This window comes from Ipomoea nil, unplaced genomic scaffold (assembly GCF_001879475.1).
Source record: "Ipomoea nil cultivar Tokyo-kokei standard unplaced genomic scaffold, Asagao_1.1 scaffold0865, whole genome shotgun sequence".
Taxonomy (NCBI): domain Eukaryota; kingdom Viridiplantae; phylum Streptophyta; class Magnoliopsida; order Solanales; family Convolvulaceae; genus Ipomoea; species Ipomoea nil.
In genome coordinates this window covers 1,288,933-1,361,021 of record NW_017617293.1, presented here as the reverse complement: position 1 = coordinate 1,361,021, position 72,089 = coordinate 1,288,933, and the positions used below count along the sequence as shown (strand labels likewise).

The following is a 72,089-nucleotide window of genomic DNA, read 5'->3' as shown; positions in this document are numbered from 1 at the left end:
ATTATATGTCTCCCCCTTCCCTATGTGAATTATGTGTTATTATGTGATGTTGTGTTACGTGATGCATGATCCCAACTTGGTTAAGATCAATTGGGCTATACGGGCAGTTGAATGGGTTGAGAACCATCCCAACTGTTAACCAGGCCGGTTAAGATCGGTCAGGGATATTAATATGATATAAGACTGAGGTCCACTATACGGGCAGTTGAATGGGCTGAGAACCATCCCAACTGTTAACCAGGCTGGTAGAGACCGGTCAGGTATATAAAGATTATGCATAGGACTGAAGGTCTACATGGGCCTCGTTGATATGACCCACTGACCTGGACGCGCCAGGCGGTGTGTTGGGTCAACAAGCCGAGGAAGGCTGTAGTCCACCGACCTGAGTAATCAGGCGGTGTGTAGGGCTACGGCTGGCTGCGATCCACCGAATGGTGGGACATCGGTATGTATGACCGTAGTCTCCGAGGATCTTTGCCCACCGACTGAGTTTAGCTCAGCGGTGTGTCGGGCTTGATCCGCTACGGCCCACCGATTGTGCGCATCAACGGTGTGTAGGGTCGTAAGTCCCCCCTTGTAAAGGGGATCGCGGTCCACCGACTGGGCGCGTCAGCGGTGTGTCAGATCGTGGTCGGACGTTGAGTTCGTCAGCGGTTTTCAAAGGGTTGGTTGCGATCAACTCCCCTCGTACCGCGGTATTGAGGTAGGGTACTGCGGGGCCGTGTTAATGCTATAAGCATTAACCCTCATGTTCGGGGCATGCGATTGGTCCCGTGGCGCCATCAATGATTATGTGATATGAATGATGATTGGATGATGATGTGGATTGGAATTGAGAAGTGGCTTGTGATCGTAAATGCGTATTCCTTATGACGTTATTTCTACTTAATTGCTTATTGTTGTCTGATGTGCTTATCCCGATTTGATGAGTCCATTCCTGGTTTTAGAACTAGTGTCTCTTAATTATTTATCTTCCTGCTTCGAAATGATTTTTGTATATATATATATATATATATATATATATATATATATATATATATATATATATATATATCTATACTATATTTCAACGCGTTGGAGTGGGTTACCAGCATCTCTCGCTGAACAGATATATTTGGCTTTCAGGCACAGAGAAGTAGACACTAGAGCGCGCTAGAGATTTGGAGCGTAGAGTAAATAGTTTCCCTTTCGGCCTGCGTGCCATGCTTATGTATTTACATTATTGAGGATATTAGCTAGTTAGCCTGTGCACCTGAGTTCTCTAGCTCAGGTGTGGCATAGCACCCCGTACTCTATTATATTATGTTTTAGGATTTAATGAGAATTTGCCTTTATTATATAAGTCTTAAAAGTTGAAAAATTTCGGGGTGTTACAGTTGGTATCAGAGCCTAAGTTTGACCCTAGGATAAGACCCTTAAGACCAGACCTTAGGACATTAGGCTTAAAGCACTAGGAGTTCAGTAAGATAGGATTTAGTTATTTAAGGACACAGGAACTAGGGACCTTAAGACACGCGGTGAGATTGTGAGCCTACCTATCATCACATAACCTCCCCTCACTTTATCCTTCATTAATTTAAAAGACTTCCCTTCGCTTATCACACCAAGGTAAGAGTACAGCACTCTAACTCAAACGTTACTGTAAACATTGGCTCTATAGATCAGCATCATGGCACCAACCAGAAGACAATCAAGGACTCCGGAACCCGCTACACAAGACCCCCTGGCTCAAACCCTGCAACAACTAACCCAAGTCGCCCAAGCACTAAGCGACATAGCTCTCCGCAACAACCGACCACCACCACCTCCGCCAAATACAAACTCAGAAATCGCCCGACAAGTTTCAAACCATAGACCACCCACTTTCTCATGAGAAGAAGATCCCGCCATCCTTGAGGAATGGATTCGGACATTCGACAAAATTCTGGGGCTAGTAGAATGCCTAGAGGAACGCCGTGTAGAGGTAGCCTCATTTTACTTCGGACACGAGGCAGACTTTTGGTAGATCCACGAGGGACCCACTTATAGACAAGAACCAGGATTCAACTGGGAAAGTCTGAAAACACGACTGCGGGAACGATTCTACCCAGCCCACATAAGAGCGTCTATGCACGAAGAGTTCCTTCACCTAAAACAAGGAATGGCTACCGTCATGGAATACCATAAACGATTCCTCGAACTTGCACGCTTCGCGCCAGAACTAGTCCCCACAGAGACAACCAAAATAGAGAGATTTATATCGGGCCTCAACTTCGAAGCCCGAAAAGCCCTAATAGTAAGTAGACCCTGGACCCTCAACGAGGCCTACTCCAGTGCCGCCAATCTCTATCGAATCCAACTACTACAGCGTGGGGTCTAGGAACAGGTTCGAAAAAGGAACACAGGAGGTGGGGCGCCACCCATGAAAAGAACAAGAAACGACGCTAACGCAAGGCCAAACAATCCAGCGGGACAGGGGCCGCCCCCAAGAAACAGCGAAACTAATACAGGGGGCTTTCCCTGCCCAAAATGCCACCAGAGCCATAGGGGCAAGGACTGCATGGGGAACCCCTTACGATGCTTCAATTGCGGGAAAGAAGGGCACAAGGCATTCCTCTGCCCTCAACCCTCAAACTCACGCCCTATGGCCATGGGCCAACACGGGGACACGAACAACCAAGGAAACTATGGTGCCCCCGGAAAAGTATTTGTCATGAGCCGCACGCAAGTTGAACTTGGGAACGAGGGAAACCCCGACGAAGGAAGTATGACCCCAGAAAATGAAGATCACGCAAACCCGCCAGAAGGAAACCAGGAAGATGAATTTTGTTTATTTAACCCCCCCTTTAATGTAACCACCCCCGTATCAGAATCGCGTGTTTAGACTAGCCACTTTGGAATTATTATGAATAAAAGATAGTTCGAAATGATATTAGCTTAACAAAAAAAAAAAATAACCAAGACTACCACCAAAACAACAAAGACCAACATCTTCTACCACTAGGAGACAAAAGAAAGAAAAGACAAAGACATATCCCACAAGGAAGACTAATGTCACCAATGGGAATTGAACCCTAGACCTCCCCTTTTGAAAACCCAAGTCCCTAGCCACTAAGCCATAGGTGTTTCTTGGAACCTCAAGGGAATACTCCCATTTTAAACCCCTACAAATCCCTAAAAATCCCAAAACCCCCAAATCAAAAACCCTTCTTCTTCCTCACCATCTTCTTCCCCCACAATCTCTCTCTCTCTCTCTCCCTCACCCCACTCATCCCGCCGCCACCCGACAACCACCCCAACGAGCCACCCCGTCAACCACCACCGCCAGCCGAAGCCGCCGGTGCCCGTCCCCGACGCTCGCCGCCGCCACGCCGGGAGCAACCCGCGACACCACCGTCGACCGCCCGGATCCCCCCCGCTGCCACACGCCACCACGCTCACATCGCACGCCAAGCTCCATCGTGAACCACCGCTACCTCGCCGAACATCCCCCGCCGCGCCGAGAGCTGACGTCGCCGACGAAGCCGTACCGCCGGAACCCTCGCCGGAATCCCACCGGAATCTCGCAGGAGTCCGCCGGAAAATGCTATCTAGAAGAAAATTCTAAAAATGCCGAAAAAGCCCCTTGGAGTCCGCACCCCGGAATGGAGCAACGCCGACTACACCGTGATCGGAGGTAAAGCCCTCGAACCCGATCAATTTTCTCCGGAATTGGTCGACATGCTCAATCACCAAAGGCTTTTGGATACGTACCTCACCATAAAAGTGGATACGTACTCCGAATTGGTGAAGGAGTTTTATCGAAATTTGGTGGCCGTCAAACGCGGTGATAAACTAGAAATCACCACTAAGGTCCGAGGAAAGGAAATCATACTTTCCGAAGGCCGCTTGGCCAAGCTCTTAAAATTGACCACCACGGGTGTGTCAGACTACGACCGAAAAGGGTGGATTGGTACTCAAAACACGGGGTACAAAGACTACCTCGGATACCTACTCGGAAAGGAGGAAGGTTTCACTTCGGCCACACGGCCAAACAGGAAATGGCTAACCGCGGAGCAAAAGATATTGGTTATGATTGTGACTGACAGCCTATTGCCCACAAATAATAAAAGCAAGGATGTGGGAAGTCTGGAGTGCACTTTTGCCTATCTCTTAAAACACAAAATTAAGTTCAATCTGCCGGCCCTCATGTTGAAACACATGGAATTTTGTAAAACTAGCAACCAACTTAGCCTACCCTACGGGATGATCCTGAGTTGGATCATGGAGAAAAAGGGGGTAGACCTAAGCCACACAGAGGTCAAGACTGCAAGTGGTATGGCTTTCAATGCTCAGAATCTCCGTCGCAATGATATCTACTACACCGAAGGGGGACAATACATCACCCTCGAAGAGATTTTCCTTAAGCCCGAAGAGGAACGAAGGGAATTGGTTGATCAACTAAATATCTCCAACAAGAAACTCAAGCGGGCAATGCAAGACTGTGGGGAACCAGGGGAAAATGAGGAGCAAGAAGAAGATAGCGAGCCTAATCCACCGGCACCCACGCGAGCGAGGGGAAACCCAAGGGGTCTAAATGAAGAATCAGTCAACGAACGCATCCTCGCACAACTCACCCGACAGAACCAAATCATGGACGAGGGATTCTCATCCCTAATTCGCACAACACGCGCTTTGGACCAAAGGGTGGCAACCATCGAGGCCATGTTGGGCACTCGCGGTGCATCCAGCTCGGGAGCAGGAAACCAAGGTAGACCCTAACTTTTCAATCACCACTTCACCAGAAATCCAGTCCACCCCAGCAAAGACAACGTGCGGGGCCACGCTTCCTGATCGGGAGGCCAAATTACGCGACGTCCGGGGGTGAAAGAGTGGATCCACACATCGGCATCGGGGACGAAGCCTCTTGTAAGGGGGGGAGAGTGTAACACCCCGTGTTCCGACCCCTAAACCCAAATTAATTAATTAATTACTCAGCCCAAAAAGGGAGTTAAAATCAACTAATTAGCTAAAAGGGGGTCCACCATGGTCCGTGGGCCTTTATCCCTAAAAGCCAATCCCTTAGTCCTATAAGAAATAGAATTAGTAAACCCATGCCACCTAGACCCTAATTAGGACTCTTAATTATATAAATAGGGGCATAGGAGGCACCTAGGATTCACACCACAAATAATCCCTCACCACACAAGAAAGTTCCAAGAATTCCCCTAGGAGAAATCAAGAAAGAGAAATCTTAAAGAAAGACCCTTCATAGCCAAGGAAATTAATTAAGGCTAAAAGGTAACCCATGTCTCAACAAAACCTATTTTCTTCGCTATAATCTCTTTCCTTGGCCTCCCTCTATATTCTTGTGTCTTGATTAAATTCTTCTATGATAATTATGTTATGTTCTTGATGATTGATGAGATGACTTATATGCTTTCTTGAGAATCTTGATGACCTTGATGTTAAAAAGAAGTTCTTGATTATGATGTGATGATTCTTGACGAATCTTGATATTTTCTTGATGTTGAAAATAAAATATGTTCTTGATGATTTGGGTGGGATTAGAGCCCTAGGTTGGATTGAGAATTTGTATTGAGGACATTCTTGATTTATATTTGGGTGGGAATTCGCATGATCGGGTGTTGATTATATTTAGAAGCCGTAATAGGATAAGTCCTACATGATTCTTGCTTTTGATCGGATAATTGCTTATGTGATGTCGTTATTTGCGTTTAAAAGTGTCTAAGCATGGTTTCGGGTTCCACAAAGGATCCCGGGACGAAAGTGTGATGAATGAGTCAGTGGGGGGTAGGTGGGGGTGGGGGGAACCCACCACCTACCCGCTGCCCAAAGGGCACTGCCCGGCAGCGGGCAGCCACCGGGTAGCCGGCTGCCCGCCGGCTACCCGCTGCCCAGAACAGTGCCCACCGGCGGGTGACCCCCACCCACCGGCTACCGGCTGGTCCATACCCCACCCCGGGTCCCCGGCTTCCCCGTTTGATGTTCCCCGTTCCCCATGGTGTCCCAACGGACCCCGTTTGTCGTGCCTGAGTCTAGTTTGGAATTTCGGGTACCATTCGTAGGATAAACGAGTCTTAAGAATTGCATGCTAGTTGAATTGGTAACCCGTGGACCTAGGTGGAAGTTATATGAGCCCTTAGGAATTATTCTTAGTATGTGAATGATCACAAGTAAGCTTAATTATATGTCTCCCCCTTCCCTATGTGAATTATGTGTTATTATGTGATGTTGTGTTACGTGATGCATGATCCCAACTTGGTTAAGATCAATTGGGCTATACGGGCAGTTGAATGGGTTGAGAACCATCCCAACTGTTAACCAGGCCAGTTAAGATCGGTCAGGGATATTAATATGATATAAGACTGAGGTCCACTATACGGGCAGTTGAATGGGCTGAGAACCATCCCAACTGTTAACCAGGCTGGTAGAGACCGGTCAGGTATATAAAGATTATGCATAGGACTGAAGGTCTACATGGGCCTCGTTGATATGACCCACTGACCTGGACGCGCCAGGCGGTGTGTTGGGTCAACAAGCCGAGGAAGGCTATAGTCCACCGACCTGAGTAATCAGGCGGTGTGTAGGGCTACGGCTGGCTGCGATCCACCGAATGGTGGGACATCGGTATGTATGACCGTAGTCTCCGAGGATCTTTGCCCACCGACTGAGTTTAGCTCAGCGGTGTGTCGGGCTTGATCCGCTACGGCCCACCGATTGTGCGCATCAACAGTGTGTAGGGTCGTAAGTCCCCCCTTGTAAAGGGGATCGCGGTCCACCGACTGGGCGCGTCAGCGGTGTGTCAGATCGTGGTCCGACGTTGAGTTCGTCAGCGGTTTTCAAAGGGTTGGTTGCGATCAACTCCCCTCGTACCGCGGTACTGAGGTAGGGTACTGCGGGGCCGTGTTAATGCTATAAGCATTAACCCTCATGTTCGGGGCATGCGATTGGTCCCGTGGCGCCATCAATGATTATGTGATATGAATGATGATTGGATGATGATGTGGATTGGAATTGAGAAGTGGCTTGTGATCGTAAATGCGTATTCCTTATGACGTTATTTCTACTTAACTACTTATTGTTGTCTGATGTGCTTATCCCGATTTGCTGAGTCCATTCCTGGTTTTAAAACTAGTGTCTCTTAAGTATTTATCTTCCTGCTTCGAAATGATTTTTGTATATCTATATATATATATATCTATCTATACTATATTTCAACGCGCTGGAGTGGGTTACCAGCATCTCTCGCTGAACAGATATATTTGGCTTTCAGGCACAGAGGAGTAGAGACTGGAACGCGCTAGAGATTTTGAGCGTAGAGTAGATAGTTTCCCTTTCGGCTTGCGTGCCATGCTTATGTATTTACATTATTGATGATATTAGCTAGTTAGCCTGTGCACCTGAGTTCTCTAGCTCAGGTGTGGCATAGCACCCCGTACTCTATTATATTATGTTTTGGGATTTAATGAGAATTTACCTTTATTATATAAGTCTTAAAAGTTGAAAAATTTCGGGGTGTTACACAACTGACTTACTTCCTAGAACTTCAAGTTAAACAGAGTTCTTAAGGATACTTTATCTCACAAGAAAAATATACTAAGAATTTGGTTAAGAAGTTTGATCTGGAATCATGCAAAACACCCAGGATTCCTATTTCAAACTCCACAAAGATATCTAAACATGATACTGGTCCTTTAATTGATTCCACAGTCTATCGAAGTGTAATTGGAAGTCGGCTTTATCTAACCGCCAGTCGACCAGACATAATGTTCAGTGTTGGAATGTGTGCAACATATCAATCTGCTCCCAAAGACTATGACACTTTACTGTGACAATGTCAGTGCAATAAACATTTCAAAGAATCCAGTTCAACATTCCAGGACTAAACATATTGATATAAGGCATCACTATATCAGAGATTTGGTAGAATCAAAGGAGATAGAGTTGGAATATATTCAAACAGATAAGCAATTGGCTGACATACTGACTAAGCCTCTAGATGCAAATCAGTTTGAGATTCTCAGATCTGCTCTGGGGATCTGCAGGATTGATTAGTAAGGTAAAATGGTAAAACAGAAGGAGAGTTTATAGTCTTCTCTATCTCGGGTCAAAATTACAAACTTTGACTTCCTTTTTAATATCCCTTCTGTTTTTGTTAAGATAATATCTTAACCTAGTTTACCAAAATTAAATTGCCTCTTTCAAATTTCAAATCTTCCGTTTTATCCCTGAAAAGGAGCTATACCGTTGCGTCAATCACATCATAGTTGCATGCATTCTAACAGCCGCATTGAATAGTGTTCATCACCCTTGGGATTATATATTTCATCTGATCGATATTAGTGGAAGAAGAATCCTCAACACTACTCTGTTCTCTGTTAATCCTCTATTGTTTCTCTACCTAGGGTTTTTCCATTCTCTTCTCAAAATCTCACAGATATGGCCGATGCAGTGAGGAATATCATTATCAAGTTGGGAAGGAAAACTCACACACCAGAGAATGCAACGAAGCATGTGAAAACACTCCTTCAACTTGCAATGAAGAAGAAGTTGAAACTGGACTCAGCTCTACGCGATGAGATCATAGTCATGGTGATTTCAGACTACCCTGAGTTCTATGCGGACTGGTCGGATGATGATACAAGCGATCTCTTGATGCTGGCCTCAGAAGCAAGTGATGATGTTAGCCCTGCCTCCATTGACGAACCTGAAGATGGAAACCGAGCTGGGGCATTCCTCCAATATTTTGCACAAAGAGCTCTGGAATCGGAGGAAGTATCGCGTCGAATGGCAGAAGCTCGCCCTCTCTATCTTCAAGCTGCCCAGGAAGAGGCCAAACAACGTCTTGAGATTCTGCAAAACAGGTCCAATACTTCTGAAACTCCGATTGAAATATCTCCTGATAAGCCTTCTGAGTTGTTTTCTGATGATGTTGAGTCTGCTCTGCCTGTTGTTAAATCTGATAATGCTAACACTTTATTGTCCGCTAAGTCTTCTGTATCTGAGGATCCACCCCAGTTATCCACTGAAAAAGTTGAATCTACAAAACCTGTTCTTGAGATTGAGTCTGTGGAAAATGTTCAAGAATCTGATAAGGTTGATAATTTGAGTCTGGTTATTTATTCTGCTGATGTTGAGTGATCTGCACTGTCTGTTGGTCTTGTGTCTACTGTTGATAAGCCCACTGTTGAGGATTGCCCAGTTGATGACCCACACAAGGTATCCGTTGAGATTGAAACTGAAAAATCTATAAACCCTCATCCCTCTAATTCGATTGATGGTGTTCCTGTCTATACATCCTCCAACTTGGCTGAGAGTGTTTATCATATTTGACACTTTGCGGGGTTACCTTCTACCTTTGTGCCTGAACCATACAGAGTCATTCGTCCTACTGCTCCCTCTGTGCAGACAGACAGTGATGATGAGAAAATTCTGGCTGAAGTTTATGGTCCACAAGCCCCATCCTCTGAGCCCATTGGATCCCTTACAGTGGAAGAGACGGCACATCCAGATTCCACTACCTTCATAATCAGAGAGGTTACCAAACTTCTCGCATCTTCATCTGCTCTTGTATCTGAGACAAGCAACTCTGTTTCTCCGAGTCATACTGCAACTTCTCCTGTTCGAGAAACAAGAAAGTCCAAACGCAAAGGTGTCCCAGAGAAGGTTGCTGTGGAAACTGGTGATGATAATATTGAATCTGTTCAACAAGAGAAAATACGAAGATCAGCCGAGTCAGAGAAGGCTAAAAGTGACCCACCAGTCCGGCAAGTGTTTAAAACTTTGAGATCATCGGTGAATAGTAAGGCTCCTACAGTTGTTCCAACCACAACAACCAGAAAAATGAAAGCCACAACAAGGTCAAGAGGAAGGAGTGTCACTCATGATGTACAGACTGCTTCTGACAGTCCTGATACCTCCATTTACAAGCCCTAGTTTGTTTCTACAACTGCTCAAGGCAAGTGGACTACAATGGTAAGACGAGAGCTAATAGTCCAGAGATCAGTTGATGAGGATCAATTGAATTCAGTTTGTGATATTCTACCTCTGCTAAGTGAGGTTGGCCTGATGAAGACGGTGTCATCCATTTGTCCATATTCAAAGCTGCTGACCTACGAGTTCTACTGCAATCTGAATGAAGAGATTGACAACCTTACTGGAACGCGGTGCCAGCAGATTTTCATCAAGGGACAGTGGTACTTATTCGGACCAGACATGATCAATGAGTACTATGGGTTAAAGCCAGTGGAAGAAGAAGAAATTTTTTATTGGGACTTGGTTGCAAAGACTCTCACTGGTGGTCACACTCTAGTTTGGCCTACAGGTGATACTGCTACCTTGTCAAGCTCAGTTTTTACCTCCAAGTATGTTATTCTGCACCGCATTGCTCTGCACAATTGGCTTCCATCCGCACACTTTCATACTGTTAGGAAGCAAATAGCTGCTCTTCTGTTCAAAATTGGCACCAAGATGACAATTGATCTGGGAAGATGGATTTTCTATCACATTCTTACACTCATACATCCAATGGAATAGAAGGTAAGACTTCCTTATCCGAATCTCATCTTTGGAGTTTTAACGTCCCAGGGGCTGGTGCCAATGCAAAGTGAGATCATTACTCCATCTCTGCTGTATACTGTTGATCCGCGACTGTTGATCGACAAACATATCATGGATGTTACGCCAGTTAATACTCCTCCATCCTCTGAAGCTGACACTACTGTTGAGGATTCGCCACATGTTAAAGATGTGCAGCTATCCCTACGGCTGAAGGCTCGAGTGTCTGAGCTAGAAACTGTGAATGGCATTATCACGAATCAGCTCAATGCAGCCCGCACTGAACTTGCAACTGTTTTGCTTTGATTGAGCCTGACTGAGTCTGCTGCTGAGAATGTGAAGTCTAAAAGTGAAGGTCCCTCAAATGCTTAATGTGTCCTTTGTCTATATTTGGCAAAAAGGGGGAGTGCCTAAACTCAGGGGGAGTTTTTTGTGATTTGTGATGGTATTTTACTGTATCTTCTGGCCCTGTCTGGGCGTGTGTTTTTTTGTGGTGACTTTATGTTTTGTGAAGAATGGACCTACTACTTGTTTTATCCAGCACGGCTTGTGTACTGATGTATTTATGGGTTGTATTTCAGACTGTTTTCCCTTTATGCGACATTTAGTTCTCATCTCTATCTTTAGCTAAAAGTTCGATCCTTAGTCGAGTTGTTTTGCCAAATAATAGCCAAAGGGGGAGTTTGTTACTGTTTTATTTTGTTCAAAACACCAACATATAATCGACAATATTATTATGGCAAATTAAGATAGGGTTTAGCTTAGTGTCTGTTTGTTCTTATAGAGGAATGATTGATCAGTATTATCAACAAACGCACTGCCACTGAAGATCTGTTAAAGGAAGATGTTTCCAAAATGCTGAATGTGGTTTATTAAGACAGTTTTGGAAAGAATATCAGCGGATCAGCGTGGAAGGTATGAACCGAATCTTAAAGATTGCATTCTTCACAAATCGTCCTACCATCTACGATCAAACATATTTTTGGAGAGTGTTCTTCCAAGGAAGTATAAGTATCCTCATTCGATCAAGAATTAGGGTTACGTTTTTAAGAAGACAAAAACACTCAATGCTATACAGGAACACACATCTTTGATTATCATGTTTCTTCTCAAGATATTAAGTTCTTGGTGATTATGATGAAGAACTTGAGAAGAATTAACGTTGCTTAAACGAAAGGACGCGAAGATCACTCAGTTGTGGGAACAACGTGAGACTGCGTCATTGAAGCGGATTGCATCAGAGTTAGCTCTCCAATCGAAGGGATTTCGTTGGACTTCTGCATGCGTGGCTCTCCGACTTCAACAATCCACTAAACCTTTGTAGACTGGGTACATACCTTGTGTGGGGCACTTGGGTGAGATTGTTGTTTCTCTACCTTTGTACATTGGATTATGAGTTAGTGGATTGGACGCCTCGGTGATCGTCCCCCAGATGTAGATACACACTGTATCGAACTGGGTAAACATCGTATGTGTTGATTTATTTTCTGCATTAGTCTTCCGCTCTAAACTTATCTGCTTTCTAACTGGATGGCTGACAAATCAAGTCTCTGAGTCAGTCAGTCCAGTATATTAGTTGATAATCTCTATTAATAATCTTAAACTGAGGAAATGCAAAATTACATCTATGTTAGATATGGACATATGTACGGAAAAGTGAATCTTTTACCCCAAAAATGCCATATAAGCAAAAGGAATAGTTGCGGCAATAGAAGCGGTGGAAGCAGAGGCAGCGAGTTTAGCTGAGAAGACACCATAAGAGTAGACAGTCTGGCCACTGAAGCTTGGATTTTTTCGAAGCATATCAAATACAGTCGCAATCCCGGACATACTTTATATATATATATATATATATATATATATATATATATATATATATATATATATATATATATATATATATATATATATACGCAAGTAGTATACTCTATATAGTCACATTCTTACAGTTGATATCAGAGCTTAAGATCGGCCCTAGGACAATGCCTTTAGGATTAGACTTTAAGATGTTAAGCTTGAACTTTAAGTGTAAATGCTCAGGAGCATATGATTGAGCCTAGGTTAGTGCCATAAGAATGAGACTTTAGGATGTTAAGCTTGAATTCTAAGTGTTTAGGTACTTAGGATATAAGAATCTTAGGACACGCGGTGAGGTCATTCCTTGCTTTTACTAAAAGAACTGCCTCTGTGATCTGGGATCTCATATGTTCTAACCAACCTAACTCTCATAGCTTTTTTTTTTGGTGTTTAGTGGGCTACCTCACTTGCCAAAATATACATCCCATGCATTATGGGGATTTTTAGGAGTTAAACTTTCTACTTGTATGCTGATAATGTGGGTGTTCAGTTTGTGAGATTTTCCTCTGCACATGCAATATTTATAGTATGTTTCCCACCAAATTTGCAATTCCAAACTTAAGCTGTAATGATTATTTTCAAGCATAAATTTTTATTAAAATTTGATATTTTATATTTGTTTTGCAATCATTACATGTCTAAAATTTCTTCTCTATTTTCGCACGCTTGATTATGATATTACTTGTTGCTTTCCAATTTGATTACAATGGGAAACCAAACACTACATTGGGAACAATTATTAATCATGATCTATTCAGCAAATACACCTACACATCTGATAAAAGGTGTATTTTAGCCTAATTATATACTATTTTATTGTAATTTCGAGCTTAGCTTAATTATATATTGTTCTATTATTATTATTATTATTATTATTATTATTATTATTATTATTATTATTATTATTATTATTATTATTATTATTATTATTATCATTATTATCATTATTATCATTATTATCATTATTATTATTATTATTATTATTATTATTATTATTATTATTATTATTATTATTATTATTATTATTATTATTATTATTATTAGTAATTCACCGGCGCGAGGCACGGGAAAAAATTATGTTATTATAAATATAAATAAAAAATGAAAAAACTAAAATATTTTAAATTGTTTAATATAATAATATATACCCCATAATTTTGAATTCCAAAGTAAACTAACTACTTCAAATGCATGTGAGGGCAATTCCTATATTCAGTAAATATGAATCACTGAATATTGTTAAAATACAGAATACTAAATTTTTAGTGTAAGAGAAATTATACCTTATACTCTGAGTTTGGACCATAACCAGAATGCAACATCACAATTGGTTCCAATAACTGATAATTCTCTCTGATTATCCTCACCAAGATTAACTTTCCAATCCAAATGGCTTAAGGAAATTCTATCTGTCTGTAGAAAGCATTATACCATATAGTGAAGAAGCCTCCTCAATTTTTTGAAGCCCAGGAGAATACCCAAGCTGATTTGATCAATTAGAGAAACATCTCTCTTAGCAAACTCATGACCTACCGACTTTTGGAAGGACTAGTGCGATGGATGAATGTTTTCTATGTTCACACTTGTGTGTCTGAGTTTTTACCTTTGAACATGAAGTATGATACGCATCCAAAAGGATGGATAGTTTACTCGGATGCAAATTAGGATATACAAGGGAAGGTTTAACTCAAGGGTTTTGACAAATAAAGAGAGGCATAATCATCTCAACAATCATATCAGCAATCATCTCCTTTCTATAATTATTCATGTCCTAGCACTATAAATCAGAATCTCTAGAAGAGAGTAGATCATCAAATCCTTTACGTCTTTGAAGCTCTAAGTAGCTGGGCAAGAGCCTAATACTCTTGTGGGGAAGGTCTTATGACTTCCTGTTCCTTTTCTAAACTTTTCAGTCAATAAAACATACATTTTGTTCTTATCTCTAACAAATTGGTCCGACCTACCGTTGAATGACGAACACACATGATTCCCTCATAGAGACGTTAGGGAATAACCAAGATGCAATTCGTACTGAATTGACTACATTGACGGATCGATTTGGAGCTGTAGAAGCTTCTGTGGCTAGGATGTCCGACTTCCTCGCTCTCTCCCTCCAAAGAAAAGGGCAGGGCGATGCCAGTGCGTCATCGGTAGCAGTCCCAACAATTGATTCCATCCCCTCGCCAGAACGATTGGCTCCTCCAGACAACACCACACTTCCCACGGGAAGATTGGAACTTCCTACATTTGATGGTGTCGAACCGATCGGATGGTTGGCCAGAGTAGAGCAATATTTCGCCATACATCACACCCGGGAAGATCTGAAGGTTCCGACAGCCTTTATCAGTATGCAAGGACCGGCTCTACATTGGCTTCGGTGGCTACAACAACAAAATCCTAGTCTAACATGGTCTCGGTTTACTCAAGACCTGTTAGAAGAGTTTGGTGAAGACCTACCTGGTCCACTGTTCGAGCAGCTTGCGGCTCTTCGCTAGATAGGAACAGTCGATGAGTATATCACTAAGTTTCGAACTCGGATTGCCCAAACCTCAGGACTTGCGACTCACATTCAACTAGGACTTTTTCTCAACGGGCTGAAACCGACGATACGGGTGCGACTTCAACCAAATGACGTGATAGACCTCCGAACGGCGATGCGGGTGGCTCGCGCCGTAGAACAAGAGATCGACTTTGTTTTTACCGGTTGATTCCCTAGCCGCGATGTGAATGAAGAAGAACGATCGTTCCAGAAGAGTTCTGCAAATACCTGGTCCAAAAGTCATGGGCAAAGCTACTAGGCCAATTCCTATTTAAAACATTCACAGCCCAAACCCATGTCGGCCCACTCTCAATATTTTACTAATAGCCAAATACCTCCCTCTGAAACGCAAACTTCATTCTAAAAAACACAAGCTTCTGCTTCCACACGCAGCTCTGGTTTGACATCATCACCGGCTCCGGCACAGCGTTATTCAAATAGAGAATATTTAGACATGAGAGCGAATGGACTCTGTTTCCGCTGTCAACAACCCTACAGCCCATTACATGTATGCCTGAATAAGTCCCTTAGAACATTAATCACAAGTGAAGATGAAGACGGTGGAGGTGAAATCAATGATGGTGATATCGATCAATTTTTGGACAGAGACCCACCACCAGAAGTTGCGCAGCTTTCCTTGTTAGAACTTCCATTGACTGCCATGGGAGGGATTGACGGTCCTAAGACAATGAAATTTCAGGGCCGAATTGCAGGTCTTGATATTCTTATAGTGGTAGACAGTGGTGCAAGTCATAATTTCATCTCTCGTCGCTTGACCTCCTTTTTGCAACATCCACTGGAACCAACCACGACCTTTGGAGTCCGATTGGGGATGGTCGTCGTGCTGAATCCGACGGTAAATATTCTCAACTACAGGTTGATTTGGGCCCCAATGCAATGCCGATCGATTGTTTTGTGTTCCCCTTGGGTGGAGTTGACTTGATTCTAGGCATAGCATGGTTAGAGACACTGGGGGATGTTAAGGCAAATTGGACAAAGCTGACAATGGAATTTACCATTGGCGATACACCGGTACAATTAGTTTGTGACCCATCTCTGGCTAGACTTCCTATTTCCCTTAACTCATTGGATAAAGACACAACAAACTGCTGGTTATTGTGGGAGCTCTCTCTGTCACCAAATATTCATGGTGACCCTACTATTTCGGCAGTCCAACAATCTCAGTGATGTTATCACATCTGTGCATGTTTTTATAGCTTTTCTGATTCATTTTAGAAACAAAGTTATTGAATCATGTCCATTTATTACTTGTTTTCTTTGCTTTCTCGTTAGATTATGTTTTTACACTTGTTTTGAATGCCTTACGGTGTTCGGTAGTGTTTTTCTTCACCATTACAGGGTGAGCCTGAGAGCAAGGGAAGAATTTCAAGCACGAAATGATTAAAAGAGGAAGAAGTCGAAGCATCAGCAATTCGACGCGTCGAGCCCATGCCTTGACGCGTCGAGATCGCGGAGAGACGTTAATTTGGAAGACTCCTAAATTGATGCCATCGGGTCTCTACTATAAAAAGATCATCTTCTATCAACCCTAGGCTCTCTTTTTTCTTCTTCGATTTCGGTGTTTTGAAGGCAATCAAGAGCAAAGCACAAAGAGGACCAATTTGAAGATTTACAACTAGCTTTGGAATAGAGAACTAGCTAGAAAGATTCGGGAGAACTCTTTCAGTCTTACTCTTATTCTCGTTGTTATTTGTTTATCTTTAAGCATTGAATTTACTGTTATTATGGCCATGAGCGGCTAAATTCCTTAGGGATTTTTGGGTGAATTTGTTTATGAACCTATGTGCCTTGTTCGTTAATTTCTTAATATATTTATGTTTGGTTTTATGATTTGTGTTGCAATCTTGTTTTAACCTGTTGTTGTTGGTAATTAAAGGCCTAAATTACTAGCTTCATAGTCATATTTGTGTCACCAATGGGAATTGGGGCATAAATTAGGGCACACACGATTGCACCTAATGGTTAGACCTTGGGAAAGGGGAATTTATTAGGGGAAGTTTATTCTAGATTGTTGCTCATCGGGAGATGGTAGTAATTAGGAATAATTGAATGCTGATCTTCGATCTTATCGGGTGTTTAAGCCACGGGAGTGGAAATTCACTAGGAATAGAGATTACGGGAGTAATTCGATTCCACTTTGCATTCCCACACAGATCTTAATTCCAAACCAAATATTACAAACGTTAATTGGCACTAGGTGATTAAACATTGTGATCCCAAGAATCCCATTTTGCTCTATTGTTTACGAAACCTTAATATTTGTTTTATTTCTTGCTCGTTATTTTATGCAACCAATCAACCATCAAGTTTCGATCAGACTAGCTCTTATGAGTAAGCGAGTAATTACTGATTAGTACCCCATCTCCCTGTGGTTCGACTACCTGAATACTCCAGGAATTATTTGTTTGCAAATATACTACGCATCAAATTGGCGCCGTTGCCGGGGAGGTGGCGCTACGTACTAATATTAGTGAAAGTTTTATTTTCGGAGTCTAGTCTTTTTTTTTTAAAAATTTTTTTTCTTTTATTTTAATTCATTTTTATTTTCGCTAATCGATAACGAGTTTCTTGTGTTGAGCTGTGTTTCTGTTATCAGCGGACTTGGTGTTATATGCGAACTCGCTCTTCAGGGAACGAAGGATTAGAACCTTTTAATTCAGAGATCGAAAAGCGAGCCAAGTTCTTAAGAAAACAGGTTAGGATGGCGAACAATGGAAATCAGAACAATCTGGCTCTCGATGGAGAGGGAGTCAATCAACCACTACGCATTGGGAGGCCCATTTCAGATTACGTTGCTCCAGATGCAGCAGGACATGGAAGTATCAATGTGCCAGGGGTTGATGCTAATAATTTTGAAATAAAACCGGCTATAATTCCGATGGCTGCTTCGGATCCTTTTGGTGGGTCACCAACAGAAGACCCTAATGCTCACATTGCAAAATTTCTGAGGATTTGCAGCACTTTCAAAATTAATGGAGTCCCGGGAGATGCTATCAAGCTTCGCCTCTTTCCATTCACTGTAAGGGATAAAGCTAACAGTTGGCTTGCCTCTTATCCGGCGAACTATTTTGAAACTTGGGACCAGTTGCACAGAGAGTTCCTTAAGAGATTTTTTCCCATATCTAAGACTCAGAAAATGAGGAGATCTATTCAGAATTTCAGACAGTTAACTGGTGAGTCTTTGGCAGAGTCATGGGAGAGATTCAAAGAGATGAGGATACAATGTCCTCATCACGGTATTCAGAATTGGGATTTAATGATGGCTTTCTATGAGGGATTACTGGACAATTCAAAAATCCTAGTCGATGCTTCATCGCGAGGATCATTTACAATCCTAGAGCCAGATCAAGCTGAAGAATTGTTGGAAAATATTGCGATGAATGGGACGACTTGGTATTCAGAGAGATCTCCCCAGAGGTTGATAGGAGGCGTGACTGAAGTTGATCAGATATCCGCTCTATCGGCTAAGTTTGATAATGTAGCCACTTTAGTTCAACAGTTGGCCCAGATTACTATCAAGAATCAAGCTCCAGGTAATGTTTCTAAAGCTTCTACTCCTCCAAGACCTGCAATGATGTGTGAGTTGTGTGGAGGAGAGCACAATTCAGAGGAGTGTCTCAGTGTTGATTCTCAAGCTACAATGGAACAAGTTGATGTGGTAGGGTATGGTAGTATACAACCGGCATTCCAACAACGAAGAACCTACAATCCAAATGCATCGAGGAATCATCCTGGTTTCTCTTGGGGTAATCCAGCTGGGGCGGCTAATCCCCAGTACTTAAATAGTAGAAGTCAACCACCAGGATTTCAGGGGTAGCAAAATTTTAGAGGAAATCATCCACCACAATTCAGGCAGAACCAAGGATATCAAGTTCCAGTAAATCAATCCAAGCCTAATGTGGAAACACCGGTCCCGTCGAATATGGAATTATTGTTGGAAAAATTGGTTAAAGGTCAGTTAGAGATTACAGAAAGGTTGGATCGGATGGATACTCGCCAAAATATGGTTGAAAATCAGTTAGCAAATCAACCATCTATATCAAGTACTAAAGTCACAGGTAAGTTGCCAGCTATGCCCGAAAAACCAAGAGAACACATGAACGCCGTCACCACTAGGAGTGGGAAGCAATTATTGGACCCACCATATCCTAATGGGGAACAAGTTGTCAAGAAGAATCTAGAAGGTGAAAATGAGAAAGTGAATGAGGGTGTTATTGCTCAAGATAAGGAAGATGAGATACAAGAAATTGAACCCGTAAAGAAGCATACACCACCTCTACCCTTCCCACAAAAATTCCAGAAATCTAGGGAAGAGGAAAGAAGAGCAAACTTCTACAGTTTGATCAAGCAACTGGATATCACCATTCCTTTTATTGATGCAGTGATCGAGATTCCCTCGTATGCTAAGTTTTTGAAAGAGATTTTATCCAACAAGAGGAGAGCTGAGAATCGTGAGACAGTAGCAGTAAGTGAAGAATGTAGTGCTTTAATTCAAAACAAGCTTCCTCCAAAAATTAGGGATCCTGGGAGTTTCTCTATCCCTTGTGTTATTGGAGGATCACTTGTTCAAAAAGCTTTATGAGATTTAGGGGCAAGTGTGAGTTTGATGCCTTATTCTTTGTGTCAAAAGCTGCAACTTGGAGAGCCAAAACCTACATCCATAACTCTTCAGTTGGCAGACAGATCAGTGAAATATCCTATCGGAATTCTGGAGGATGTGCCAGTGAAGATTGACAAATTTTACATTCCGGGAGACTTCGTGGTTTTAGAGATGGAAGAAGATGCTAAAATTCCTATTATCCTTGGGAGACCATTCTTGGCAACCGCTGGAGCTATAATCAATGTCAAAAAAGGAACCTTAGTTCTTGAGATTGGAGAAGATAAAGTTGAATTTAATGTTTTTGAATTGGCTAACAAATCTTCTTGTCTTGATTCTTGCTTTTATGTAGACGAAATCGACTCATGTGTTGCAACTTATGAGAGGGGTAAATGGATTTCCAATGACCCTTTACAACTCGAAGGTGAAGATTCTACAAAGAGTGAATGCTTGGAGGATGGTACGAATGATGAGGAATCACAGGAATTGCCACTAATATTCCTTGCATGTAACCTCGAGGAAAAGGAACCACCACAGATAGAATTAAAACCTTTACCAACAAACTTGAGGTATGCTTATCTTGGTCCAAATTCTACTTACCCAGTGATTGTAAGTGCTCATTTGAAAGATGATGAAACGGAAAAATTATTAAATGTGTTAAGACAACATAAGAGAATCATTGGTTACACTATTGATGATATTGTTGGAATTAGAGCTTCCTACTGCATGCACAGGATTAACTTAGAGGATGGGCGTAGACCCAGTGTTGAGCACCAATGTAGGTTAAATCCTACGATGCAGGAGGTTGTGAAGAAAGAGATCCTAAAATTGTTGAAAGCTGGCATCATTTATCCTGTTCATGACAGTAAGTGGGTCAGCCCTATTCACGTGGTCCCAAAGAAAGGGGGACAACTGTAGTCCGTAATGAGAAAAATGAGCTCATTCCTACCAGGTTAGTCACTGGGTGGAGGATGTGTACGGACTACAGAAAGTTGAACGATGCCACCAGGAAGGATCATTTTCCTCTTCCGTTTGTTGATCAGCTGATTGAAAGGATGGCTAAGTACTCTTACTTTTGCTTTCTTGATGGTTTTTTGGGGTTCTTCCAGATCCCAATCCACCCTGATGACCAAGAGATAACTACGTTTACATGCCCCTATGGCACCTTTGCATATCGAAGGATGCCATTTGGGTTATGTAATGCACCAGCTACATTTCAAAGGTGCATGTTAGCCATTTTTTCCGATTTAGTTGAGAAGACTATAGAAGTTTTCATGGATGATTTTTCTGTATATGGTTCTTCTTTTGATAATTGTCTTGATAATTTGGATGAGGCATTAAGAAAGTGTCAAGAAGCAAACCTTGTTCTAAATTGGGAAAAATGTCACTTTATGGTACAACAAGGGATTGTTCTTGGACACAAGATATCAGAAAAAGGCATTGAAGTTGACCTGGCCAAGGTGGAAGTCATAGAGAAACTGCCACCACCTGTTTCAGTAAAGGGAATAAGGAGTTTTCTTGGCCATGCAGGGTTCTACAAGAGATTTATCAAAGACTTTTCAAAAATCTCTAAACCTTTAACTCAATTGCTTTTAAAAGATGCTAACTTTGTTTTTGATGATGCTTGCCTTGAAGCTTTCTGCAGATTGAAGAAGGCATTGACAACAGCTCCCATAATGTCACCGCCAGATTGGAACTTACCATTTGAGATTATGTGCGATGCTAGTGACTATGCTGTAGGGGCCGTCCTTTGTCAAAAGAAGGGCAAGTGCCTATACCCAATTTACTATGCAAGCCGTACTCTTGATGCGGCTCAGGTTAATTATGCCACAACAGAAAAGGAGATGCTGGCTGTGATTTTTTCTGTTGATAAATTTCGATCCTACCTGAACGGATATAAGGTCATTGTCCATACCGATCACTCAGCATTGAAGTACTTGATGAGCAAAAAGGAATCCAAGCCAAGACTGATGAGGTGGACCCTTCTGTTTCAAGAGTTTGACTTGGAAATCATAGACAAAAAGGGAACAGAAAATCTTGTAGCTGATCATTTGTCCCGATTAGATAACCAAAACGAAGTGGCTGAAGGAGAAAAGATTCCAATCAATGATTACTTCGTGGGAGAGCAACTGATGGCTCTTCGTGCTTTTATGCCCTAGTATTCAGATTTGGTAAATTATGTGGTTTGCCAACAATTTCCACCAAATGCTTCTAGGTTGTTGAAGAAGAAACTACAAACTGATGCAAAATTCTATCTTTGGGATGAACCGTTTCTATACAAGAGATGTGCAGATGGAATATTAAGAAGATGCTTGCCCGAAGACGAGGTAGAAAGTGTCTTAAAGCATTGTCATTCATCACCTTATGGAGGGCATTTTGGACCTTCTCGAACAGCGAAAAAGGTTTTACAGTCAGGATTTTATTGGCCCAGTATATTCAAAGATTCACATTCTTTCGTAGCTCGTTGTGATAAGTGCCAAAGAGTGGGCACAGTGGGAAGGAGAAACGAGATGCCTCAACAAAGTATTCTTGAAGTGGAACTATTTGATGTCTGGGGTTTGGATTTCATGGGTCCATTCCCCAAGTCTTTTAGTAATGAATACATCCTAGTGGCAGTGGACTATGTCTCCAAATGGGTTGAAGCCATTGCTTGTCCAACTAATGATTCCAAGGTTGTCATCAAGTTCATCAAGAAGAATATTTTTGCAAGGTTTGGGGTGCCAAGAGCTTTGATCACTGATAATGGGACACATTTTTGCAACAAAGCGTTGGGGAAAGTTCTTGAGAAGTATGGAATTCATCACAGACTCTCTACACCAAACCATCCCCAAGCCAATGGTCAAGTGGAACTGTCAAACCGAGAAATCAAATCCATTCTTGAGAAGGTGGTCAATCCGTCTCGAAAAGATTGGTCCACAAAGCTTGATGATGCATTGTGGGCGTATAGGACCGCTTTCAAGAATCCTATTGGAACTTCACCTTTCAGACTTGTTTATGGGAAACCTTGTCACTTGCCCGTGGAGTTAGAACACAAAACCCATTGGGCAGTCACGACGCTCAACATGGATTTGCAACTCGCAGGTGAGAAGAGGCTACATCAACTAAACGAACTTGACGAATTCAGGCTCGAAGCCTATGACAATGCGAAAATCTACAAGGAGAAGACCAAGAGGTGACATGACAAGCACATTCTAAAGAGAGAATTTGTCCCGGGAGACGACGTCCTTCTATTCAATTCAAGGATGAAATTGTTCCCAGGAAAATTAAAATCCAAGTCGACTGGGCCACACAAAGTGATTAAGGTACATCCATCGGGTGCCGTGGTGCTTCAAGGAACACAAGATGAATTGACGGTCAATGGACAAAGGTTGAAGCACTACTATTCACCCGAGGAACCTAAGGTCAATGTGATACATTGCCTTCATCTCCCGACCTACATGTGACACCTGAAAAGGAGGTACAGTCGAGCTAGCGACGTTAAACTTAGCGCTCCATGGGAGGCACCCCATGTTATCCTTTAATTTATCGCATTTTTTATTTCTTGCTAATTATTTAATTCTAGTTTGTTTTACAAAATTTGAGTGTTTTTTCTGGTTTCTGTGTCAAACAGCGGTATAGGGGTTGTCTTCGACGCGTCGAGTTCCCACTGATTCGAAGGGATAACCTACTGGAAATTTTCGACGCGTCCAGCCCATTCCTCGACGCGTCGAAACCATCGCGTCTCGAAAATTTTCCTACGGGAAATTTTTCGACGCGTCGAGACGCGACAGAACAGATCTGTTAAATTGCGACCGGCGGTCCGTTTTTCTCCCCAAACTCATAATTTTCTCTCAATCTCTCACTCGCCCAAGATACCCCAGGTCTGAATCCTCTGGTTCTCCTCTCCATTCACTTCCTAAAGCTGCAAGGTAACAATAATCACTCTTTTCTACTTTCAATTTCTTGATTTGGATGTGCATTTTTGCTCTATTCTTGGGTAGGCGCCCTACCCACGAATTTTTCCCCTGATTTTGAATTTTTGGTAGATAAATTGCCCATTGTTGATTACTAATGATTGATTGTTGCTATATACATGTTGTAATTGCTACATTAGAAACCATTGCACTCACATTTTGATTTAATTTTCTAAATTTCTTCGTTGGTTGTTTAAGCTCCATTTCACTTTGTTTTGATAGTTTTAATTCCTTATTTTAGTCTATGATGATTGTAGACCTTGCTTCTGATGATGGGTACCCTTGTTTTGTTGTGTGGTGAACTTGTGGGATGAATTTGATATGTCAATTTTACATAAACCTAGTGTTAAAGTTCATGCCCACAAGGTGTTTGATTAAATGCCCAAGTGAAGTTTGTGCCCTTGATTGAAAAGTTTGAAATCCTTAGACTCACTTTTGATATTTTGGCTATAAATTCTAGATCAAGTACTTGAAAGTTTTGTTTTATTTTTGAATTTTGTAGGTTTTTCCTATGGCACCAAGAGCCCGTCAACCATCCAAACGGCCAAGAGCCGAATCTTCGCAAGTCCGGGAACAACCACAACATGCTGCACAATATGAACGTTTTGTAACAGACGCAGCGGCTCAACGATACCATCAGTTGATGTCTGCCCGGCCCGTTCTAAAAGAACGTGGCGCACATATAGTGGTCCCGGAAGCGTGGAATTGGGCACCCCGATTCCTTGCTCAACCAGGAGATGCATTTAGCAATCTGGTGCGGGAATTCTATGCGAATGAAAGGATGGCCTCGAAACCAATGTTTGTATTGTCCGGGGCGTTCCGGTCGACTTCTCGGCGGAAGCCATTAATGAGTACTACGGTACGCGTAATTACATGGGCGATGATTACTTTAATCGAGATATGGGTCGTGGCCACATGGACCAAGATTGGCTGAACCGTATTGCACAATTCTTCCACCCGACGGCCGAATGGAATATCAGGGGGGTGTAGCCTCCCACATGGACTACAAGTATTTTAAGACTGCTGACAGGGGAATCTTGGACTTCATCAAAGCAAAGCTTGTCCTAAATTCTCACAAGGGGACTGTCCGAAAAGACTTAGTGCTCCTTACCTACTGCATCCGGCAACGCAAGATTATTGACATTGGCCATATCATCAACGGCAATATCCGCGAAGCTGCTGATGCGAAGGGTCGATTCTACCTCGGCCACTCCTACCTCATTACGCATCTTTGCCAGCTGGCTGGGGTTCCTATTGATGAATCCCAGGAGGTCAAGTTAGCTCCACAAGCCTTCATATCTGAGCATTACCTTGAGAAACGCTACAAGACCGGTCAGCAATTCGGGGAAGAGAAAGACGATGAAGATGATGAAGGGGGCGATGATGCAATTGCCCCACAGATGGCTGCACCTGCACCTGCCCCTGCACCTACCTTCCCTCATGATTGGTAGGATTTCATGCGCAGAACTGATGAGGTGAACGGGTTCATGGGCACCTCCATACACCAGCAGAATCAGGCCCATCTCGGCTTCCAGCCGAACTTTCCACCACCACCGCCTTGGCTGCGAGATCCTCAGTACATCCCGGACTTCTATCGGGGATACTATCCACCACCACCACCTCCAGATACCGACTAGTAGAAGGTTCTACGGCAATACTCCAACTCCTTTTCCTTCACTTAATTTATTACATTGGGGACAATGTAATTCTCTAAGTGTGAGGGGGAAGGATTGAAGTATTTCCTTTCCTTTCCTTAGTCTTTGCACTTTAATTTTATTTAGTCTGATCTCGTATTCCATTTCGTTCCCTTCACTTGAATTCTTGCTTGAATGACTCATGTGCCTTTATTTCCAATAAACTGTTGGTCTTGATACTTAATTGTTCTCGCTCTCTCGTGTCGGGTAGTGGTTTGTTTTGGTGGAACTTGTTGCATCTCATTATGCCATGGATGAAATCAAAGTGTAACACTTCAGTGATTTATTTTCCTTGTTAATATACTTGTCACCCACTCATAATCGGACTAATTTCTTAATCTAGTGGTTAGTGCCTGTGCTAGTGAAAGTTTATGTGGAATTCCGACAATTAGTTGGCTTACGAAAGCTTGTCTCATTACTCCTCAGGTTTAGTCTAATTTTCGCATATATTGAAATGATTTAGGCCATTCTTTGTAGCTCATAGCCTTTAAACATGTCCCTACGTATGTGTTATCCTTTGTGTCCCCTTTGAGCCTTTTATTTTCTTTATAATAAGTGCTAAGCACTTATTACCTCTTCGTGATTATTTTTTTTTCTTTGAATTACCCCCATATTATAACCTATAGCCCTTGGCCAAATATTATCCTTCCACCCTTTGAGAGAATGTAACTTTTGTCTTTAGAAATAAAATCTTATAGAAGAGAATTCTTCTTTGGAGCTTACCTTAAGAGAAACTCGGTTATTACTTGCTTGAATAAACCCATTCTTTTCTCATTCAGTTGCAGTATTGATCTTACCAAAAAAAAAAAAAAAAAAAAAAAAAAAAAAAAAAAAAAAAACTCAAATCCAATGTTGATTGAGTAAAATCCTTATATCAATCCCCTTATCTTTCAGAGCTATTATGGTCTTGATAAGTTGCCTTTTTGCTCCCTTATTCATCATTCGTATTTCTCTTCTAAAGATTTAAAGCTATAGATAATTGTGTCATTCTCTCCCTTTGTTATCATTCCTTACCTTTTTTTTTTTTTTTTTTTTTTTGTCTCTTATAAACCGTGACCCTTAGCCCCATTACAAGCTTAATAAAGACCTATTTGATCTTTACATGCAATGTTAGTTCTATTCAGGAGGAGTAGGAAGGGCAAGCCTAGGATGTTTTTCTGATGTCGTGTTTTGCATAAACCTAACTGAGTACGTGTGCACACTAGATTTCTCACTACTAACAATCTGGGTGCTTGTATGTTGGCTTGGGAGTAGAACGCGGGTGCCAAGCAGAGATGATTCTGGAAGCATGTGTCCTGCAGTGAGTTGGCTTGTGGTTTGCTAAGTTGTGCACGAGAAATTGGGAGCGATCCTTGTGTTTTGACCTGCGGTTTGATTCAGTGTTTTGCTTGAGGACAAGCAAAGTCTTAAGTGTGAGGGGGTGATGTTATCACATCTGTGCATGTTTTTATAGCTTTTCTGATTCATTTTAGAAACAAAGTTATTGAATCATGTCCATTTATTACTTGTTTTCCTTGCTTTCTCGTTAGATTATGTTTTTACACTTGTTTTGAATGCCTTACGGTGTTCGGTAGTGTTTTTCTTCACCATTACAGGGTGAGCGTGAGAGCAAGGGAAGAATTTCAAGCACGAAATGATTAAAAGAGGAAGAAGTCGAAGCATCAGCAATTCGACGCGTCGAGCCCATGCCTCGACGCGTCGAAAAATTCCTGTAGCTTCAAACATCGCACATTTTGGAGGCTCGACGCGTCGAGCATGATCTCGACTCATCGAGATCGCGGAGAGACGTTAATTTGGAAGACTCCTAAATTGATGCCATCGGGTCTCTACTATAAAAAGATCATCTTCTATCAACCCTATGCTCTCTTTTTTCTTCTGCGATTTCGGTGTTTTGAAGGCAATCAAGAGCAAAGCACAAAGAGGACCAATTTGAAGATTTACAACTAGCTTTGGAATAGAGAACTAGCTAGAAAGATTCGGGAGAACTCTTTCAGTCTTACTCTTATTCTCGTTGTTATTTGTTTATCTTTAAGCATTGAATTTACTGTTATTATGGCCATGAACGGCTAAATTCCTTAGGGATTTTTGGGTGAATTTGTTTATGAACCTATGTGCCTTGTTCGTTAATTTCTTAATATATTTATGTTTAGTTTTATGATTTGTGTTGCAATCTTGTTTTAACCTGTTGTTGTTGGTAATTAAAGGCCTAAATTACTAGCTTCATAGTCATATTTGTGTCACCAATGGGAATTGGGGCATAAATTAGGGCACACACGATTGCACCTAATGGTTAGACCTTGGGAAAGGGGAATTTATTAGGGGAAGTTTATTCTAGATTGTTGCTCATCGGGAGATGGTAGTAATTAGGAATAATTGAATGCTGATCTTCGATCTTATCGGGTGTTTAAGCCACGGGAGTGGAAATTCACTAGGAATAGAGATTACGGGAGTAATTCGATTCCACTTTGCATTCCCACACAGATCTTAATTCCAAACCAAATATTACAAACGTTAATTGGCACTAGGTGATTAAACATTGTGATCCCAAGAATCTCATTTTGCTCTATTGTTTACGAAACCTTAATATTTGTTTTATTTCTTGCTCGTTATTTTATGCAACCAATCAACCATCAAGTTTCGATCAGACTAGCTCTTATGAGTAAGCGAGTAATTAGTGATTAGTACCCCATCTCCCTGTGGTTCGACTACCTGAATACTCCGGGAATTATTTGTTTGCAAATATACTACGCATCACTCAGTTGCAAAAACTACTACAACAGCCCCAACATATTTTCAGCGAACCAAAAGGCATGCTTCCTTCCCGAGCAAATGACCACCAGATTACCTTGCAAACTGGATTTTCTCCGGTAAGCGTTAAACCTTACCGTTATGGCCATAATCAGAAAAATGAAATTGAAAGATCATGCTCACTATGGGGATCATCCAGCCTAGCTCGTCCCCATTTTCGAGCCCAGTTTTACTGGTAAAAAAAAAAAAAGATGGGAGTTGGTGATTCTGCGTCGACTATCGCGAACTTAACAAAGTCACTGTGCCAGATAAATACCCCATCCCAGTTATACAGGAGATGCTGGATGAGTTGTATGGTGCAAGATATTTTTCATCAAATTCGGGTAGCTCCTAGTGACGTGGCTAAAACAGCGTTCTACACACACTCCGGGCACTACGAGTTCTTGGTAATGCCGTTTGGCCTAACTAAAGCACCGACCACCTTTCAGGCTATCATGAATGACATTTTCCGGCCATACCTTCGCAAATTCATACTGGTTTTCTTCGATGATATTCTTGTGTATAGTTTGACTTGGGAAGACCATCTGCAGCACTTAGAAGTGGCCTTGAGAACTCTGCATGTTCACCAGCTGACAGCTAATGGGAAAAAATGTCAATTCGGCCAAGCTGCTATTGAATACTTAGGCCATGTTGTTTCTCAATTTGGGGTAGCAATGGATCCATCTAAGGTCTCAAGTATTATTCGCTAGCCTGTCCCAAAATCTATCAAGGTTGTTCGGGGTTTCCTAGGCCTCACAGGATATTACCGAAGGTTCATTAAAGACTATGGGAAGATAGCACAACCTCTCACGGCCCTTTTAAAGAAGGACGCTGGGGACAAATTTTCTTGGACCGAGGCTGCAAACAATGCTTTTGAGGCACTCAAGACAGCTATAACCACTTCTCCAGTTTTGGTCACACCAGATTTTTCACGACCATTCATCATTGAATGTGATGCTTCCAGAACCGGGATTGGAGCAGTATTGCACCAAGGACAACGCGCTATAGCTTATTTTACCAAGGGGCTCTCAGGTCAGACATTGGCTAAATCTACTTATGAAAAGGAACTAATGGCCCTAGTTCTAGCAATTCAACATTGGAGGCCACATCTCATGGGGCGTCGATTTACAGTCCGGACAGACCATTGCAGCCTCCGCCACTTGTTACAACAACGCATCACCACTCCTTCTCAACAAAATTGGGTGGCCAAGCTCATGGGGTATGATTTCGAAGTCGGGTACAAGCCATAGAGGGTAAATAATATAGTTGATGCCTTGTCCCGACAGAATGAAGAGCTGGATCTATCAGCTATATCACTACCCATTTGGATCGATTGGACAGAATTGGCTATGTCCATTTCTAGTGACCCCGAACTTAGCTCTATTGTTCAAGAACTACGTCGTGACCCAAACAGCAGGCCTCCTTTTCAACTGCTTCAAGGGTGCTTATATTATAAAGGACGCATTGTTCTTCCAACCACGTCATCTTGGATTCCTCGACTCTTAGAGGAATTTCATTCGACGCCAATGGGCGAACATTCTGGGGCTTATCGCACTTACCACAGGCTTGCTTCTAGCATTTACTGGAAAGGAATGATGAAGCGAACGCAACAATTCGTAGTCGAATGCCTAGTGTGTCAAAAGAATAAGTATGACACAATGGCACCAGCAGGTTTATTCCAACCTCTGCCTATACCAATGGCTGTTTGGGAAAATATTGCAATGGATTTTATCACCGGCCTCCCATGTTCCTACGGGTTTGATTGTATATGGGTGGTCGTAGACCGTTTCACCAAATACGCCCATTTTATAGGGCTAAAACACCCATTTACTGCAAGTCTCTCGCTGGAATTTTTGCAAAGGAGATAGTTCGCTTACATGGAGTACCGAGATCAATAGCAAGTGATCGAGACTCAACTTTTCTGAGTACTTTCTAGACAGAATTTTTTGACAAATGGGGCACCAAGTTGCGTTTGAGCACTGCCTACCACCCTCAAACGAACGGCCAGTCAGAAGTCCTGAATCGGTGCCTAGAGCAATATTTGAGGTGTATGACTTCTGAACAACCAAAGCAATGGGGACGCTTCCTCCATTGGGCTGAATACTGGTACAACACTTCATTTTAAAGTGCCGCTGGAATTACCCCATTTCAGGTTGTTTATGGAAGGCCCCTGCCAACCTTGAAGCAGTATTTACCAGGAGAATTCAAAGTTGAAGTAGTTGCCGAGGAGCACAATGATAGGAATGAAATGTTGAGGCAGCTGCGCTACCATTTAGAGAAAGCTCAGAATAAGATGACCAAAGCTGCAAATTCCAAACGCCGTGAGCTCCAATTTTTTGAAGGGGACAAAAATTTGTTGAAGCTTCAACCGCACCGTCAATCCACAATCCACCATCGCATTAACCTAAAGTTGGCTCCCTGGTTCTACGGACCATTTACAATTCTCCAGAAATTTAGTACAGTTTCCTACAAGTTAGCACTGCCAGCTGCTGCAAAAGTCCACCCAATTTTTCATGTGTCACAACTAAGAAGGGTCACAGGAAATCATACTGCAGTCATTGATCTCCCTAAAGACATGGCAGTTACTGAACCAGGTTTTGCCCCTCAGGACATCTTGAATGCTCGGCAACAGAATGGGGTGCACCAAGTCTTGGTGAAATGGGAAGGCCGCCCTACAGAAGATGCTACTTGGATGGACGTATCTGATTTCAACAGTCAGTTTCCTCACTCCAACCTTGGGGACAAGGTTGTTTCTTTGGTGGGTGGCAATGATACGCATCCAAAAGGATGGATAGTTTACTCACGCAAAAAAAAAGGAAGGATGCAAATCAAGCAAATCAGGATATACAAGGGGGGGCTTACTCAAGGGTTTTGACAAATAAAGATAGGCATAATCATCTCAGCAATCATATCAACAATCATCTCCTTTTTATAATTATTCATGTCCTAGCACTATAAATCAGAATCTCTAGAAGAGAGTAGATCATCGAATTCTTTACCTTAATTGGTCTTTGAAGCTCTAAGTAGCTGGGCAAGAGCTGGGGAAGGTCTTATGACTTCCTGTTCCTTTTCTTAACTTTTCTGTCAATAAAACATACATTTTGTTCTTATCTCTAACAAAGTATTTATAGACAATCTCTTGTGAGAATTCAAATTCAAAATTTACTTTGTAATAAATTATTTTTTCCTTTGTAACTTGTAAAACTAAACAACATATTGACAATTGAAATAACATTGAAAAATGTAACTAATTAATTAACTGTCAAGCATGCAAAGAAAACAGATATTATTTTTTTTTTTTTGAAGACAAAAGACGAATGCATTAATTTAAGTCCAAACGAAGGGTGTTTCAAATGATAGAGGGAGGGTTCGTAAACCACTCCGAGCAACCAGACAAAGAAACAGACTGTCTAGCTAACAGATGGGCTGCCTGATTCGCAAATCGCTTAATAAAAACCAAACTACTATGAGTAAACAAACTCATTAAGTTTTTGATATCTGCTAAAATAAGATGAAAGGAAGGCTCTCCTATCCCTGAATAAAAGCTCTCCAATCCCTGAATAGAAGCTCTGGACTACTTGTTGGGAGTCGGTCTCAATGATGATGTTGTTGACAGTAAAAGATTTGAGCCAACTTAGTGATTCACGAATAGCCACAGCTTCAGCTTCTCTAGATGTGAATGACCCCCTCCAATGAGTTCCCCTTGCTGCTATGAAATGGCCATGTTCATCCCTTAGAACGCATCCAAATCCCATGCATCCCTCTTCCTTGTTGATGGCAGCATCAACGTTCAGCTTCATAAATCCGTGATGAGGTTTGTTCCAATGATCTTGTATCATAGCATTTGACCGAATGTTCTGCTCAGATGTGTTCGCTGCAAGCCAGGCAGAGTAATAAGTCTTTGCCTTGATGATCAGGCTCCTAGTTGACTCCATAGTTTGATTATTCCAAACGATGTTGTTTCTCAGATTCCATAGACTTCAGCAGATCATAGAGAGAGTACAGAACTGTTGATATGAAAGAACCTCCAGAGCATTGTTTATCCAAGATTCAAAGTTATCCCCCATGTTTAGGATTGGATGAAGCTGTAGGTAACTCCAGCAAGCCTTGGCATACTCGCACTCGACCAGGATATGTAAGGTGGATTCACATTCGTTTCTGCACAGACTACATATATCGTCACAACTGACATGCTTTTGTCTCAGATTGTCCTTGGTAGGGAGACATGAATTACATGCCTGCCATAAGAAGGTTTTAACCTTTGGAGGGATTTTACATTGCCAGATGCCACTCCACTTCTTGATATCCTCCAAACTCAGATCACCACAAATTGATTTGTAGCAGCTTTTAACCGTGAACATGCCGTTATCCTCTGGGCCCCAAACTATTTTGTCCTGCACTTGTAATTTTGGCAATGGAATCTTCATAATAAGATTAGCATCTCTGGATGTGAAAATATTCCGAATGGTGGATTCATCCCAATCATGAGTGTTGGGATCAATAAGATCTTCCACCACAGAATTTTCCATGTATGGGTAAGGGAAGGACGAAACCATTGGATTGTTGTTATCCGGCAGCCAGTTGTCTCCCCAGATTCTAGTTTGCAGACCATTGCCAATTCTCCATCTTGAGTGTTTGCGTATAATGTCTTGTGTAGCCATCATACAACTCCAAATAAAAGATGGATTAGCACCCAACCTCGCATCAATAAAGGACGAATTTGGGCAGTATCTTGCCTTGAGCACTCTAGAAACCAGAGAGATTGGTTGAAAAAGGCTTGATTCAAGCCCGAGCTCGTGTGCGCCGGCACCTGCAGGCACGAATGTCGTCCGAAAATTGGCTGGCCTTGCGGGCTAAGTTATGCCAACTTTCGATATCAGTTTTTCCAACGCACTAGCCACTTGGGTTCGGCCAAGACCAAGATGAGCTCGGTCCAGGCCGAACTGGACTGTAGTTTCGGCCTGTGAGGCCGAAACTTGGTTAGTTTCGGCCAGAGAGGCCGAGACTTGGCTTGTAGTTTCGGCCTCTGCCAGGCCGAAACTGAAGCAGTATGGTTTCGGCCTGGGGCCGAAACTTAGCCAGTCTGGGGTGGCTGAATACCAACAGACAAATGTGGGATTAAATTCTTCAGTTACGGATTTAATTTTTCAATTAACTCCAATTTCAATTCTGAATTTAAATCCTGGGTAATGGCGTGCTGTTTCAGATGTTACAAAACCAAGTTTAAATGGCCTTGTTTAATGCTATTATGGACCTACATTCCTATATAAGAAGGGGTAGAGTGCAGCAAATTTTCTAAGCACATAGTGACAAGAACACACAACACAGGAAGTGTTTTCTCTCCTAAAAAAAAAAAAAAAAAAAAAACTCTGCTTCTACTCCTTTCTTAAGCCTAACTGTGTTCAAGGCTTTGCTCCGTTCGCCGGGTCCGTTCGTTTGGGTGCTCAAACGTCGAACCGTAGCGCGTTTTATCCTGGGAAACCTAGGCCATGACGCTCCTAGCACTTTCGGGAGGTGGCAAATAAGGTTTTAAGGAAAGAGTGATCTCTTGACTCACGCTAAAAACCCTTACCCAAACACGAGCCATCTTTCCTTCTTTCGGTTTTGGATTATGCTTCTAAGCAAAAATCCTTCCTTTCTGATTTAGTTTGGTTGGAATTATAATCTGTGGATTATAAATTCCATTTGGTTGATATGTATATATCTTTTCTGTAGATATTCATGCATATAACCTTGGTGGTCTGATCTATATATATATTTGTGTGTGTGTGTGTGTATATATATATATATATATATATATATATATATATGTATATATATATATATATATATATTTTGGATATATATATCGAATAATATTTTATATACTTCGTGTGTGTATATATAAATATTATTTTACGATATTAAATCGATTATTGGTTCATTATCACCAACAATCTTAAAACCTTTTAATTTTGATAATGAACAAATCGATGGATTCCAAAAGTGTTGGATCCATGAATGTTGCTCGTGGTGCACATTCAAGAGGTCGGAACTGCAATGATATTGCACATTCCGTGATGCCAGTTGATGGCAGCAACGTTGGAAATGTTATTTCCATGGGAGTTGCAAAGACACACGATGGTGCTCCGGAGAACGTTGGTTCACAAACCGGTAGACCTGTGGCTAATGGCACACAATTGGTACCTATTGTGTTGTCTAGTGGATCGGCTAAAAGCCACGAAGGATCCTATGATGGTGTGACCACTACATGGTCTGAGGACTATGGTAGTGTGACCAATGACTTCAACCGTAATCAAAGGAAACTTAAGCGGATGCTTAGCTTTCATGAAGATTATGAGAAGAAGGAGAAATTCCACTACGAAGCGAACCATCATCCTGGTGAAAAGGTTGAGGACAATTTCGCTATGTTTAAAACATGTGGATGGTTGGATGAGTGAGGTCACAACCGAGGTACCCCCGATGTGCGCTATGGACCACCCTTCGTGGAGTGGACGGTTGGAAAATGGAACAAGGCACACGGATTGAAGGATTACTACGAGATAGGAATAAGGAAATGAGTTTCAAATGTAATTTTCCTATTTATTTATTTTGAATAAATGTTGTAGTATCCTTGTGATACATTTTATTGTTGAATAAAATGAATTGTTCCATTTGCGTGTATTGAACTTTGTATATTTTAAAATATTCTTGTGTGATATTTTTAATATATATAAGGTTCAATAAGGGTGCGTAGAGCATCACGTAGCATTATTTGGAAAATGCTAAAATGGCTTAACGGCCGGAACAAAATGTAACTAGCGTGTTACATGTTTGAAATCCCGTAGAAAGGACTTCGGTTCTGGTTCATGTAGAACGATAAGGATTTCAAGGATCAATTTTGTCAAAAATTGGGATAGCTATATAATCGTGAGCATCACAGCTCAAGTGTTGAATATTTTAATTAATATTCTGAGAACGATTATATAAGCTTGATTCAACTAGTCGGAAATTTGGTTGATTTGTTCTCGTTGATTGTGTTATAATTAACTTGATAAAAAATTCCAAATTATACTAGTATATTTAATTTGAGACAAATTGTGTTTTTGGTGAATAGTGCTTTTGTAGGACTAATGGAAAGTGCAATTTAATTTGGCACTTTGAAGTGCAAATTAAAACACTGTAACTGTGCTATTAAGCACTAGGTAGAGTGCTTAATTAGGCACTTTCGGCTATTTAGTGGCTGCACCTTTAGGTGTTGAAAACTTAAGCACTTAGTGCTTTGGTAATAGCAATAAACGTGCTAGATTATGATTGGTCTTAATGCTAATCTACTTAGCTTAAACCTTTCGTATATGGCTAATTAAATTTAGCGTTGTAAAAGTGCTATGTGATTAGCACGAAAGGAGGTTTGGTTAATTGTGGAATTAACTAATAATCCTAGTGCTAAGTAGCACTGAAATTATAAATTAAGCAACCGAATGTTGCTGTGAGTTTATAATTTAAAGCAATAGGGATTGCTTTGGAATCGGTGCGTTAGTTTGGCAGCAATGATTCGTGCTTTGTGTAGCATGTTTCGTGCTTCACTACTAAGCACTGATTCGTGCTTCAATTTCGGAAGCACTGATTCAGGTTTGTGGCCTTTCGGTCAAAACCGATTGGATTTGTAAAGGCTAACCTATTAGCTTCTACGAGATGTGCTAACGAGTAGCACATGTTTATTCTTTATAAGAATAAAAGAGAAAAACCAAATTAATCGTGGATTAATGCGGTTACTAACGATCGATACAGTGAATATGAAACACCTATTGGTGATTTCGGCGTAAGCATTGGTATCGTACTTGAGCGTATGACACGGTATTCACCTCAATCGAGCGTTGTTGCCGAACATAAATATCAAGACGTTGATAAGTTTGGGTCTACCTCAAAGTATGTGGGGTGAGACAATACTTTGGACAAGTAAGTACCTTATAAATAAGGTTACCCACATGAAATTCTTACGAATTATAGGCACGTAGGAAGTTTTCCTACTAATGCTTGAAATGTGGGGGTGTCTTGCCAAAGGTGTGTATTGGTTCTTAGTACACGAGTCCAAGAGTTTGGATGTACATAAGAACACGAAAGATTGATTCAAGAAATTCATTGTTCTTGGAAGATGGGTTTTTGTGAAGGATCAAAAAGTTTTCCTACGTTGAAAGGAACTTTCGGCGTAGCTATGGTTGAAGGGTGTGACAGAGAACCCGAGCTCAAAGCTAGACGTAGCAAGAGAGCTAGGATTGAAAAATCCTTTGGTCCAGATTTTCTGACTTACATGTTAGAGTGTGATGCGCACAATCTAACTTGTTTACTAGAAAATAAATTGGATTTTCTGACATGGTTGTTAGAAAACGAGCCTCGAACGTATGTAGAAGTGTTGACTTCTACAGATGGACCAACCCGAGAGAGGCTACTGAGAGTGAAGTAGATTCTATCTTAGAGAATCATACTTTGATCTGGTTGATCTTCTTTCAGGTTGTAAAACCTTTGGATCCTTAGTGCATCACTAGTCGGAAGATAAAACCGGTTTTTTTATATTGAGGTAAAATGGCCGGGCTTGTAATTGTAGATTACATGCAACGCGAGTGCCACAGTTACTTCGATATATATTCTCTTGTGATGAGAATTGAATCCATTAGAATGATACTTGCCAAAGCCGTTTAGCGAGACTTGGAAGTTCATCAAATGGATGTGTCGCTTTCTTAGTATACATGGAACGACCTGAAGGTTTGTGGTTCCACGTTGTGAAAAGAAAGTGTGTAATTTGATAAGATCATTGTTTGGTTCGAAACAATTGCCTTAATATTTGGCATGTAAGGTTTTTATCATGCAGTGATGACCAACGGGTTTAGTGTAAACAAAGGTGACAAGTGTCTATGTGATGCGTACGATAGACGATGTTATCACTATTTGTCTATACACGATAAACTCAACGTGGGTAGTAACGATCACATGATCAATTCTACCTTGAACATGTTAAATTCGAAGTTGACATGAATGCATGGAATTGACAGATTTAATCTTTGAGATTAAAATCATGTGAAGACCGTATGGTCTCATTGTAGGTTAATCTCATTGAGTTGATTGAATCCTTGTAAAGGATGATAATCAAGTGGCTTGGACACCGTTAGATACTAACGTACAACTAGCCAATAATCACGGAGATTGTACTTCTCATGGAGAATACATTCAGATTATTGGTAGTTTAACTGTATCCAATGGGTTGTACTAGGCCGGACATTGCCTTTGCGGTTAACGAACTCGGTAGACATACGAGTAACCCTAGCATTACGCACTAGAAGGCAATAGTGAGAGTTATGAGATACTTAAGGTATGCTCGTGACTTTGGACTGCACAACGTGGGATATCTAACCGTACTTGGAAAGTATAGCACGGATATCAAAGGACGCTAAGTCCATCAAAGGCTACGTCTTTACGTAGGCCAGTGCAGTCGGTTGGATAGAAATTCTCGAAGTGAATTTGTGATAGCTAAGATCCGACGGGATCAAAGCTGAGAGCCTTACACTCGTGTCGCGAGCGAGTAGGCCGAATGGCTATGCCATTATTTCGAGAATGTTCCTAGTGGTGAACTCGTACCTCCAATTTGTGTGCATTGCGATAGTCAAGCCAAAATTGGCTAAGTACAGAGTTAAATGTGGAATGGTAAGTCTAGACTTATAAGTCGTAGATATAATACCATTAAACAATTTCTCACAACGGGGGTTATCTCTATTGACTACGTGATGTCAAAAGATAACGTAGCAGCCGTTAACTCGCTAACCCGAGGGTAAGCAAATGGTTGTGGAGAAGTTGGAACGAGGAATGGGTCTAAAGCCCTTGGACTAAAAGTTCTATAGTGGATACCCAACCTAGCTGGCACCTAGGTTCAATGGGACAACTAAATTATGGAACGGAGCGTGTCACTGTGGGGGTCTCGGACTCCCTACCACTCCTCATTAGAAACAGTGACTCTCGCACGAGGCTAGCATGGTGATGCTTTAATAATTCTTGAGTATGCGGGATACTCGAGAAAGAATCACCTATGTAAGAGAGAAGTGGGGGTCGCTTCAAAGGAGAATTGTTGGGCACAATTCTTTAGAAACTCTCGCAGAACCAGGAACGGTGACCCACGACCAAAATGGGCACACTCATGAGAACAGAGCATGGTTGGGAGGTTCCTGTGTGAGATGTGTCATCGTCTACACAAACGGCAGTCGGTTCAAAGACATCGCGTTCTACCGTACAGCCAGTAGAGTAAACACATCTTCACAAGGGAAGGTTCAAAGGGTATAGTGACTCCCTACCTATCCTATGCAGGGATCGACCGTTTGAACACAGTTGTTTCCGATTTCAAAATACCCCGAAAATCAATTTTCATTCATGTGGGGGATTGTTGGACAAATAGCATTAAAATGGAATTTTAAGTGGCTATTTTGTGGTACAATTATCAGTGGGGTCCACTTCCGATTTGGGTCGGGTCAAAGTGGATTCGGGTTCTTCGTAGTGAGACGAAGAGATTGATATATTGTACGCTCAAAACGGATAATGGGTGAATGAGATATTGATTCTCAAAGTAGACCCATTGAGTTGGAAAAATGAAGGGCAAATCAAATTCCAACTAGACGAGATTGAAAAAGGCTTGATTCAAGCCCGAGCTCGTGTGCGCCGGCACTTGCGGGCACGAATGTCGTCCGGAAATTGGCTCCGCCTTGCGGGCTAAGTTATGCCAACTTTCGGACCTACATCCCTATATAAGAAGGGGTAGAGTGCTGCAGATTTTCTAAGCACATAGTGACAAGAACACACAACACAGGAAGTGTTTTCTCTCCTAAAAAAAAAAACTCTGCTTCTACTCCTTTCTTAAGCCTAACTGTGTTCAAGGCTTTGCTCCATTCGCCGGGTCCGTTCGTTTGGGTGCTCAAACGTCGAACCGTAGCGCGTTTTATCCTGGGAAACCTAGGCCACGACGCTCCTAACACTTTCGGGAGGTGGCAAATAAGGTTTTAAGGAAAGAGTGATCTCTTGACTCACGCTAAAAACCCTTACCCAAACACGAGCCATCTTTCCTTCTTTCGGTTTTGGATTATGCTTCTAAGCAAAAATCCTTCCTTTCTGATTTAGTTTGGTTGGAATTATAATCTGTGGATTATAAATTCTATTTGGTTCATATGTATATATCTTTTCTGTAGATATTCATGCATATAACCTTAGTGGTCTGATCTATATATATATTTGTGTGTATATATATATATATATATATATATATATTTCGGATATATATATCGAATAATATTTTATATACTTCGTGTGTGTATATATAAATATTATTTTACGATATTAAATCGATTATTGGTTCATTATCACCAACAAATAATATATAGACATTATATATTGATGTACTATATAAGTTATTTCCTAAAATATAAATATCACATTTATAAAAATAGTTTACATTATTATTATTATTATTATTATTATTATTATTATTATTATTATTATTATTATTATTATTATTATTATTATTATTATTATTCGCATTTGAACCAGTATATATATATATATATATATATATATATATATATATATATATATATATATATATATATATATATATATATGGAAGGGATCAGGAGCATTTGTTGAATTGCTTCCCGTGCGGATGTGCGGTGGATTAATGTGCGTGAGGTTTATACTTAATGTGCGTGAGATTTGTACTCAATGTGCCTGAGATTTGTACTTAATGTGCGTCATGTTAATATGCGTGAATTTTGTACTTAATGTGCCTGAGTATTGTGTTTAATGTGCGTGAGATTTGTACTTAATGTGCGTGCGTATTTCAGAATTACAAGCTCAGAAGGAAGCAGAACAGAAACTCACGCACGCACATAAACGCCCAAGCTTCTTGTTACTTCTTCTTTCAATTTGGCCATGTATTCTGGATTATCAGCTACCTTCACTGCAGTTGAATGTTTATATAAATGACGCACAGTAAAATTTGCACAGCAGCTAAGTGTGGATTTTGTTGTATTATTCCCATAATTTTTAACCATCATAGCTCGCCTCCGCATCATCATCATCAGGGAGGGGGCAAATGGCTACTGGGGATGGGGAAGAAGCTGACATCAATATTTTCTGCTGCATTTTACACATTCATGCACATTAAGTACAAACCTCAGGCACATTAAGCACAACACTCACGCACATTGAGTACAAATCTCACACACATTAATCCACCGCACATCCGCACAGGAACCTTTCACTATATATATATATATATATATATATATATATATATATATATATATATATATATATATATATATATATATATATATATATATATATAGTTACGTTCACATGATGACAGTAATATATAGAGGATTAATTGTGTGGACAGATAATGAGCACACGACAAATTAGTATCATGCACATAATTTAATACACACTGACACACTAGCATACATGTAAACATCATGAACGTTCGAATCCATGCTCTATTAATTAACAAACTATGCACACAACATACAAATTATGGCACACGACTACATTCGGCCATGCGCATACGACATACAGACTAATGACACACACACATTTTATATATATATATATATATATATATATATATATATATATATTTTGAGAGAGAGAGAGAGGGGGGGGGGGGGGATATTAATCAAATATGAATTGAACCATCTTTTTAACTTTATGAGTTTATAGGTGCATGAACTAATAATGGGAGAAATATAATTATTCAATTTTTTAGAAAATTAAAAATACATTAAAAACAGAAAATAGTTTACTTTATAATTCGCCAGGCCAATAATTTGAAAACAAAGAGCAGAATGAAAAATGTGAAGAATTAAGGGGGGGTGTATTCAATCATGACTTTTGTAGAGTTTTAAAGACTTTTAAAATGATAGATTTTAATAAACTTTGATTGACTTTCATAGAGTCGTTCAAAACTTTTTAAAACTTTATAAGACTCTATAAAAGTCAATATAAAAAACATTTATAGACTTTTATCAATTTCTTATTTTAAAAAGTCTACAAAAGTCATTGAAATTCTAAATTGAATACATCCTTACAAACTTTTAATGATTTTGATTCTTATCATTTATAATTTTCTTACAAAACATTTATAATATATCATAAAATTTTTCTTATTATATAGTTCTTCACCTACATCAACATTGTCAACATTATTATTTTTATCCATAGTATGCTGAGACTTATATATATTATTAATAAACATCAACAAAAAAAAAAAACTATTTCATTAGAAATTCATAACAATATTGAACAATAAATTTTATAATAAAAGAATTGATCAAATAAAATATTTAAAAATATACGAGTAATTACAAGTTTCATAAAATAAAAAAAATAAAAATATAATAATAATAATATATATATATAAATTATACTTGATATATTGCTAGACATCACGCAAAGAACTATTATTTGCAATAGCAATTTGAGACTGCGAACAACAATAAGGTGCTACTATTTACAACTCCAAATTGTTGTTGCGAACAGTAGTTCACTATTCGTAGTAACCTATTGTTAAAATATATATATATATATATATATATATATATATATATATATATATATATATATATATATATTATGAATATAAACATAAAATGAATATATAAAAATCAAAATATATAAGTATTTATATGAATATTATGAAACATATACTAAAATTTGAAGATGAAAAATTTGCTTTGTTCATGAATTTAGGGAGAATTAGAGAAAGTTAGAGATAAAAAATTCATAAAAAATATAAAAATCAATATAAACATGCAATAATGAAGTAAAAATAATATTATTTTAAATTTGTAGAGGAAGATTGTAAAGTTTAGGAGAGAGAAAAATTGGTAGAGTTTGAAAATATAGGATAATGAAGAAAAAATAATTTTATTAAATTTAGATAGGTTTATAAAGTTTAAATAGGGAGAAAAAATAGAGTTTGAATAGAGAGATAAAACATTCAAAGTTGTTAGAAAGAAAATTTTGAAATCTTGGGATTGATGGTTGGATTTCAACTATTTATATTTGAGAAGGAAAAGTCTACAAAAGTTATAAAATTAAAAAGTCTACAAAAGTTCATAACCTTTTGGATACCACATGACTTTTAAAGACTCTCTAAAAGTCTTAATCAAATACCACATGACTTTTAAAGACTCTTTAAAAATCGTGATTGAATACCGCCTGACTTTTAAAGACTCTCTAAAAGTTTGAATTGAATACCTCTAAACTTTTAAAGTTCATAAAAGTCTTTAAAACTCTATGAAAGTCGTGATTGAATACACCCCCTAAAATAAAAGCAACCTGTATTCAAAAAAATAAATAAATAAATAAATAAATAAATAAAAGCAACCTGAATTTCACACATTTTGTATTAGTATACTGAGACCAAGAAGAGAATAAAAGAATAGATAAAAGATGGATAGCAATCATACCTCAATTGGGAGGGATATGGTAAGTCTTAGACCTGTGTGAGAGTGAATGATGAAATGCTGCATGGACTATATATGCCAATTTATAGCCACATGCACTATCACCAACAATTTCACTTCGCTCTGCGCAAAAGGACTATGAGTTTTTGCAGATATGACTAGGAAAGAGAAAATGGGAAGGAAGGGAAAAAAGAAAAAATATATAAAAACAAATTTTCTTTTAAAAAAGGTAAAGATTTAGGCTCTCGGCTGGGCGCGAGATTTACATTTATAGCGGAAAGAATATTTGTTTGATGTCAAAAAGGAGTGACCAAGTGGTAAACTTTCCTGGCAACTTCTAAAAAACATTAATTACTTAGAGCAATAAGAGTTTATGAAGTATTTTTTAGGAAAAAATATATTCTTGATCCTTCAGTTATATCCGTAGTACAGATTTAATCCCTAAAGTATATACGTGACCATCTTTAACCTCTAAGTTATGTGGGAAGTAACGATTTTAATTACTCGAGGACTATTTATGTCATCAATATGTTACTTAATAAAGTGACGAACTTGATACTTTAGAGGAGAAACTCGTTACTTTACGCATAAGTTAAGAGTTAAAAGATAAACTGTGGACAAAAAAGTTTTAAAATTTTATCGGGTGTAATAGGAACAATATGGTGCAATATTTACATTTCAAACTTGTAAATATTATTAATTTACTAACTTACGTAAAAGTGAATAAAATTATTGTATTATTTATTCTTTTAAGAAGATGTTCACTTTTTTTTTCCTATCTCATCAATACTGATAATATGATGAGAATATATATTTCTTAAAGTATAGTTAGTATTTTCTAAAATAAAAGTACCAACACGAAAAGGGGGGATTAGGAGCTGCAATTCGACCAGAATAATTATCCATCTTTCATGGAAATTGAAGTGATTTTATTAAGCAGAAAATGTAGAGTGATTACAGAACAATGGGACATAACCTCCCATATATGAGTAAATTTAAAATTTGGCACAAAAAGCTTTGAGATTTAACTAAGATTACTGAAACTTTTGAGACCAAATTGAAGCTAAAATGAAATTTCAAGGACCAAACTCGAAATTTTCTCTGGGGTCTCAATGATAGAGGATTCAACGAAAGTTCAACTGCACGGTGCCCCCTGCAATAGTAAAGAATGGAAATATATACTTACAAGTTACAAATCCACTTTGTATCACCTAATTATATGTGCATGAGAAATAAAATTCTCTTAAAACAATTACTGGTCCTGAAAATTCGTTAATAGATCAATTAATTTACAAAATAATGATCCATGTTTACTTTTTTTTTTTTTTTTTTTTTTTTTTTTGTATTACTTAATCATTATTGTGTGGACCATGGTCTACACAAGCCATATTTTGTTTACTTTAAAATAATATACATTCAGTACCAAAATAATGTACATTGTATACAGGGGATGTACATTATTTTTGTTCTGAGTGTACACTATATTGTATAATGTACATTCAGTACAAAAATAATGTACATTTAGTTTATTAAAAATGTACTTTTTGTAATGGTCCACATAACATTGTGTGGACCATGGTCTACACAATAATTTGCCCTACTGACTCTGTTATAATGTAATATCTGTTCGTAATTACTTTCTCAATCTACTGAAGCACAAAGAGTCAATACCGCCCTCACTAGGGACCGAACCCATGACCTCTCATTTGGGAGAGCCATGCCATTAAATTTAGGAATAAGGGTCAAATAGGTCATCGAACTGTATACGATAATGCAATTAAAGCACTGAACCTAAAAAAAAAAAAAAAAAAAAAAAAAAAAAAAAAAAAAAAAAAACTACAATTGAATTTCTAAACTAACATATTCCATGCAATTAGTTCAATTTACAGGTTTCTAACAGATCACCCAAATATTTTTTTAAAATAGTATTTTAAAAATAATTATTTAAAGTTAAAAAAAAAAAAAAAAAAAAAAAAAAAAAAAAAAAAAAAAACTTCGTTCTGTATCTTCGTCTCCATGGCCGGAGACGAAAAGAACGAAGTTTTGTTTTGTTTTTGTTTTTTTTTTTTTTTAATTTTAAATAATTATTTTTAAAAAATATTTGGGGTGACCTGTTAAAAATCTATAAATTGGACTAATTGCATGGAATAGATTAGTTTAGGGATTCAATTGTAATTTTTTTAAGTTTAGTGACCTAATTGTATTATCGTGAGCCGTTTGATTACCTATTTGACCCTTACTCGTTAAATTTATTAACTAAACATCATTTGCTTAAAACAAATCAAATAGTTTTAGTAACACAGAAACATGAGACCTTACCAATGCAACATGAGACCTTACCAATGCAATGCCTCTGGCAGCTCTGTCTTCCAAGAACTGTGATGGCTTGAAGAAGTTACCATAGGAGTCGCACCAACTCTTTAGCCTTGAACATATGTACTTTGGTCCAATTGAATCTACCCAAAATATTATACCTCCACTGCAACCAACAAAACAACAAACTCAATATTTATCCATTTAACCAAACCAGATGGAAGAAATATAACATTATGGTCTGTCACATTCTGCCTTATTTTTAGGCATCATAGTTTGGTGTTTGGTGAAGCTAAGGTTTTAAAAGAGAAGAATCCCATCAGTGTAATATAGTTCATACGTTTCTGAAGGGAATTTCATCCCATGGATAGAAGCAATATCAAGGTCTGAAGTTCGGACGACTATCCCTTCTTCAATAACTCGGGACGCCTCATTTATGACTGGAAAGAACATCATCTCCAAGATGTCTTGGTCTGTCACAGATATTGGCAGCAAATTGCAGTAAGACAAATGTATCAAGAGTGCTATACAATGTTTCATGATTGAGAAATGAGTTATATACCTTTCCTCCGGGCATAATTTTCGTGAGCCTTCTAGATTCTTCAACGATTTGTAGGACAGATGTATTGGGTTCTGGCTTCTTTCCTTTCACATATAGGTAGAAACCATTTCCATCCTTCTTGCCTGCAATGCCAAGTTGCCAACATTAATTATTTTCCTCAACAATCTCATAGAGTGACAAAATACCTCAATGAAATCGAAAGGCAAAGGACGCCTTGGTGTTGTTGAAAACAGAAATGAAATGAAACTTTAGTTAGTGCTTACAAGCTTAATCATGTTGCTGAACGATACAAACATGCTTAAACCATTTAACATGGTAAATCTTTCTAAACACCACATTTATGGTTTTGAGGAAAAACTTGTATATGAAGTTTAGATTTCTGTTCTTCCTTGCCTATGAAAATTTTAACAAAAAGCCTACTTACCAGTATGCCCATTTTCAACCATAAGTTGAACTAAAGGAGACTGGAAAGTGCGATCAGGAAATGCAGCAGCAAATTGTCGTACTCCAGCTAGAAATATGCCATATCCTGACAAATCAAAAAGCCTGCAAATTCGATGGGAATTGTAGAAAATCATTAGAGAACTTCCGGCAAGTTGAGGATCATACAGAAACATTTTAAGCAGATGATATGCTAAATAATGGTATCATTTGTAGCACATCAAATACACAAATCATTTCCCTCCCTATGCAAGAGGCTATATCATCATTATTATGTGGCTATCTTGACGACAGTGAATTAAGATAACATGAACACTTGAAATGTGAACAGGTACATGCTTGTAAACGATTCTAAATTTCTAATATTGGCAAACAATGCAAACATGCAGGAATTGTGTCTCCAATTGCGACTGTTAAAAATGAATTCTCATATCCAAATTCCAATGAATATAAACTGTCACTTTTCCAAGTAATAAAATCGCTAATATGCATCCCTTGACTCTCTGCAGCATGGGCTCAAATTCTAACGTAGACAGGCAATTACTAGTCAATTTGCATCCACACATTTTAATTCAAACCCCCTTCAGCTTTATTTGTTTCATCCACCAACCATGACAAGCTAAATGAATTTGTACAAACTTTCCACCAACTTTAAGCAAGAAGAAAATGCAATATTTTTATTCAAAAACAAGAGAACAGAAAGTTCTGAAAATGATAATTTTACAGTAAGTAGAAGAACAGTTCAGTGAATAACAGCAATTCATATTATGCAATTCCAAGCTATCATGTAGAATATAGTATATAATGAAAGAACAGATTGCTTACTGAAAAGGGCCTATCCGCATGCCAAATTCACTGATCACTCGATCAATTCTGAATAAATCAACTCCCAAATTTGCCAACAAATCTGCTCCTTGCATATATGGGAAGAAGGTTCGATTGACAGCAAATCCAGTGCAGTTTTTAACCACTATAGGAAATTTCTTCAGGACTTTTGAGAATTTCAAAACATCAAGTATCACTTGATTAGAAGTGGTTTCTGATTGCACAATTTCCAAGAGTGGCATGACATGAGCAGGACTAAGTAAAGGAGAAAATGACCAAGCAATCAGAGCATGAAGAAATGTGTTTGACAGATGAAATATAAAAAATTATTTGACAACTAATTGTTTTGTATTCACTTCTTTTATTTCTTACAAAAGAAGCCACAATACGTTCATTTTGCTTTACAGGTAAAGACCAAATTCACCAAGTCAGTCATGTTACTAAAACTTGCATTAAGTACAATCACAACAACACTTTCTCCATTTCATCCTATCCTCCCTATCCTAGGCTAATCAATGCATAAATTCATATGTTTATAGATATGACAAGAAGACCTTTCCTACCTGAATAAATGTGTTCCTAGAATACGGTCCTGGCAATTTGTCCTTTCTCCAATTTCATTAAGATCAATAGTGGATGTATTTGATGCCAAGATACAATGAGGAGGACAGATCTTCTCAATTTCTTCAAAAATTGACTGTTTCAAGTCTCGGTCCTCATATACAGCCTGACAGCAATAAATCATGATAAAAAATAATTAGATGAAAACTTTAAACACATTCCAATGTTAAGAAGTAGAAGGTTTAGATAAATCATATAAGTCTACAATGAGAAATATTCGATGTTTTACTTTTAGTATAGTATTAGGTCATGTCATTCAGGGTAATGCAAAAAGGTGCATGGGTATCAGATTCAGGGTGACCCTGAGAGAGAAGGGAAGATGGTTTACCTCTATGACCATATCCACATTTCTGAAATCTTCATAGTCTATAACACCTTTGAGGAAGGATAATGATCGCTTCACTTTGTCCAGATCTAGCTCACCTCTTGTTACTAGGCCATTGAGATTGACTGGATTAACACAAGACATGCATCATAAGTGCACCTATTATACATGAGCATGTGTGTCTGTTCAAAAGATTTGAAGTGACTTGTGTCCTACTTCATTGTATAAATATTAACAGAAACTTAAACATGGATGCCTTTATTTTACATGTAATTCTACTGTAAAAGTAAACTATGCAATTATAATTGGACTCTATGTACCACACAGTCACACAAATCCAACAGGACATGTAGATATGTTGTGGAAAAGTGCAAACCAGTTACATTATGATTGTATAAACAGAATTTTTCTTGGGCAGTGAATTATTGAAGGCAAAAAGTTAAGTGAATTTGAAAGAATTTCACAAGTTAAATATTTATTTATGATAAGAAATGTTATGAAGACCCCCCTGCCCTTCCCAAAGAAATCTACAGGCCAATGATATGAGAGACAGAAGCTTCTCCCACCCTCTTATCCAAAAGCATACAGTAGTCCTGGTCTTGCTTGAAAATTCTCTCTTATTAAGGTGATAATAAGCATATTACTGTTCTCAAAAGTAATATCCATATATATATATATATATATATATATATATATATATATATATATATATATATATATATGTATGAATACTAACCTTCAATTGATTTTATAGCCTTCTGAACAAATTCATAATTGATTTCCTTGAGTATGACATGTATATTGCTGACAATAAGAGTTGTAGCAATGCCAGTGCCCATTAAACCACCACCAATTATACCAACTTTCTCCACTATCCGGGATTTAAACTGGCCAATGGTAACACCTGTAACCTGCACATAAAACAGAAATTTTGAATTGTTTAAAGGGAAAAGGGTCAAATAGACCCTCAAACTATTGCTCAAAAGTCAATTAGGCCCTCCAACTTTTTTAAGAGGCAATTACACCCCTGAACAATGTATTTTGATGCAATGAAGCCCAAATGCAGGTAAATGACCTGCTATCCCAGGTCATTACAAATCCGGCGACATTCCAGCATATTTTCAGGCAAAAAAGTGACCGCGACGGTCGCCGGTCACGGAGCCCTCCCGGAGAAGGCAACCCAAATCTGGGTTGCCTTCTCCGGTTGAGAAGGCCACCATTGTGGTGGCCTTCTCGCTGGAGAAGGCACCCAGATTTGGGTTGCCTTCTCCGGTGGAGAAGGCCACCACTGGTAGCCTTCTCGACCGGAGAAGGCAACCCAAATTTTCTGTACATTCATAATCTTATAACAGAAAATTCATAATCTCATAAAAGAAAAACATTTATTAAATTATGAATTTTCTGTTATGAGATTATGAATTTACAGTTATGTAATTATGAATTTTCTGTACTTAATCTCATAACAGAAAATTCATAATTTCATAACAGAAAATTCATAATCTCATAAAAGAAAATTCATAATTTCATAACTGCACATTCATAAATCCATGCTTGCACATCATAATTTATGAGTGTTGAAGAAACTTGCGCGAAGAGGAAGTGAAACTGCAAAATATGAATATGAAGAAGAAAAGTCGCACTGTTAATTAAAAAAAAAAAAGATAAAAAAAAAAAAAAGAAAAAAGAAAGATTGGTGGAAGATAACGGTGCCCGTAGGCACTGTTACCTTTTGGGACCGTGTTCACCATGGATGGTGAACATGGTTCCATGGCATAACGATTGCTAAGTTAGAGGCTCTAACTTTTCAAAAGTTATAATTTTAGTCTATTTAGGCCCAATTTGGTAACATAACTGGCTTATCAATTAATTTTTGGCTTATTTGATCATTATTAGCTGTTTGATTTGGTTAAACATTCATAAGTGTTTAATTAATTAGCTTTTTGTAATAGCTTATTGCTATTAAAATGCTAAAATTCAAAAAGTTGTTCAAATTTATTTTTTCAATAAGTTTTTTGAGAAAGTCATTGTACAGTTATTAAGTAACAACTAATTTACCAAACATATTTCTACAATCAACTAATGATATCAACTAATTAATCAAACCCACTAACCATGGTCCACACAGTGTTATGTAGACCATAACAAAAAGTACATTTTTAATATACTAAATGTACATTATACAATATAATATACACTCAGTACAAAAATAATGTACATCCAAAATACAATGTACATTATTTTTGTGCTGAATGTACATTATTTTTGTACTGAATGTACATTATTTTATAGTATACAAATATCGTCCATACAACTTGTATGGACCATGGTCCGCACAATAATGATTGATAACTAACAATTATTTATCAACCACTCAAACACCACATAGACCTAGGAGTGATGTTATGGAAGGTGGTTTACGTACCGGAAAGTGTCAATGCATTTACCGGCGGGTTGGAGAGAGCAATCACAGCAATGCCATCACTTCCAATCTCCATTGTCACTACCTTGCTGTTACCTCCCATTTTTACTGCCACCTCCAAACTCATCAATGTAACTCCTACAATTTTATTATTCACTGCATTAATTACCCACCCCCCCCCCCCCCCACACACACACATATATATATATATATATATATATATATAGTCAAGTTCCCGTTCGGACAATGCTTCCCGTGTTACTGTTCAGCCACTCACCATTAGGTACGCATAAATGTACCCTAAAATAGTTTGCTTTATAATTCTCCAGGCCAATAATTTGAAAACAAAGAGCAGAATGAAAAAAGTGAAGAATTAAAATAAAAGCAACCTAAATTTCACACATTTTGTATTAGTATACTGAGACCAAGAAGAAGAAGAATAGATTAAAGATGGATAGCAATCATACCTCAATTGGGAGGGATATGATAAGTCTTGACCTGTGTGAGAGTGAATGATGAAATGCTGCATGGACTATATATGCCAATTTATAGCCACATGCACTATCACCAACAATTTTATTTCGATCTGCGCAAAGAGACTACGAGGTATACGGATTAGTCAAAGTGATGAACATATTGGTTTTTTCATATAAGTGATGAACATATTGGAAGGATGAGCTACTCACGCCAACTAAGCTTATTTCAATATTTTAGATTTTCAATTTTTGATTATTGTCCCAATTTTATATTTAGCATATTCTTTTAAACTTATCATATTTACCCTTACTTTTTTTTTTTTTTTTTTGGGTCTTTTATTTGTATTATGTTAACTCATATCACATTACAATTAAGGACAAACATGTAATTTTCATCTGTGTCAAGTCATTTTAACTCCATTTTTTTATTAGTCTTAGGATGAGCTCAAAAAGCTTGGACTCCTGAATTTGAGGAAAAGTTTTTTTAAATTTGAGGAAAATTGAATTTTTCTATATCTGGTTCATAAATACTCATTATTTTTTACAATTCAAAATCTAACCAAACAATTATGAAATCAATACTCCCAATGATTTTTTTTCCACCAACAAAACAATGTGATTAATTTTCCCGGTAAATTTTTTTTTTCATGATATTTCAATTTCATTCTTCCTCAAATATTTTTCCACCAAATGGGTCACTTCTATATATAAATACTTTGTATCAGGCAGAATGTTTTAGTACATTTTTGAACATTAAAATATTGTCTCTCTCTCTCCCTCTCTCTAAAATGCTCTCTTTTCTTTTCCTAATTCTACCAGCACTTCATATTCAAATTTTTGAGTGTTTCTTTTGTTCAAGTTCGCCAAAAGCAATATATTTGAGTGCTTGAATATATTGTTGTAATCCATTATATCTTAGGAAATTGACACTTCAACTCTTATAGTACCCTCGTGAGGAAGTGGATCGATTTTATGAAATGTGTAAACATCACATACCTTGAACTTCTTGAAACTAGAATTATTCTTTTTTCAAGAAATTATTTTTTTTTTCAAATTTCTTTTTATTGAGAAATTTTTTCAACAATGTGTGGCATACAAAATGAAGAATAATGCTATTACAATTACCTCATAATTTTACCTCTGAATGTTCACCCCTAACTCTTGGCATATCAATAAAATTCTTTTTATTCATTAGCTACATAAATTAGATTAGCAGAGACTCCACCCATACTTATTAATTAAATATAAAATAAATCAATCAAATTTTGATAGAATAAGGAGAGTATTTGAATAGCAATTCTGTATTATATTTATATTTTTGTCATTTTTTTGGGGTGTTCTGTCTGAGTGGACATATTTGCATATATTGTCATTATATGCATGCAAATATGTCCAGTTACATGTGTTTCATTTTCATTTCCAATGAATATTATGAATGGTTACGTTGTCGTGATTAGCAACACTTGCAATTGTGATTCAATTTACAGTCATATATTTACCGAGCTCAGTAATAATACTGTCAAAACTGCAATTACGCGATTAAAATTTAGGAACAAGGGTCATTTGATGTAAATATATATTTGATGCCCATTATCCTATTTTATCGGATCAAGTATTGTATTCGATCTGTTTATCCTATGTTGTATCTGTATAACTGTATTTGCGATGATCTAATGAAAATGCGATTAAAATTTAAGAACAAGTATAAAATAGGTCATTAAAGATTGTTTTTGTGTAATTAGGTCATTACTGAACTTAAAAAGTGTGTACCATGTAAGTTATATGATTGAATTCTACCAGAAAAAATTGAAAAATTTTAAATTGTACATATTTTATTTGGTTAATGGTTTAAATGCATACTTTTTAAGTTCATAGATCTACTTGCACAAAAGTAATAAGTTTAGTGACCTATTTAACACTTTTTTCTAGAATTTATAATTAAAAGTTCAAATAATGTATTTACTCCTCGAACTCTCTAACATTACACACAAATTAAATACAATTCTTGGTAACCACAAAGTTATAAATTCGACTCCCAACGAACAAAAATAACTTGTTAGTTTTCTTAGTTTGAGTCTTCACCAATGAGCAACCTATAAACTGATTTACCTTATTGAATTGTAATCATTTGTCTGTTAATTAGGTTACAATAACAAGGTGAGATTTACCTAATGCACATCCTCAAGTAGTAACTACGGAATTCCATCATCACTCCAAAATAAATAAATAATTAACATTTTTAACATTACATACTAAATGACATCTATATCATATAATAATGAACTATTTACAAAAAAAAAAAAAAAAAAAAAAAAAAAAAAAAAAAAAACTTTTTTTTAGTACTACTGACTATGTTACAATATAGTATCTATTTATAACTACTTTCTCAACTTACTGAAGTACAAAGAGTCAATACCAGAGTCACTTCGTGCCGCTAGACTACAATGCCATTGGCAAAAAAAAAAAAAAAAAAAAAAACTACTAATTCTAAGGTAGTCATGGATGTCTTTATTCAAATTATCAAGATTAAATGCTTACCACTATACTAAAAAGTATAATTAATTCAAAAAACACAACTTTATTTCTTTAAAATTTCATTCCTTTGACTTTTTTTTTTTTTTTTTTTTTTTACAAGATAGTTCGCAATCGTTATTTGAATGTGCGCCTTAGTGAAACTTGTATTGTGACTCTAGTTGGCAAATAAGCACAAGGAGATAAATCATAGTTGGCCAACTCAAATTAAAAAGACTAATAGACATTTCCTATTGGGCGAAGGCTTGGAGAGTTGAGGCCAACCCAAAATCGTGAAATTGAAATGTAGAACTTACTGCTATGCAAATATATATAAGAAAATAAAGTTGCGACTTCACTATTAATTAGTTTGATTATGACAAGCTTCTACGGATAGTCAAATTTAAAATCTTATGATTAATTATAGAGGAAATTCTAATTTATTCCCCTCACAAATATGTCAATTATCAATGTCACCCCTAAATTAATAGTGGTGTAAATATTGCTCCACAATTTTCAAAATGTGACACATATATTGCTCTTCCCCTCATTAAATGTCAATGTTGATTTCTCCTTCCAAAAAGTTGAATACGTAACCCCAAAGGCTTTCCACACCCGTCCGACATAGCATTTGAGAATGTTAAATCACAGTGATTCAATGACTCGACAGACAAGGTCAAATGTTAGTATGCACAATGGATCTGCCCACTTTAAGCATATCCATACGCTACTGTTGCTGATGTTCAAACCTTAATTTGTTCTCCCAAATACTGTTTACTGAATCATTGATTTTTGAGGGTCAATTTGACTGTTTAATGAAGTTTTTGTTTCGATTAATTAAAAAAGACAGAAAAGAAAAAAAAGAGAAAAAAAGTGAAGGGAGTGTTTGAATTATCAGTGTTGGTTTTACCCATTTTGGTTGCATTCGCCTGTTTTCTGTTGCACCGCCATAAATACCAATGTGGAACTATGGCATGAAATGTTTTTTTTTTTTAATCCTCATAATACATACATACAATTTTATTTTTATTTTTTGAAAAAAACATTAAATAAGCTCTCAAACTTTACTTAATAAGTCAATTAGATCCCTAAATTTTTTAAAGTAGCAATTAAATCCATCAACATTATATTTTGATGCAATGAAGTCCAAAATCAGTTAGTGACATGCTATCACAGGTCACTAGAGTTTCAATCAACATTCTGGCCAACTTCGATGATATTTTCGACAATCAAGTGACCGGCTACCATTTTTACAATCGCCGGTGAATCAATGGAGGAGAACACCGGAGAAGGCGACCATTTGAGTCGCGTTCTCACTGGATGATAATAATAATAATAATAATAATAATAATAATAATAATAATAATAATAATAATAATAATAATAATAATAATAATAACAATAATAACAATAATAACAATAATAACAATAATAACAATAACAACAATAATGATGATGGTGATGATGGTGATGATGGTGATGATGGTGATGATGATGATGATGGTGATGATGATGATGATGATGATGATGATGATGATGATGATGATGATGAATTGATGATAATAATGATGGTAATAATAATAATCTAATCTAAACTATAATAAAGCTATATGGTTGGGAAGTAATTAATGTTACAATTAATGTTACTTTCCAAACCATATAGTTAAGATTAATGTTACAATTAATTACCAACATTATTATTATTACTAACTATAAATATAAAATAGCCCCAACATCCTTTACTATAAAAAAAAAAAAAAAAAAAAAAAAAAAAAGCACAACATTTGAAAAATAAAATAGCTATTTTTTTCTCGCCCATAACAAAGGATTACATTTATTGAATTAATGAAGTTATTAAATGTTATGATATTAGGATTAAGGATTTCGATTCACAATTAATAGAAAATATGAAACGATGCAATATCAATTAAATCTCTGGCTTTACAATAAAAGTTTATTTGATGTGCTTTTGTTATATATGGTGCTTCTTGGGATTACAATATTAATTAAATTTTCGATGAAAGCCTATTCGATATCTGAAACAGTGCAATTAATAATGCAAGCCTCTACATATAATTTTTCTCCCTCTCAAATGCTTCAAAGAAATGGCAGAAGCGAGAAGGGATGAAGAAAGCAAATGCCGCAGGCCGTGGGTCAATTATTGGACTTCAGAATAAAAAAAAAAATTCATTTTAGCCATAAATAAAAATTTAAATATATATATATAAATGTATATATCCTATGGGTCTTTAATGTTTTTCTGGATTTCTAAATTTAGGACTTTTAAAAGAAAAAATATACATTTGAATTATCTCCACAAAAAGTGGACTTGGACTTATAGAAAGACATTTGGGTTTATGGAATGACATGTGCATAAAGAATATATTATATAATCATATAAAAAAATGTGTTCAATTAGAGTTTAAATTTACTCATACAAAATTTGAAATTTACTTTCTAAATACAATTATCTTAGTTATTATTCGTATTGTGAAAATTATAATATAGATGAAATACAATTAAGAATAAATCAATGTAATTATGTAAATTCTCTCTATAAGTTTATTTGAATATGTATGTTAGGAACTCTTGTATTAGGATTTTGATGATACCAATATAACCTAGAAAGTAGACCCCTAACCTTTATCTTTTTTCATCGCCGCTTTCGTCTTAGATGAAAGTTGCCATAACTCACATGTAATTCGTGTTAAGCTAGTCAAACACACGAAGACGAGTTATGTTTAGTTGTTAGGGTTATCAAGACGAAAGAAGACACGAAGCTGAAGCAACAACAACGAAAGATAACCAGGAGTTGTCATTGAACACGAAAGGACAGTCTTATTGATGGCAATCCTTCAAGACATTCTTTCTCATCAATAGCAAAGAGGAATGTCTCCACTGTCTGACTTGACAACATCCTAGGATCAAAAGGACCTCAACTTGTGGGACACGCATACCAAGGAGCATTAAATGAAGATGTACTATTTCCTGAAGCTAAAGGACAAAACCCTAAGGCTCTCTATGCTATCAATGGCTACAAGGTACAACCTCATTAATGAAGCATTTAATGAGGGAAGCTCCCCGGTCCTTATCCACTGGACAATAGGTTTGAAAATTTCATCTCCTTCCAACGGGTGAAATTTTCCTCACCTATATAAACCCACCTTCATCAACTAAGAAGGTGCTGGTTCTTATCACTCGATCTATCCATACGCAAAAGCTCTTAAAACGCTCTCAGCTCTCTCAAGCTTTTGTGAACCAGTGTTAAGGTGTAAAGATACTTGAAGACGCTCATTGATCCTCATTTTACACCTTGAAGAACTCTTGCTATTTGTACGAAGCAACCATTCCTCTCGGTCAAGACTTCATCACGTTGGAGAAATCAGAAATCATTTTCTACCAACCTCAACTCTGAAGAAGAAGTTGATAGAGGCGGAGTAAACTCGAGGAGTTGAAAAACCTACGAAGGCTGTCCGGCTTAGTGATCAAGGAAGTCTTTGTGTAATTGTACTAACGAGTGATAGTGCAATCCTTCCATAAGTTGTGGAAGAAGAGTGGAGTAGGCAAAGTTGGCCGAACCACTATAAAACTCTCGTCACTCTATCTCTTCTCTTTTGCTTTTCATTTCTGCATCATTTTATCTTTCTCATCATCACTGAAAAATCTCTTATAACAAAATCCGTGCAAAGCTAATAAACAAATTTAACATCTCCGCTGCGCCAAAACACCGAAAGGTCGTTTTTAGGGCAAAACACGAAAAGAGTCTATTCACCTCCCCCCCCCCCCCCCTCTAGACTCTCGTTACAACTCTATCGGGACCAACAAGTGGTATCAGAGCCAAATACCTTGAACGGTAAAGGCTTTGCATTTACTGCCTGGTAGATCCCTTATCTAATCTCTGAATATTTGCATTTTTTCAGCTTTGCACAATTTTTTTTTTTGGAAATGGAAAAGGATCATGCTAACCGCTCTAAGCAGCTTGCTTTTAGCCTCTCTAAATTTGATGACTGGAAGATAAGAATGCAGGCCCTCCTCTGCTCCATACATGACGAGATGTGGGACGTAATAACAACTAGACCAATTATAGTTATGATGGTGAACACACAAGTCGCAGCTCAAGGGGCCGGTGCTGAGCAAATGATACCGAAGCCAAAAGATCAATACACCTCGGAAGAAAGGACAAGAGCAAACCTGGACAATGTAGCACGAAACATCCTCTACAACTCCCTTGACGACTCCTTGTTCCCTAGAGTCCGAAAGTGCAAGAATGCCATGGAAATATGGAAAGTTCTTATGGAACTGGGAAAAGGTGATGAACAGGAGAAGGACAACAAATTGACTGTAACTATGAAGAAGTTTGAAGACTTCAAAATGCTTCCAAATGAAACAATCATGGACATGGAGCTGAGGTTTACCAGACTCATGGGAGATCTGACAGATCTTGGGAAGGAACTATCTGAAAAAGAAAAGAATCTGAAGATTCTTCGTGGTCTGCCAAAATCTTGGGAAATAAAAGTCATTGCAATGAGAGACAATCGAGACATGAAAACAACAAGCACAGCAAAGATTTTCAGTGATCTTAAGGCGTACGAGTTTGAACATGAACCGAAAGATGTCGAAGAATCAGAAACAAGAAATGTAGCTCTAGTGGCTAGTCAACAAGCAACAAACTCTAACAGGTCAAAATCTAACTCTTGTGAATTCTTATCTGATGAGCAATATGCCCTATTTGTTAGGAAAATGAAGAGGTTCATGAGGAAGGACAACTTTCAAGACTCACATCGCTCGGGCCACCGAAAGCAACACGAAAGTTCACCTCAAACTTCAAAGGGAGAAACCCCAGACTCGCAATTGCTGTGCTACAACTGTCGTAAACCAGGACACTTCAAGGCCAATTTCCCCCACCCAATAGTGAGCAAACATCAAGACAGCAACGCTACCAAAAGCCCATCTAAGGAGACTGGAGAGAGATATAAAAGAAATGACAAGCCGGAATCATCAAGCTCCAGAAATGAAAGAAGAAAAAAGGCGATGGTAGTAAACGAAACTTCTGACAATGTTGAGGCCGAAAGTAGCTCCTCAAGCTCGAGTTCAGACGACGAAAGTACTGAAGAGGAAAAAGGTCTACTGTGCCTGTTTAGCCAAGAATCAGAAGATCTATGTCTTATGGTTGACGAAGATGAGGTAAACTCTCACTCATCCTCTTGTTATTCAGCTGAGTCCAGTTCTGTAGGAAGTCAAACCTCCAATGAATCTGTTACCGAAATGATGAGGAGGATCAAAGTGATCAAAAACACATACTCCAAACTTAAGGAGGAGAACTCTCGGCTCATGATTAGCTACAATGCTCTAAGGCAAGTTCGGGTTGAGAACATAAAGCTAGCTATTGTGATGCGTAGTATATTTGCAAACAAATAATTCTCGGAGTACGAGTTATCGATCCACAGGGAAGTGGTTGTATCAAGCACTAGTTACTAACTTATTCATTAGAGCTAATCCTAACAATTACTTAGATGATTGATTGGCATAAAATAAATAAAATAAAACAGAGGTTCAGGATTTTGAAAACAATTAGAGAGAAGTTGAGATTCATGGGATTCAAGTATTTAATCACCTAGTGCCAATTATCGTTTGCAATATTTAGTTTGGAATTAAGATTTGTGTGGGAATGCAAAGTGGAATCGAATTACTCCCGTAATCTCTATTCCTAGTGAATTTCCACTCCCATGGCTTAAACACCCAATAAGATCAAAGATCAGCATTCAATTATTCCTAATTACTACCATCTCCCGATTGGCAACAATCTAGAATAAACTTCCCCTAATAAGTTCCCCTTTCCCAAGGACCAACCATTAGGTGCAATCGTGTGTGCCCTAATTTATGCCCCAACTCCCATTGGTGACACAAACATGGCTATGAAGCTAGTAACTATGGCCATTAATTACAAGCTTCAAACAATATTATCACGATTGCAACACAAGTATTAAACCCAAATAATAATATTTTAAAGAAACTGAGAGCTCAGGCACATTGGTTCATAAACACTTTTACCCAAGAATCTCTAAAGAATTTAGCCAAGCATGACTAAATTATACATAGCAAATATAAATAAAGAATTACAAATCATCAAAAGAGTACAAGAATTAACCAGACGATTTTTCCAAATCTCCCTAGTCTTCTTCTTGCTTTCTAAGACAACTTGTGGCTCTTGATTTCTCTCCTTCTTGTCTCCAAGAATCTCTGAATTCTCGCGGTCCTCGTCCTCCCATTAGGGTTGAGGAAGGAGGGATTTTATAGTGGGTATAAAGTTGAGATGAAATAGGAATCTTGTACCAAATTGGACTCAAATTCTAATTCCTATATTTAAATAAAGAAATTGTCGTCTTTAATGATATTTAGAATTTGGAAGATTCCTTGAATTGCTAACTTTTAATATGGAGATATGAGCCTTGAAATCCGCGCAATTGATATTAGGAAAAGAGATCTCGCGCTTGTATTGAATTTTGCCCAGCTGCGCCACTTTAAGCGTCTGTTTTTTTATCCGCGCCACTTTAGGCGTCTATTTTTATCCCAGAAACAGACACATATTCGACGCATCGAGAATTTTCTCGACGCGTCGAGACTTCCTGTGCGCGAATTAGTTAGCTACTGGAAAATTTCGACGTGTCGAGCCCTTGGCTCGACGCGTCGAGTCCACTGGGCCCCGAACTCATCCAAAATTGCTCCAAACTCATCCTTGAACTCCCCTTGGTCATATCTTTGACCTAAAATGGTTCAAAAACACTAACAAACACCGTAAAATATTCAAAACAAGTGCGAACCATACTTAAATGATAATAGCAAGGAAAACATGTATTAAATAAGCAAAATTAGAGAGCTTAATTACTGTGATGATTCAAAATAACCATAAAAACAAGCACAAATGTGATAACATCATATTGCTAAGGAGCAACTTGAGAAAAATGTTCTTGCTCTGAAGGAGCAGTGCACAGCAAGAGAAAAGAGAGAGCAAGAACTCCTTGAATTCTTAGATAAATTCAATAATTCGTCCAATCTAATGGACCGAATGTTAAATGAATCTAGACTGCCCGGGGAAAAAACGGGAATTGGTTTTGACCCTAGCTCCTCTTCACAAGTCGACTTGAACAAACCCACGAATGCATATTCTCACAAAAGCTTTCAAGCTGCGTTTGTTCAAGGTCCAACCCAGGTGTCTGAGCCTATGACGGAGGTTAACAATGTCGCCACACCACAACCAACAAGCCTACCGAAAGGAAAGGCTGTACAACGAATTGTGGACCCTCGAAATGAAAATTCTTACAAAGGCAATCCTAGACAAAAATATGTCAAAAGGAATGGACCAAATGGCAATAGACAAAATCTAAACCATAAGAAAGGTCAGCCTAATAAGAATATTCAATCAAGGAATAGGCATGATGAGCTTAATTTCTAGACATTATTTAGAGTAATTTTAGCTAGTGATTTGCATAAATAAATTAAGTTTTAGGGTTAATTATATTATAAATATTATATTTAGTATATGTCACTAGTTTAGACTAGTTTAGATGAGTTTTAATAAATATTAGACTAATGTTGCATTTTTATTAATATATAAAGAAGAGTTCTATTTTATCTATTTTATTAAATTTATTTGTTAGTTTTATTCATTCTATTTTTAATAAGTGTTTTAATAATTATGTTTTAATGAGTTGTCTCATTAGTTTATAATTATTATTATTTTAACTTTATTTTATTTTTGTTTTCTTTGTCAGATTGGCGTAGGAAAAGGAAAAGGGGAATTAGGGATAGTTGGGCTTGGCTTTCTTTCACGGCAAAGAGGAGAAAAGAACCCTTATAAAACTGTTCTTGTTTTTGGGACGGGAGGAATAGAACAGAACAAAAAAAGGAGAAGGGAAAAATACGAAAAAAGGTCTGGGCAAGCGAGAGATTGCAGGCAGCGGAGCTTCGGTTGCAGCTATCGCTTCTCTAGGCTTGAATTACTTTCTCCTGTCTCTATTTTTATTCTTGTTCAAATTTCCAGAATACTATTTATTGAACAATTTATGCATTTAATTATGATTATTGGCTAGAACTTTAATTAGGGATTTGGATTAGCCTAAATTAGATTAATTGACTATTTTTCATGTGTTAATTCTTCCAATTTCAGTTTAATAATTGAATTTGATTATATTTATTTTATGTATTTTAATTGTGAATTGTGTGACTGGCCACTGCATAATTCTAATATTAGGGTTCATAAGAAGAACTGACAGGTGAATTATGAACCTAGAACTCGTAAGATAAACACAATTGACCTAAACTAGACATAGCTTTAAGTATTTGTGGTGATATTTGATTGTTGCTTAATGGGTTTAATTAATGTTGGTGAGATATCGACGGATAATCACAGTTAATTGGATACAACCTAGTAGCTCGACGGAGTATTAGGATATATTTGAAGCAATCATCACTATAGTCATAAGAATTAATGTTTAGGAGAGTTAGTTAATTATCTAATAGGTGAATCCCAAATCCCTAGTCTTCTCTCAATTGGAATTTCCCTTTGCTTTAAATTCATAAATATTCTTTTAATCACATTAATTCTATTTATTTGCGAATTTCCTTATCAACAATTTGATTATTTAAGATAACAGTTAATAGTGTTCTTCGTGGGATCGACCCTGGAATACTCCAGGAATTTATACTGTGATTGACTCCGTGCGCTTGCAGATTATAGCAATCAAGGCAGAATATTGACCAGAGGCAATATCATCCAAAGCTAACACGAAAGAATCCTAATCAAGGAAACCCGAGAAATGGACGAGTCAGACAAAACGAAAGATCCTTCAAAATATCTGGTTATGGCAATGGATGGACTGGGCCATCAGAGGAAAATTGGTTTCATTACCCAGAACCTCTATCAAGAGCTGAATTTGAGAGCATTTATCTGCGTAAACAAAACAATTATTCCAAGTATTATGAAAATCCTCCTGAAGAATATTTTCACGAGAGATATAATGCTAAAACCTTTGCCAGTATCCATTATGATTACCGCACATCTAATGGATATAAGGGACCAAGGATGAGTCGAAGAAACTCTAGGTTCATGTGGATTCCAAAGCTAACATCTAACCCTCAAGGACCCGAAAATCAAGGGGTACCTAAAAACATATAATCTTTCTTGCAGGACAAACAAGTCATATGGTATGTCGATAGTGGGTGCTCAAGACATATGACTGGTGACAAAACAATGTTGAGCAATTTCAAGGAAGTTGATGGACCTAAAGTTATATTTGGAGGAGAAAACAGTGGCAAGACTCGTGGAAAAGGAGACATAATCAAACAGGGAATAACCATACAAGATGTATCATATGTTGATGGACTAAAGTTCAATCTTCTAAGCACAAGCCAATTTTGCGACAAAGGATACAAAGTCGAATTCTCCAAAAACGAGTGTAAAATCGTGAACACAAAGGATGGCAAAATCGCGTTAACTGGCCAACGAAAGAAAAAAATGTATGTAATCTCGTGGAATTCTTCTAATGCTAACGTTTGCTTTGTGGCTAAAAGCAATGCAGATCTCAGTCAAGAATGGAACAACAAGCTGAGTCATCTGAATCTAAAGATAATCAACAAACTTGCCAAAAGGAATCTCGTGAGAGGGTTACCCGAAGCATCATACACAAAAGAAAAAATTTGCGAGGCATGTCAAAAAGGGAAACAAATCAAGTCATCTTTCAAATCCAAGGATGTGGACGGAAACTCTCGTTGTCTAAGCCTTCTACATATGGATCTCTTTGGACCAGTTGATCCAGCCAGTTTAAGTGGAAGGAAGTACACTCTCGTAATAGTAGATGATCACACGAGATATACTTGGGTGCTTTTCTTGAAGAAAAAGAATGAAACAGAAGTTATTCTTCCCAATCTCTTGAGGCAACTTCAGACAGAAAAGGAAGTCAAAATCATTCGAATAAGATCAGATCAAGGAACTGATTTCGTAAACAAGATCATAAAAGAATTCTGTGCAAAGAATGGAATCGTTCATCAAATCTCGGCAGCACGAACTCCTCAACAAAATGGAGTAGCCGAAAGGAGGAACAGAACTCTGAAAGAAGCAGCACGAACAATGATCGCTCACTCAGGACTGCCAAAGCGATTTTGGGTCGAAGCTATAAATACAGCATGTTACACACAAAACAGATCCTTGATCAACAAATCCCACAACAAGACGCCTTATGAACTATGGAAAGGTAAAATACCGAGCATTGGTTATTTTCATGTTTTTGGTTGCAGGTGCTTCATACACAACAATGGAAAGAATCATTTGACGACCTTTGACGAAAGAGCAGACGAAGGTTTGTTCATGGGTTATTCCTCAGTAAGTAAAGCATTTAAAGTTCTAAACAAACGAACAATGGTAATTGAGGAATCCATTCATGTCAAATTTGATGAACAATCTGAGAAGAATCCAGCTGGAATTGAATCATCAACTAATCCACCTCTCAACTCTCAATTAAATGAAGAAGAGGTTTCAGATGATGAAGAGGACATATTATCTTCCTACACGAAATATCAGTTGAGAATCTCAGAGCCCGAAACTACAACTCAAGAAAAACTTGTCACACAACAAAGTGCTCCTGATGCTCCTACACCATCCGAACCAATGATATATGTTGAGCTACCATATATTCCTGAAATGGATGCTCAGAATCAGCAAAATGCCTTTGAACCCGACCTTAGATGACTAAGAGATCATCCTCCAGATCAAGTGATTGGAAATGTTCAAGAAGGTGTAAGAACAATAACCTCTTTGCACGAAAATATGATGGCATGCTTCTTATCACAAATGGAACCCAAGTCCATAGAAGAAGCTTTGAGTGATCATGACTGGGTAATAGCCATACAAGAAGAGCTTCATCAGTTTGAACGAAATGATGTGTGGGAACTTGTGACGAGACCAACACATCAAAATGTTATTAGAACTAAATGGGTTTTTAGAAACAAAATGAGTGAAGATGGACTCATTGTTAGAAACAAAGCCCGTCTTGTCGCTAAAGGGTATTGTCAAGAGGAAGGAATCGACTTTGAAGAAACCTTCGCCCCTGTAGCTAGACTTGAAGCCATACGAATATTCCTAGCCTTTGCAGCTTACAAAACTTCAAAGTCTATCAAATGGATGTCAAAAGTGCATTCTTAAATGGGCTCCTTGAAGAAGAAGTATATGTTGAACAACCGCCTGGCTTCGTGGTTAACAATGAACATGAAAAGGTCTACCATCTCAAAAAGGCTCTTTATGGTTTAAAACAAGCTCCACGAGCTTGGTATGATACTCTCTCACACTTTCTTATCAATTGTGGTTTCACGAAAGGAGCTGTAGACAAGACACTCTTTCGCATAAAAGATGATGACCATATCCTTTTAGTACAAATCTACGTTGATGATATCATCTTCGGGAGCACGAACCCTATCTTGTGTGAGAAGTTCTCAAACCTTATGAAAGGAAAATTTGAAATGAGTATGATGGGAGAACTAAACTATTTTCTGGGTTTGCAAGTAAAGCAATGCTCAGATGGAATTTTCATTAGTCAAGTCAAATATACCAAGGATTTAATCCGAAAATTTGGAATTGATGGAAAAACATCTGTCAAAATTCCTATGAGCACATCCCTTAGACTGGATATTGATAATGAAGGAAAAGATGTGGATCAGAAAAAGTTTCGTGGCATAATTGGATCCCTTCTATACCTAACAGCAAGCAGACCTGACATTTCGTTTGCTGTTGGTGTATGTGCAAGATTTCAAGCCAAACCGAAAGAATGTCACTTGAGTGCTACTAAAAAGATCTTAAGATATCTTAAAGGGACGCAAAGTGTTGGACTTTGGTACTCGAAAGAATGATCTTTTGATCTCGTTGGATATTCGGATGCCGACTTTGCAGGATGCCGAATTGATAGAAAAAGCACATCAGGAACTTGCCAGTTCCTAGGGGGAAGACTTGTGTCATGGTTTAGCAAGAAACAACATTCTATTGCTACCAGTATGGCTGAAGCCGAATACATAGCTGCTGGGAGCTGTTGTGCTCAAATCTTATGGATGACACATCAATTAAAGGATTATGGCATAAATGCACGAGAAGTGAGCATTAAGTGCGACAATACGAGCGCAATTGCTATCACACATAATCCCGTTTTATATTCACGAACTAAGCACATCGATATCAAATATCATTTCATTCGTGATCATGTAGAAAGAAAGGATATATCTCTTGAGTATGTCAATACTGATGATCAACTTGCGGATATACTCACGAAACCCCTAAGTGAGGCGAGGTTCTCTTCTCTAAGGCATGAGATAGGAATGATAGAGATGACATAAAGCCTTGAGAATCAAATCTGCAAAGATTCTCATTGTGCTTTTTGACTACATTTCGCTCCAATTACTCATTTCTCATGAATTTTCTGATAACGTCCTCAACACGTAATGAGGGTTCAGTATCCAAAATATTATGACAAGATACGCACGTAACATTTGTGCCTATAAATTGGATTTCTTCTTGACAAACTTATCTCACACATTCAGTTCTTTAGTAAGAAAAATTTGCAGGTATGGATAAGGGAAAAGGAAAAGTGGATGAGGCCGAGGCTCGAGCTATTCGACGTGATCATCATCTTCGAGAAGCAGGCAAACTGACAAGTGCCACAATAACGAAAATAGTGGAAGATGGTGATAGGGTCCATGTAACATTCACCATGCCAAACTCGGCCACCCCGAGAGAAAGAAGAATCCAGGACAAAGTTGTCAACGAATCTCTGGCCATGAAGGACAAATGTTTGGCACAGGCAAAACATCTGGCTAACGAAAGGACGAAGGCTTTGATCAATGCTAACAAGCACTCATCTCACCCACACACTTATCATTGGTATCCAGTGGCTGAGGCTCCACAAAAGATTGAAAAGTCTTATGAAGACTTCAATCTAGTTCACTCTCAGTCACCAACTAACCAAACTTCGTCCACCCTCTCTCTAGAGGAACTGGATGAGTATGCAACCACGACAAATGTGTCTGATGTGACTGATGAGTTGACCCGTCTGGAGCTTCACGTGCCTTATCGTTTTCTTTAAGCTATGTTGTTTCTATCTGTATGGCCTGTTGTATCTTTGCATGATTCGTTTCAATGAAACTATCTATCTTTACTGGCTTTATTAATTATTCTTTTGACCATGAATCTCTATGTCAGACTATCTCTTTCGGGTCAAAGATGGAATTATGTCATAAAGCATTATCTCTTGGTTGTCTCAAAAATGACATCGGTCACGTAAATCAGTATGCTAATTGGTTCTACAAGAACCATAATCTCTCCTAGTGGTTAACCGTTAGACAAAACTCTTTATCCCATCCTGAGTTGCTATAAATGGGGAGGACATTGGCTTTACTAAAATGCATCCCTCTCATCACCAATGGCTCCTAAGGTTTCAATCACCAAAAAGGTGTCAAGAAAAAACCAAGCTCATCCAGAAGAGGGTGAACGAGGCATTCACAGTCCTGGAAACGATCCTATCAATCCTCTGAACATTTCATCTGACTCTGAAATTGAGGATTTTGATGAATTCATCGAGAGAGATGCTGATGGAGATGCAAGATCTTTCGATCCTAATGAGGAACCCCCTCTAATCGTTAAAAAGGGGTTCTTGACATTGGAAGCTTGGAACGATACCACTATGGATAGAGATCTCAGGGATTTCTATCGACATTATGATTGCAAATCTGAATTTGTGGGGTATGTTGAAGGAGAATCTGATGAAGAAATACATCCTGACGGTGGACCATTGCGCCCAAAAGCTCCTACATCAAAGAGAGCCACTAAGGTCACCAAGGGCGAAACCAGTAACACGAAGAAGGGAAAAGGAAAGAAATGAAAATTTCCTTGTCGTATGTTTAAAAATCGTCTTTAAGTTATGTATTTCTATTCATCCATGTCTCGTGATCTCTCTTTTAATTAATGAAGATTTTCGCCATGAATCTCTGACTATCTGACATCTGCATATCTTGGATTCATCTCTCTGACCCTAAAATCATGATTTTCTTGAAAATATTCATTCAAAGTCTTTTACACCATTAATGGCCAGTTGAAGAAATACATGGTCATTAATTACAGCGTTGAATGCTGTGAGCCGTTTCACAACGTTATCTCTTCAAAATCTTCCTATAAAAGGGGGATTATATTTCACTCTTCTCTACCGTTCTCATCTTCACAAATGGCTCCCAAAAAGCCCTTTACAAGGGGAGATTCTCGCAAACAACGAGAACTCGCCAGGAAAATAAGAGAAGAGCAGGGAGACATGTATCCAGGCAATAGCCTTCAAGCACCATTGGAGATCTCATCTGATACTGAAGAATCATCTCTGTATGATGATATGACAGACTTCATTGTTGAAGAGCCCGAAGAAAACCCTCCAAGAGAAGTTGACCCATCAATTCAGAAAACCCCTGATGATCACAGTAAGTAATACGATCAAGACTACATGGACTATCTGAAAGAAGAAGAACTCAAGTATGAACCAAAAGCTGAAGAGCCAAAGACTGAAGAAGTACCGGAGTCATCCTCGGACTCCAACTTTCTGCGTACCGGAAAATGGTACTAGCGCATGTGGGCTGATCTGAATAAGCCGAAAGTTGGGTCATCTGAGGGAAAGGGAAACGAGAGCAAGAAAAACTAATCCTTTGGATTATGTGTCTTATTATCTGTATTTGTCTCTCTCGTTTTAATGAATAATAAATGCTTGGTGTTAACTATTCTTAAATCTGCTAAAGTAATGAACAAAACTTTATTTGTTTTGTTCATTCCCATTTAAAGTTCATCTCGGGCTAAGTATACCCTTCTCGGAAATGAAAATATTCCCTCAAGCGTGATCTTTATATCTATGACTAGTCATTCGGGTCACATCTTTTGATAAATTTATTACTCTTTATAAAGGACCTTCTCGGGAAGTATGGATTCACCTTCTCATTTAAAAAGCGTCATGGATAAAGGGAAAGAAATAGCTCTTATAACTGGAAGTTTGTCTGAGTTCAAAATGGACTCTCGTCATAAACCTGAAAGTTCACTAGTGAAGGGATCATCATATGACGGATCTGCCAAAGCACCAAGGGTTTCTGATTTCTACTCCCTTGTACAACTTGCGCAACAACTAAAGAATGAAGAACCATACCGGACTCTTTATACTGGTGCTAAAGCTAAAGTTCTGGCTGAACTGGATGACATGGAGAGACGAGGTTTCTCAAGGGATGCAATGGGATCGGATCATGAAACAATCATAGCTGAAGTATTTGCACATAAGGTACAGAAGAAGGTATTCTTTGTCAATGCTCGAAAGAAGAGAACGGCCATGGAGTAAAGTCTCATGGTTTGTAACACACGAGAGATGTCGTTGCAGTTATCACTGCTCTTGTTTCGTGTAATGAATTATCTCTCGGGCAATGAATTTTCGTTGTATGCTTTATATGAGATTTGTTCGACTTTATTTGTCTTCCAAATCTTTTGTGAAATTTATCTCCTTTCGGTCTACAATTGTGGTTAAGACGCCTCCCATTGACTCTCTCATCTGAACCGTTTACACATTTCATCATGGGGATCGTGTGGCCAAGGAAAATGGTCCACTACCCCACGTCGTTTGAACAGATGATGTGATGGCATTTAATGCTCGTATAGGCACTTGAGTGGAATTCTCTCTCCACATTTAATATGGAATGATCAAAACTGATTTGAGCATGATCTTATCACTCTCCCATAAGCTGATCAGTTACCTTTTGAAGGAGTAGAACCCGTTGAGTATTTGAAATTCAAATCATCCACCCTAAAAATGGGTTGACCCATATTTGAATACCCGGTAACATATGAAACCCTACATATCCCCCTATTCTCCATACTTCATATCTTTCATTCACTCTCCGTCTCAAAACCATTCTACCATCTCTGCATTTTTTTTCAACACTTAAGAATGGCGGAGAAAACCCAAGAAACCCTTTCAAATGAAGAACCAGAAACCCCAGCCCCCTTGGAAATTCCCTCCTTTCCTACGGAAGATATACGATTCATCGAATCTAGGGCTCCACTCATTGTCAGAGGGAGCATGTGGGATGCTCATGGGTTCCTAGAATATGTTCTTGATCGCAAGTTTGGAGAAGACATCATCAATCTGCTTATAGAGAATGGGCTATACAGGTTTATCACTCATCTCTATACTTTATGGTATCCCATTGATGTTACGAAATTTTACTTGAATGCAACTGTCTCTTCCGATTCTATAACCATCACGTCTAGAGTTCATAATCATCAAGTAGTTATAACATTAGAGGACATACGAGCAGCGTATGAATTTCCTTAGAGAGATGAGACATACCAGGCCAACCTCTCTTTCTATCACTATGACCCCAGTGAGTTTTATGATACCATCAAGAACAACCATGCACCCGCGAAAACGGAGATTACATGACCCTTAAAGAAAAAGTGGTTCCGTCTAGACTATGAGTTCACTGTAGACATCTTCAATAAGATCGTCGATCACAAAACGTCTGGAACTGATGACGTCACGAAGGAAAAACTCAAGATACTGCATGCATTTCTTCACCAACACAAAGTTGACTGGTCGAAAGTTATCTTCAACAACCTTGTCCATACTGTCATCTTCAACAGAAAAAGTCCTGGTGATATCACAAAGAAATTAGGGTACGGATTTTTGGTTAGTCATCTACTTGTCACAAAGGATGTTCTTATGAGACCAGGAATCCGCCCAGGACAAAAGGCCTGCCACATGAAGCAGAAGCTCTCTGGTTATGACAAGCAGAAAGCTTTGGAGTTTGGGTATTCCTTTGGAAATGGTGAAATCCAAATGAAAGTCAAGGACACCGAAAGGATCAGAAGATGATCAACCAAAGAAGAAAAGACAAAAGAAAGAAAAGCGCTCCTCTCGGAGTAAGTCTAAAGAGGAAGCTGTGAGTACACCCACACCCACTCTCATATCTCCAAAATCTCCTGCAGAAAAGAAGACCCTTACCTCACCCATTCCTCCTCCAGACACAATTGTTGTCGAAGACTCCTCTGATGAAGACAATTTAGCTCTGTCAAACCTTGGTAAATCGAGACGTTTTCGTTCTCCTGTCAAAACGAAGTTTGGTTCATCTTCCTCCCCGAAAGAATACGAAACACCGAGCACTCTCTCAGGGGGAAGACGACACGAGAGAAGCATTCTCACAGGGGGAAGATCAGCCGAAAGAAACCTCTCCAGAAAAACCCTTTGATCAACAAGAGCCAAACCTTGGTCTCTCTTCTCCCAAGTCCTTCATACACAAGAACCCATTTCAGCAGAGCGAAATATTCAAAGCTCGACACAAGAACCTGCTGCTATGGACATGGAGGCCGGTCACTTAAGTCTTCCACAAGAACCTGGCTTGCCAACAAAGACGAAAGAAGTGGCTGTTGAATTATCTGAAATTCCATCTCTTCCACAGGAACCTACCAATGCAGAGCAGGTAACAGAAAATCTGACACAAGAACCTGCATTGGCAGATGAGACAGCCATTGTACCAATTGGAACTCCTGACATTCTGAAGACATCGACACCTGTTCCCGAAGTCACATCAAAACCACGAGTTGCTGCACCCATTCCTCCATCTCAAGATCAACTGCTTCGCAAGTCCATTGAAAATGACTACAACAGAGTGTTGCAATGGCAAAAATGGCGCACAGCCCCCTTGAACATATTCATCGAAAATTTTGAAGCCATGAAAGATGAAGAAGAGTTTGCTCTTGAATGGCTTGAAACCAAGGACCTGAATGAAGCACTACGACTTGAAAAAATAAGACGTGTGTTCTCCTACAAGATGTCTAATCGTACTCTCGGAAAGGATAAAGCTCCGATTTGCATTGAGCTCAACAAACCCCCCTTGGACCCAGCGTTTGAAGAAGAAATGAAGATCGTTCGCTATGCAATGTTGATATCCAAAGTCAAAACCATCCTGGAAAAAGAACATCAAAATGATCCTAACTGTAGTATCAGTGGTTTGAAAGATGAGCAAGGTCAAGAGATTGACACGACCGAAGATGAAGAAAAAGAAGACAGAACTGATGATGACGAGGATGCGGATGACGAGAGCGATGACAATGATGATTCTGGAAATGATGGTAACAATGGAGCTAATCAAATTTGTGACAGCCCATCTCCTCTCTTGATCGGTCCTGACTATGACACTGTTCCCGAAAGATCTCCAGCTCAGAAATCACCTTCCAACAGTGATGGCACAAGGGAAGCATCACAACAAGATGAAGACGTCCCAACTAATCATCCTGAAGATCTGTCTCGAGCTCTCGTTCCACATGTTCAACCTATGGACGAAACTCCAATAAAACGAGAGGAAGCAGTTGTAAATGAGGGCAAACTGGAAGCCTCCCCAATCCTCCTAAGTTCGGGCAGTGTTGGCAAAAGGGATGCACCACTTCAAGGAGACCAGGTTGAAACCCACAAACCGACATTGAAGAAGATTCTCCCCCAGTATCCCCACGAGGAGTTATGAATCTCATGAGAGAAACCGTCCATGCAGCCGAAACCATACATCAACAGTACTTGATTCTTAGGCAAAGGGACACCAAAGTCTTGGAAGACTTGTCTACGAAAGTAGATCAGTTGATGGCTGCACAAGTTCAACCTCGTCCACCACCGACAGAGCCATCTCAACCTCCACCGCAAACTAATCCTGACTGACAATTTCACGAGTGCGTGGCTAAGGAGCTCCATGAACTTTACACTGCTGTCAACAAAGTGGCTCGTCAACAGCACGAACTCAAGCATTCCCACTTCAGTCTTAAAGAGCGTGTTGACTTAGCCTGCTCAAAGATAGACACTTCACAAGACAACACATACCAACTGGGACAATATGCTCTTCAAACTCTCGGGTATGCCCAAGACATTCTGAATGCAGTTAATCAACTCTCTATCATTCCTCCTACCACTTGTGCCGATGATGCCAAAAAGGGGGAAAAGCGACATCATGATAACGATAGGGATGACAATCATCCGAGGGAAAACACGAGAGAACGATCTCCATCCCATGCACCAAGGAGTTATGAGCAAAG

General features: G+C 38.5%; 2 protein-coding genes and 2 long non-coding RNA genes across 4 annotated transcripts; 3 read left to right on the top strand and 1 right to left on the bottom strand.

Annotated features, from left to right (window-relative positions):
* Window positions 1–15,143: 15,143 nt before the first annotated feature.
* On the top strand, window positions 15,144–15,713 carry LOC109178681. The gene is made up of 2 exons (XR_002053750.1): window positions 15,144–15,443; window positions 15,556–15,713. It is a non-coding gene; the product is annotated as an uncharacterized LOC109178681 (long non-coding RNA).
* A 20-nt stretch (window positions 15,714–15,733) lies between these two features.
* On the top strand, window positions 15,734–24,218 carry LOC109178680. The gene is made up of 3 exons (XR_002053749.1): window positions 15,734–15,913; window positions 18,910–18,913; window positions 24,205–24,218. It is a non-coding gene; the product is annotated as an uncharacterized LOC109178680 (long non-coding RNA).
* Window positions 24,219–43,387: 19,169 nt separating this feature from the next.
* LOC109178676 (peroxisomal fatty acid beta-oxidation multifunctional protein-like) lies at window positions 43,388–50,076 on the bottom strand. Its single transcript, XM_019328212.1, has 10 exons — window positions 49,999–50,076; window positions 48,291–48,465; window positions 47,558–47,679; window positions 47,172–47,335; window positions 46,609–46,863; window positions 45,767–45,888; window positions 45,343–45,464; window positions 45,121–45,269; window positions 44,808–44,946; window positions 43,388–43,620 (listed from the first exon to the last, which is right to left on the bottom strand). The coding sequence occupies exons 1-10, from the start codon at window positions 50,074–50,076 to the stop codon at window positions 43,603–43,605; spliced, it is 1,344 nt and encodes a 447-aa protein (XP_019183757.1). The 3' UTR covers window positions 43,388–43,602.
* Window positions 50,077–56,905: 6,829 nt separating this feature from the next.
* On the top strand, window positions 56,906–63,704 carry LOC109178675. The gene is made up of 4 exons (XM_019328211.1): window positions 56,906–58,348; window positions 62,148–62,623; window positions 63,254–63,338; window positions 63,426–63,704. The coding sequence occupies exons 1-4, from the start codon at window positions 56,906–56,908 to the stop codon at window positions 63,702–63,704; spliced, it is 2,283 nt and encodes a 760-aa protein (XP_019183756.1).
* Window positions 63,705–72,089: the final 8,385 nt, after the last annotated feature.

Coding starts and splice junctions, on each gene's coding strand:
- LOC109178675 (XM_019328211.1), top strand. CDS start 56,906: ATGGAAAAGGATCATGCTAACCGCTCTAAGCAGCTTGCTTTTAGCCTC. Junction 62,624..63,253: donor AAAAGGAATCTCGTGAGAGG/GTTACCCGAAGC, acceptor TTTTGGTTGCAG/GTGCTTCATACACAACAATG. Junction 63,339..63,425: donor TGTTCATGGGTTATTCCTCA/GTAAGTAAAGCA, acceptor CAATCTGAGAAG/AATCCAGCTGGAATTGAATC.
- LOC109178676 (XM_019328212.1), bottom strand. CDS start 50,076: ATGGGAGGTAACAGCAAGGTAGTGACAATGGAGATTGGAAGTGATGGC. Junction 48,466..49,998: donor TTGCTCTCTCCAACCCGCCG/GTAAATGCATTG, acceptor TTTTATGTGCAG/GTTACAGGTGTTACCATTGG. Junction 46,864..47,171: donor CTAGGAACACATTTATTCAG/GTAGGAAAGGTC, acceptor TCCTTTACTTAG/TCCTGCTCATGTCATGCCAC.